A 72,089-nucleotide genomic window follows, 5' to 3' on the forward strand; every position below is an offset into this window, starting at 1 on the left:
CACCCCTTCAGGCTGATGTGTTATGACCAATGTTAGCTTCTTAAGCTCAGAAACACAAATTGCTAGTCAAGATTCTGGCAATTATTTCAGTACTGGTAGTGTTTTTCGAAGTATTAATCAAAATAAGAAAGAAAGAAAATATGTGACATTAGAAAATAAAGCAGTTAAACTTCAGGCTTCGCATGTTGCATGTGTGTACTTTGCTTCATTTTGTACACTGGCATGCAAATGCTCTCCGTGGAGTTGTCGTAGGAGCCAAACACGTGTTGTTGTAAGCATCTCTGTGAGTCTCCAGACAGCTAGTGTACGTTAATTTGGCTAAGGAAGGACTAAGGGAGCCTGTGCATGAAAAGAAGAAAGTGATTTGTTCTACCAGGTAGAAAAGTAATAAGGAAGTACCTTCTTGGTGAGGGACGATCCAGGGTATGGGCTTAGGCACCCTTTGGGAGTCACCTTTTGTATAGCCCAACGCAAGAAGACAATGTGAGCCAGACTTTCTGATGTTACATCTAATTTCTTGATGTACTGCAGGAAGAGGCGGTGAGTTCTTGAGCTGATGCTGGCTGGGCTTTGCCTCAGACGGATCAGCAATTGCTCATGCTGGCATACAGAGAAAACCAACTTCTCCGAGAGCACTTGGATGGAAAGGAGACCAGGGACAGGAACAATTTACAGAAAAGGAGGAAGGCACCCACCATGCTCTGCTCTTCGTGCTGGTGCAGTCCCCTGCTTCAGGCAGGGTGGCACCATCACAAACCACAGCAACACACAAATGAGTCCAGCATATTAGCAATAGCTCTTAGACCATGGATGTCAGTCTGTGTGGAATAACCTATGAAACATCTGGAGGGAAATGTCTGTTACAAGGGTGGTGAGGGCTGGTGCGGTGTCCTGAAGTATCCACCACAGCTGTCTGTAAGTTGTCCAGCCTTTGCTGATACTACCTACTTACGAGGAACTTGCAGAGATTTAAGAGATGAACAGGAGGCCACCACAAAGAGCCAACCATATAAAACCTCCGTTCTCCTAACATTCACATGTGTTTTAAAGCATTGGATCTCCATTGATTTAAGCAGATCTCACTGATTCACTCTGGTAACTCTGTGCATCATCAGTTCCCATGATAGCTTTTTAGTCTGAATGAAGATGGCTAACACCTCAGAACTGGATGGACATGCAACCAGTTTTCTTTGCTTATGATCTACAAAGGTTTTCTGTTCAATTTATATAGGAAAATTGTTCTGTAACACCAGCCCATGTTGTCACAGCCAGCCTGCCATACCTTGGGGAACGTTAACCCAAATATACTTTTTGAAATATGTGAGAGTGACTCAGGGGAAATCTGTGTCTCAGATGAATTTCCAGACAGGATTAGTGCCTTCATTTTCCTTCGTTCCAACTTGGAAGTTTTGTCCAACATGGAGCCTGTTCATGGTCCAGGGATGAGGGAGGTGATCAGGGTGCAAAGTTGGAAAGTGAAAAGAAAAAACTAGGGTAAAAAACAATAAGTAGGAAGGAAGCTGTTGGTAGTGTGATCTGACCCATGCTGTGGCTCATTATTATTACTTGCAACAGCAAATGTTGATGTAAGTGCTGCAGAGTGCCAGTAATTAGTAGGCATGCCTCTCCAACTGCTGCAGCATGTGGTCAATGAGTTCCTGCCTCCAAGAGATGTTCTGCACTGTAAGAAAAGAGATTTATGTTACTGATAAACATAAAGAGAGATTGAAATACAGCCTATATGCCACATTAGGAATGAGATTACTTCTACACCTACGCATTGGGAGAAACAATCTCAGTCTGGAGAGCTGGTGGAAGGTGAGGCTCAGCATCTAGGGTGCAAGTCAGAACATAATTCTGTTTTCTTCCCCTCAGACTCCCACCAATCTGTTCAGCAGTATCTGGGAAAAAGAAATCAAACCCATGTAACATGGAATGCTGTTGGGTGGCTTAGTGACATTCAATTATGGATGTCCAACAGCATTGTCATTATGGCCGATGCTTTCCACAGTTTCCATGTCTGTGTCACACAGAATTCTCTTAATTATATTTTTAGTCAAACTCTTTCTGCCACTTGTAGGCTATACACACTTTACAAGCCCAGTAAATAGGGCACGAGAAAGGAAAATGATAAAGTAATGAAACAGGATAGAGCACTGTGCTTCTTGCTAATGGGATAGCCTTTAAGCAGGAGTTGATATGGTGCCAGGCTAAATGCAGGCAGTGATGGGGCTGCAACCACGTCACTTGGAGGCTTGCATGGTATGCCACTTGGTGTGGTGTGTAGGGGAAGGAGCTTAAATTTCCCTTTATTCCTGAGTAGATCCCCCTCCTCCTTCAATGCTGAATGTGGCTTTGCACTGCAGACCTACTCTATGGCACATCGCTTTTCCAACATCGTAAAAGGCTCAACCCCAAATTTCCAGCCTCTGAACTGCTGAATGATGTCCTTTAGAACCTCATGAGGATGGAGAACATCTTGGGTTGCAGAGTCCAAGTTCTTTTAGTCATATATCGCTCTGTCAGACATCCTCCTGGCAATCTTTCATTAAGCGACATCTTGAAATGAGTTTGCTATTTACTTCTACTTCTGTTAAAATGCAGATCCAGGAATTAACTCCTCTGTTCACTAGGTAGCTTCTTTCAACTTTTGGTCTAATTTTAGAAGATTATTTTACAGCCATGAGCTCTAATGCTAGCCATAGTCTCTATGTCTAACTGCCACTTCTGCCTTGCTCACACTTGCCTTTCTGATATTTTTATAGAGAATGACCATATTCTCTCCCAGCCTTCATTTTGCTAAGCAAAACAAGCCAACCTTTCCTAGTCTCCCCTCAAAAAATAAATGCTAAAATCTCTGAACATCCTACTAGGCCTGCTCTGCCCCATTCCAGGTTGAATTCTTCTTCATTACCGCATAGCAGTAGAATTGAGTATGGGACTCCAGGTATAGTCTTACCAAGGTATTACTCAACTTATGGCACTAATTGTGCCTTATACATGTGTGAACTACCTCGCCTGTACACTCCTTGGCATGAGCTATATAGGACATGGGACTACATGAGCGTAATTGTCCTCCAGCTTTCAAATCTATGAACAGTTACACATTTGTCTCTTGTTCAGCTCTTGAGAGGGGCACCTCCTTTTTTCTCCTATAGAAAGAACCAGATTTTAAATTAAGAACACACTGACAAATATTTTAATAAACTACATTCTGCTGTTTTGCTTCACACTGGGAATGAGCAGCTTAGAGATCAGAGAGCTTTTTACATATTCTTCTTATCTTGGCTTCCTATGAGCCCAGGCTTCTGAAAGCACGCGCTGCATGTGTGTGCGTGTATACATGTAAATGTGTTACTAATAAATTTTCAACCTCTTGACTAATTTCAACCATATTTGACAATCTCAGAGGTACTGTATCCTTACAGATTTAATGAAAATCGGCAGCCAAGTAGAGGAAAGAGCTGTGCTGTCATCTCCACTGAAGGAAAGGTTGTAGCACAAGCTTTGTCTAACCCCTTCTTAGATGGTAGAAAACCTGTCAGGTTCCCAGACATGGGAAACAGTCATTTGGAGCTCACACGTTGTATGCTGTATAGTCAAGCCAGGACACAAATCCATAGGAAACCAGCCTCCACTAGTCCTGCTGCTCTAAGCTATTTGCTATATTTATGTATTTTCTCTTGCTTAGAGAACTGGATATCTCTGTAAATGCATATCCACCCTTCTCTTTCTGCTGCCTTGTAATATGTCTGGAAGTTGGGTATCTGTCAGACATATATTTGAATAAATCACATGAATTAATTTCTGCCTTTCACGCTCTCTCTCACCCCCCCCCCCCCCCGTATTCCAGCCGTTTGAATGCTCCGTATTTGCATCATTTTCTCAATCTATAGATTTTATTGACAGCCTTATAGACAACTGCATTATCACCATCCACGTCTTCTCTCTCCTCACCACCAGGTGTTGGACCTATAGGCGGATATGCTGTGGCCATATACAGGATGCAGAAACAATGACATAAATAGGAGGTAATATGCTCTCTGGGGAAAGGGGTGATGTTGTGTTGGTCGAGTACAGCCATGGCGTTGCACAGTTTATTGCTATCCCAGAGGTTCTGACTAGAGTCAAGATTTGGCCACAATTCAAGTGATAGATCAATAAATATACTATTAGTAATACATATCCATTAACAAAACATTGGTCCAAGTTACTTAGGCCAATATTTCTCTAACTGCAATACTGCATGTGGTGCTGGAAAGCTGTTCCAAGAGCTTTTAAAGAGAAAATAACAGTCCTTGGGTGCTCCGTGTTTTCACAATAAAGGACCATAAATAAGATGCTGCTAGTAGACTCCATTTTCTCTGATTACACTGCTACCTGCCTTTCTGTCTACCTGTCACACAGTAAATCTCTCTCTTTCCATGAAGTATCTTATGTTGTGCAAAATCAATATGCCGCCAGAGTACTTTGCTACCTTACTGGCGACACCAGCATGGCATCTCCCCTAGTGAGTGTGACTTTGTGCAGGAGAAAAAAAAATCACCCTGTCTTAGGGCTGGATTTAGTAGAGGTCTGAAAGGTCGGATCCCCATGGGGACTTTATCACTTTTTTGGCGCCAGTTCACTTCATTTAGTGTTCAGGAACCCTCCACCTGGCCCCTTTGGTTTACAGTCCCCGGGGGCCTCTGACATCCCATGCCTCAGCAAACTTGGCCAGACTGCAGCTACGGTAGCCGCAGCAGCGAGCTTCTGCCACTTCCCAGCTCAGCATTATCAGTGTTAAAACATTTACTGCATGTGCAATTCTCAACAGCTCTTAACTCTGGCAAATCAAAACCAATTTTAACTGGAACACTCCAAGACACTTCTGTACAACAAGGGCTATCTATCTGTCTGACAAATTCAGACTTGCTTCCCCCAGCTGCTTTGGCGTTAAAGCTGTTTAAAAAAAAAAAGAGTTGCAACAATTTTCTTCTTTATAGATGTTGAAAAAAAAAATCGTTCTCTTTGCATTAAAAAATGGTGATGGCTTCATGCCAACAAATCAAATGAGATTTAAATTGCAGGAGCAAATAAAAAAATTTCTGCCTGATCAATAGACATTCAAAGTGTTATCAGGAATTAGCCAGAGGGAGCTGGAATGGAAATACCTGGCTGATCTCAACTGCCATATCTAATGCTCTGTCTCAGGGCAGTCTGAACCTCTCAGGGCTGTGGATCGACCTAGGTTTTGGGGCACGGAAACATAAATCCCTGTGGTCGGTCATGTCACTTGCACATGTCATGCTAGGCATGTGACTGAACCCTCCTCCTTCCTACCGGGCATCCAGGCACTCGCTTAACTCATGGCTGGGGCATCCGATGAGCTCTTTGAGGGCTCCAGTCAGCCTGAAATCTGTAAAATTCAACTTTTGTTTTGCTCCCCACTTCGTTTAGCTTCATTGCTGCATTTGCAGGTTCAATGTGTGTATGACCAAGCTGTGAAAACTGCAACTGAACAAAATGATACCCTAAGGTTTGATCAGCAGCAGACTGGGATCTACTTCTTTCAGGCTGTCATCCTTGATTTTAAATTGGAGCAAGGAGCACAGCATGGTCATTTTATTGATTGGATTAGAGAAAAATTGAGTTGGCTGATCTGTATGATGACATTATTGAGTTGTGTTTGCAGCTATGACAGAAACAAAAGAGTTTTTATTGGATTATTGGGGACACAGGGAGAAAAGAGAAAAGAAAAGGTAATACAGAGGTGAGCAGGTATTAGGCTTGGTGCCTTTGTGCTTCGACTCTCCAGCAAGAGCTCTCTTCTTCTGTGCTACCCTGTCTACACAGCTCACTGCTGCGTTGGCTACTGCTGCCTTTCCAAACACGACCCACTGCGTAACCAAAGAGACAAGGGAATGAGCTGCAGTTCCTCATTAGTGGATGCTCACATTACACTTGTTCATCATCCAAATGAGAATATTTGTGACCTTAAAAAAACAGCAAAACCCATTTGGAGGTGAATATCCTCTTTAAGGGACATTTTTATGCAAGCCAGGTGTTTAGAAACTGTGGTGTTGCATGACACCTACTGACAAGCAGGGCATATCACAGTTCACAGTACATGGGCAACTGAGTCACTTAATTTATTTTTACTGGTGATTTATTTTTACATTTCTTAAAAGTATGTGATTGAGAAGGAAGAAGTTGATATTTTGTACCATGTGAATATGTGACAGTGAGTAAGTAACTGGCATATATATGTGTGTATATGTATGTACTCTACCTTATGTTTTATATACCTCTTTTACATGTTTAGTTTATAGACTGGTTTTAAAACCACCGTGTCCAGCAGCTTTGTTGATTCACTGTGTTTATGGCTAAGGAAGAATGTTAGTAGCAAATGTTGTAGTCAGCACAAGAGAGCAACCTATAGGTTATGCTTTTGAAATGATCATATATTTTATTTATATGGTGCCTGTCAGTCATAGAAGCCTCCTGTGAAATATTACTGAAATGAAACACAGCTAAAACTCCGTATTAAAATGATACAGTCTGATTCTCCACTGCCATGCGTGCTGTGCCCTTAGACTGCTGAAATCAAACCATGTGGAGAAGAACCCTATACAGATATGGAGTGGCTTTACAAAATAAGAACAGTAGTATTTTACATTTGCTTTGCTCTGGTGTGTTTTGTCCTGCTAAATGGTCAGGAAACATTCAGAGCTGTGACTGTCCCTAGTGCTGGGTTCCAATATTGGGGTTTTATTCCCAGATCAAAATGTTCATTGTCTTGTCAGCTCTCCTGTGGCACAGGTAAAAGGACTGAGGGACAGATGACCAGGCACTCAGAATCAGAGCCCCACCAGAGGCCATCACCCTCCTCCTGTTGCCACAGCCTGCGTCACGATTTCACCCAACAGCTAATTTAAGACAGAGAGTTCCTGCATCGCAGCTCAACCCAATTCAGCACCAATGTCTCAACAAAAGATGCAGAAGGAAATGGATCTTGTGAGGATCATCAGCACAATTCAAACCTTAAATGAAACCAACAAGCAAACAAACAAGCTGTAATTTTATCAGATGGAAACAGAAATCAGTGGAGCTATTAAGTCTGCAGCAGCTGAGACTGTGCTCCTTAAATAAGTTGCACAAAGCCACTGCTACAACTGGAGCGTTTTTCAGCTCAGAAGGCAGTGAGTGGGCCCCATGCCCAAGGAAAAGATATCGACACTGTACATTTTTGGAAACATCATTTCCATGCTGTGAAATCGCCCATGTGCTAGACTTGTACGGATTTCAATGGGAAAACTCACCGTCAAACCACATGGCACCCAGCCCATACAAAGCTTTGAAGAAGATACTAGAGATAGTGTCAAAATCACCATGAAGATGGGACCAATGGCTAACGGTACAGCCAAAATTGGTCCCATAATTCATTTACAATGTTGTCAAAATAATGCTAGAGCTGAAGGAATCTCAACAAGCATCATCATCAGCTGCAGTTTTCTTCTAAGAATGAAATACAATGGGAAAAATGTTTCTTTGTGGACAATCCAGTGCTGAGAGGAAAAAAGACCCCAAAAAGTTGCTTCATTGAGATTTAGAAGTTGACACCTCAGGCTACAAAAGTCCATACAAACCACACAGCTCTCTCTTTTGAAAGGCACACTATCCATATGCAGTCATGGCATATTCATCAAAACTCCCCAAACAGCTCTGTTTTCCCCGGTGCCGAACACATCTGTGTATATCCCTACACGTGTCTGACTTTCACAGACAATAAGCGCATTGTACATATCAACTTCCTCAGCCTCACTGAAAAACAGGCTCTAGCTGTTGCCCAGAACGACCCTAAATCAGAATGACCCTAAATCAGAAGTCCTTGGAAATAAGTACACCAGCTTCCTGCTGGAGGACAAGACATCGTATCTACCTGTGACAACAGGTCTTTCTGCTTTGACTAGAGGCCAGGCCCAGCATGCCCAGACCAGTACCCATGTTGTAGTAACTGGGAGGGCTCCCACTGCTCTAGCGGGCACTGAATCCAATGCTGTTGATGTGATCAGTTCCTTCCTGTAAAGGATACCAGTGATGGAGCCAGCAAGGAGCAGTAGGATAAAGTTTAACAAGAAAAATGTGGACTGAACATTGGTAAAACTTGCCCACAGATGAGGTCTAATTGACCATGGCATGATCCTATCAGAGGTTTATTGTTTGGTCCTTTGAAGGATGTCTGAAAAAAACACCAGAAGACTATTACAAAGAAGAGTTCTGCATTGGTGAGGCATCCTGCCCTGCTTTGCTTCATCTTTGCATTGTTAGGATCAGTTTACTCAGGAGATGTTCACCTACTTAATTTTAGTTTAAAAAAAAAAAAAAGGTTTTAAACCCTCAGGGAAGAGTAACCAGCTTAAATATTATTTTATTAATTTAATGGTCATGTTTTTATACTGATTCTCGAAAGTTATTTGAAATGCCTGTGGGGGAATATGGTAGTGTTATGTTTACACCAGAGACACTGTGGACACAGTTCCCCTCTAGTTTACTTAGTACGACCCGATGGACTTCAAACAGGCTGTAGAGGAAGCAAAGGAGAGCAGAAGTTAACCCTGCAGACGTTTGTCTTGCTGGACTCGATTAGTTTATCCGCTGGTGCTCAACTGGCACATGGTTCGGATTAGGAGGAGCATTCCCCTGGCTGGGGACAGCCGCGGCAGAGGGATTGCTGGGCATCGGGATGGTGTTAGCTGGAGATGCTTGTGTTAGGACAAAGATCTAGACAGTATTTTAGTATGTGGCGGGTGGCTATCTCAAGGTTGTTCTAAATATATACGGAGCTTGTGTGTGATAGTTAATTTAACTAACGTTTATTTACTGGCTCGCTGGCTTTTTGTGTTTGGAAAAGATGACTCATCTGCTACTTGATCCTGCAAATGTTTATTCTGTTGGTGGGCTCACTCTTTACCAGAGTAATGAGAGTAATCCCACTTGTATAAGGCCTATTAACGAGCATACTTTCACGGGATCGGGTCACAGGCTAGCTGTAAATAAAAATATCCACCTCCTCGCCCTCAGCACTGGTGGAATTTCAGGGATGCTCATGTCATCATGGTCTGTTATAAGGTTTCAAAGACACCACATTAGCTCCATCCAGTTTTTCTAGGGATAATGTTTTAAAGGGCACAAAACACAAGCGAGCAATTTTGCTGTCGCTTAGCTGAGCACACAACAGCGAAGCTCTCGCAGGATTTTCTGCCTCAGGCTCCACGTTCTTCAGGTTCCCCATAAACTGCCCTGAGACAGATAAACACGTGTGACAGACAGTGGCTGGCCAGCAAAGCAGGGAGCTGCCCGAGGTTGAGAGAAATAGTGAGAAAGTGGTTGAATGCACAAAAAAATCAAGGTTCCTGCGGCCAGGAGAAGGGTGCATGAGCAACCACATGCTGCTGCAGCCTAGCTGTCAGGGCACCTAGTGAAGGTGGATGAAAGGTCTCTTATCCCACCACTGCTGGTCGCCGCCAAGGGCTGTATAGATAGCCCATGACTCTCTCTGTGCCAGTCAACTACGGAGTGCCAGGGAGGCTCTAGGGAAACTGTAATTCAGTTGTGTGTACTTTTAACTCATTTGAATGGTTCCTGGAAACTTTTTTGGCTTGTGTCAGCTCTCAGTCTGCCAAAGAGCATCTAGCCACAACCTGGGAGCAGGAATGGTCCGAGGCCTCTCCAAGGAGGCAGTCTGCATGTGGCTCCCCATCACTGAAAGCTTTGGTGCAGGCCAGCCTTTGTGACAGCATGCTTCTGGATATGTTTAATTTACCAGGGTGGCTGTAATCTCTATATGCCCACTCTTATTTTGGGTTCTGCACCAGGGAGGTCTAAAAGCTAGGTGTTGTGGTGCTTACTTGTAGTTGCGTGAGTCTTGCTCTTAATTGCCAACTACATGAATATCAGTGAAAGCTTGGTGCCCTTGAGGGTCTGTCTGGGCCTTGGTTTTTAGATTACACAGATCTTAAGCACCTAAGGACCAAAACAGATATTTAGCACTTGCAGAAATAAATGCAACATCATAAGGTTTGTTAAAAAAGGGCCAATGAAGATTTAGCAAACACCAATGTTGCGTACTTCGGTACTTTCTAAACTTGCACTTGGCATCATGCTTACACCTTGAAAACCTGTCTTTGATTCCCAGTAGGGTCAGATTTGGAATGGGTTTTGGTGTCTAAAAAGACATCTAAGTCCACCTTGAGGACATTCCCAGGATCCCCCAGCTCAGGCACTGGGCAACCTCCAGTCTGCACCAGTCAGACCATTTGTGAGCCATGGTATGGCCCAGCCAATGTCCCCAGGGAGGGCCAGCAAAGCCTGGGGGACTGGCTGTATTCTCCACAGCCAGAGCATCGATGGTGTGAGCACCGAGGAGAGAAGAAGATACAGAGTATGAAAACAAATGGGAACTGAGAACATCTTTCGAAGGTGTGCTGAGTGTGGCAAAGCGATGCCATTCCTATATCTGTCTCTGATCGAGCTGCGTGGACAGTCTTTTTTGCTTCCTTCCAGCAGCAGGTTTGGAAACAGGCTCCTCAGCTGGAGGGGGTGCTGGTCTCTGACCCCCCAGCCCGCCTAGGCAATCCCAGCGCTCCCCTCACCTGACCTGGCCTATCTGCCACCCTCCAGCTTTTTAATTACAGGCACTCTGCTTGCCCCAGACAAGCCAGCTTTGGCTGTGTGCCCCTTGTGCACATACAGTTATGCATTTTCCTTGCTTTCCTTACACAGGGATACTACAGTGCACAATATAATGGAATAATGTGCTAAAATGAGATGCCAGGGCTGTGTCTTCAGAGGGCTAGGCTGCCAAACATTACACCCACTGGATGTTAAATGAAGGTGATGACTAAGTGTTCACGCAGCGGCTTGCTTTCGGTGAAGAGTTTGGCAGACTGACGTAAATTGAAAGTCTGCTGCGGGCAGATTTCCTCCTACTATTTTTGATTTCATGCAAATAAGAATTGCAGGACACCAGGCAATTTCTACCTGTGACTGACATATTTAGTATTGACAGTCCCACACTGTTTTTATATCTAAAAGCACAGATTTAATAATATATGTGGGGCAGTTACAGATTGCAGTATCTCATCCCAGACCCATCTCCAGTTCCCCTCCCTTCCCTACTCCCAGCAGGCTGCATCCAGCCCCGCGGCACGGCTTGCTTTGACACACGCATGTCTGTAAAGTGTTGCAGTCTGCTGCCGAGCTGCCAAAGAAAACACAATGGTGCAGTATTTTCTGCTAACAAGCCTTCATCCTGTGTGTTTCACTCCCCAGTTCTGCTAGAGAAAAGCTTCCCGTTAAAGGATTAAGGGGTAGCTTAGTCAAACGAGCATTCCCCATCTTCCAACTGATCCAGGCAAGGAAGCATCTACTGCTCAAAAGCATTTAAGCTAATCTAAAGGAGTCTGGGAGGGAGGCTCAGCAGGTGCAGGGCTGCTGCGAGAGGAGGAGGGACATCAGCTTTTGGGGTGATGGGGAGGCAGTAGGAAGCAGCTGCACATGGGCGGCAGCAAGCCCCATGAGAGCGGAAACCAGGACGTGTGTCTGAAGAGTCTGAAGCACCAGGTGCATGTGCGGTTTCATCCCCTCAGCTCTGGGTTGTGTGTGGGTGCCACAAAAAGTGCTGGGAAGGGACCGCAGTAACCTCTTGGATATGAAGAGCCCCACCATCTGCGAGCAGCGCTGCTCCCTCCCGAGGCCAGGCGGCCATGCCTGGAGATGGTGGCTTGCTGCACCTGCCTTTGGTAAAGCTCACTCTTGGGTAAGTAGCCTGCGAGGCTCTTTCCACTTGTCCCTGCCAGCCCAGAAACATTCCTCCATGTATTTTAGTACACTGCCCAGCCACCATGAAATGTGATGGTTTCATACCCTCTTTTCCCCAACAACAACCAGACATGAAACCAAAATTGACACCAGAGGATAACATTTGGAATCCCATCACTACCTCATTCAGACCAGGACCTTGCTCCGCAGCAACGGCCTGTTCAGAGGCATATGCCCTCACCTTGCAGGTATTCTGCAGTAGATGTCTGTCTTTCCCCACCATGTTTTAAACAAGGCTTAGGCTGTGCCTACCTGCCTATAGGCATTTGCAACAGGGAACACGCAACCTGGCCAGTGGCATGGTGTAGATTACAGCCTGACAGCTCAGGGCTCGTCCTCCAGAGGCAACTGGCAATCCATACTTCTAGCACACAGCCTCAGTCTCCACCAGGCTACCCGTGGAGGACCTAATACATAATAATTTTTGGTGTTTTTTCCTTCCAAAGTGTTTAAATGATGTGAGACTTTTCCACAGTGGTGTTTTGGTATGGTGTGGTCTGTAGCTTGAGGAGGAGAAGGGAAGATTCGTGGCTTTCTGGGGCAGTGGTAACTAATAGATGGTGGACAGATCCAAACTTGGGGGAATTTTGTCCATACTGCCTGCGGAAAACAGTCTCTGAATGAACTATCCTTAGATAGTAATTCAGTAGTTCACAGAGATCTGTGGGAAGCTAACCGGAAAGGGACCTGTGGGCCAGGTTCCCTAGCAGAAGGTGGCATCCTGGGTACCTGACCTCTTACTCCATAACTCACACGGGCTCTTGAGATATCTCATCCCTCCAGGACTGGGGAAGCAGGTGCCAAACCAGGCTGAAGGTGTCACTCTTCATTGACGTGCTTCAGAAATAGCCCTGGCGTTAACCTCGTGGCTGGCACAATATCCCGTGATGCTGTATTCACATTGATATGCTCACAAGACTACCCTTTCCCATGAGATTTCCAGCTCCACTGGGAGAGAACAAATAGAACACAAGTGAGAAAACTCGTGAGTTGAGATAAGACAGTTTAGCGGGTGAGGGAAAGAGGAAAAAAAAAAAGTGAGACAAAGGAGATCACTCACCCTCTCCCAGAGGCAGAACAGCCAAGCAATGGCCACCTTGGAAGCCAAAACTCCACCATCTTCTTCCTCTACCCCAGTTTTTATTTCTGAGCATGGCATTTGTTATATGGTATGGAATATCCCTTTGGCCAGTTTGGGTCAGCTGTGGCTCCCAGCTCCACTGGAAAGCTGAGTCTGCTTCACCCAAACCCAGGCGGCTCCGAGCACTGGAGTTCAGCTAATGGATGCAGGATTTCAGTGCTCAACATTCAGTGTGCAAAAGACAAGTGCAAACCAATTAATGGTCAAACTACCTATGCCTGGGGGCTGGCTAAAATGTCTTTTTTATGGTTTCATATTTCATAGGATAGTTCGTTCTTATATGTTTGAGCTGTTCAACCTAAAACAGTGACTCAGGGCTACGATACTGGGGCCAAAGACCTCAGTAAGTGTTTGTGTTTACAGTTCAGCTTCTATTTACATTCTTCCCTTCAGCAGCTGACATCAAAGTGGGAAAGAGAAGTGGGTGGCCCATCCCGAGGCTGGTACTAATTATTGCAATTAGGAACCTTCATAAGAACACACCCAACATCCAAACAGAACATCCAGTGTTTTGTAGCTTTACTAAGGAACTGTGAGTGTTAATTTAACTTAAAATGCTTGAACTGTCTTTTATCACAACCAACCAGTTTGTTTAGGACTTCATGGATTTCCAAGAGCTCATGAACAAAAAAAGCTGCACTGGATCCATCATGTTCCTTATTCCTTCTGATCCACCAATTTTAAGTTTCTTCAAGAAAACAGAACGTCATTTGAGCCCATTGCATGCACCACACCAGTGAGAAAACACAGCTGTATCCTGCCACCGCCCCTCTGCCTGTTTGTGCAGACTGTCTCCTTCTTTATTGACATTCAAAGCATTGACAGGAATCAGCCCACCTTGCCTCAACTGTGCCCACTAGTTCATAAACTTCATTGTTTAGTATCTCTTCTAGTCCCTGCTGCTTATTTTCCATGCTCCTTGCATCCACATATAGACATTTCAGTACATTAATATTCTTCATCTTCTCTTGCTGAGCTACTCCAGCTTCAGTCTTATTTGTAGGTGGGCAGTACATGTCAGATTATTTGAGTTAGGTGAAGATTTCTCCTCTTTCCTTCAGACCAAGTTTTATAGATATCCAGTAAACTTGCTTGGTTTTGAAACAGGGAGTTTGGTACCCTGTTTTGGCAGAGTAACATTAACCACAAATTGCTTACATCTAAAAATAATACATGATAATTTTGTTCTCTCTCAGAAACTGGCACACTGCATTCTCTAAAGGGAGATGAATGAATATGTGAAAACATTTTTGGAACAGTTGCTTGTCTATAACAAGTCAATATGAAATCAAGATAGAATTTATACTTTATCTCTCCATAAAGGCTTATTGAGCTACGTTTCAAACATCAGAGTAAACTCTCTGGAAGCCCAAGAAACAAGGACTTGATCTTTCTAGAGCTTTCTATCCCTAGGGAGGCAACAGGTCTGAACATTCATCTCCTGGCAGCAAGCACAGGTTGCCACTCTTGCTGAATTTCTTTTTGAAATCAGGGAATCGTGACCATGTTTCATTTTGCTTTCTAATTCTTGAGAAACTTCTGGACATAGCAACACTTAGCGATTCCCTACAAGGAGTCCTACATGTTAATTAAAGCTCCTGAGACTCATCTCTCCCAGTCTGAGACAAGAGCCAGACATTTGCCAAATGACATCATTTCACCATGTGCAATGTTCACCCTTGTCAGCCACGTGACAAAAATTGTGGTCATGCCCTGATCATTTCTCCTCAAGACTACTAGAGCCTCCTCTTCATTTTCATCTTTTTCCTTTGCAACCTATTTCAAATGCCTCAGTAAATCATCTGCCTCAACAGCGGCACCTCTGAATTCTTCCATTATTTTCCTTTGGCCTCCTGCATTAAATTTCAGCTACTTGTGCTTCCCTTCAAGGCTCCCCAGAACACTGCTCTGACCTATAGCACCAACTGCAATTTTTCCTGCTCCCGTTTCCACTCAGGCAGTACATCACACCTTGGTGATGCCTTTATCATCTCCTCCATGCTCCATACCCTCCTCAACAACCAAATGTTTCTTTTATGCAATTTAGAAAGGAATGCACCTCTATTTTCCTACATCCTTTCTCAAAGCACACCTTCCCCTGTTGATAGGTGCTCCTACAGCCCTCCCTGCTCCAATGACACTGCCATTCAGACAAGGCCAAGCATTGCCAAAACTATGCAGGATATCACATTCTGGCCACCGATGAGCTCCAGGCTTGTATTTACAATTCATTGGTTAAAAGCCCCCAGAGATAGCAGCATTCTTCATGTCTTGCACAGTGCCAACCTACTTCTAGACATCAATAACTAATAAAACCAGGAGGCCTGCAACTCTTATTATCCTTCTTATTTTACAGATGGAGTGGTGTTACATTTTTCAAATCAGAGACCCTCCCAGGTACAAAAAAAGTCAGAGTGAAGATCAGGGTTTCCCGAGAACTCCTCCATCCTTAACTGGCTGGCTGAGGCTAAGCCCAGGACACTTTTGTTCTCCTGCCATAAAGTGTCTTCTCATATTTGGTCCTAGCTGTCTTTTTCCATATTTAGAGAAGTCTAGAAGACAAGTGGCACTGCAGGCCCATCCTTCCAAGGAGTGGTGGAGGATCTCACCTGGCTGTTGGAGTCCTGCAGGCAAGAAGCTTCACAGATCTAGTGGCTTAGCCAAGGATGCTTATTGCCATCAGAAAAGGATGGTTTTTCCAGCCATACAAAATGTGAAAAATGGGAGCTTAGGTTTGCAATTTTGTGTGCAGCTGTTGGTTATACAAGCGTGTTTGTAGTTAGAAGAAGAGTTCATAGAATCATAGAATAGTTTGGGTTGGAAGGGACCTCTAAAGGTCATCTAGTCCAAGCCCCCTGCCATGGGCAGGGACATCTTCAGCTAGATCAGGTTGCTCAGAGCCCTGTCCAACCTGACCTTGAATGTTCCCAGGGATGGGGCATCCACCACCTCTCTGGGCAACCTGTGCCAGTGTTTCACCACCCTCAGCACAAAAAATTTCTTCCTTATATCTAGTCTAAAGCTACCCCCCTTTAGTTTCAAGCTGTTCCCCCTTGTCCTGTCGCAACAGGCCCTGCTAAAAAGTCTGCCGCCATCTTTTTTAGAAGCCCCCTTGAAGTACTGATAGGCTGCAATAAGGTCTCCCTGAAGCCTTCTCTTCTCTAGGCTGAACAACCCCAACTCTCTCAGCTTTTCAAAGGACTGTTTCTTAGGCACCATTTACAAGTGTGTGAAGAGAACGTAAGGAAGAAGGTGTGTCGTATATTTTCTCTAATGGAGTAGTATTATCTGGCAATTTTGCAAAGATCTGGTGAGATGGTACTGCAACCATGTCTCACACTCAAGCCTGTAACTGCAAATTCACTGTCATCACAGAAGCAGCATTAGAGGATCAAATGCAATGGTAAAGGAAAAGCCCCTGCTGCTGTTTGAGCTGTAACATAGGTTTAGGGGCCAACACACCTGAACCCTTGACCAGGGAAGCAGTTCACTGTAGCTGGAGACAGTGTCTGATGGCGAAAATACCCAGTGCACCTTGCTTCAGTGGGCCTCCTTACACAATACCGCCTCTCTCTTTATCCTTTGGCCTTTGTTGCTGTAGCTAAGGGGAGTACTTGCTTGGTTCTCATTGTGTAATATTTTTTACTGTTCCCCTTTCTGGATGCAGCTATTTGATTTGTACTCAGGAGCTGTATCTTCCAACAAATGTAAATTATGCACATACTCTGTGTCACCTTTCAGTTTTCAGGAAATACATGTTTGCTTTCTCTCTCTGCAATGAGGCTTCTACGTATGCAAAAAAAGACTCGCATATGAGAGAGCACCTTCCAGACATAAAGTCAGCTCCTTTCAGGCCTGACTCATGCTGCTGCATCCCTCTTTGCCTCAAGCTGAGCCTGATGTGCTACCAAAGGTCGAAGACCTGAATCTGCGTCTTTCAAGGAAGTGCTTTAATCACCAATGGGACAGGTGTTGCATCTCCTTGTGCAGTTCCTTGTGCGTTACTTAGAAAACACCTACTAGCCCCAGCTCCCAAGCGTGAGAGGTGACGAAAGGGTCAGTATGGGAGTTTTGCCAACACTTAGACGCTATCTAGGGATCACAGTAGCTCAGTTACATCAAAGCTTAGCAAGCCTGTGATTTCCTGTAAGCAAACCCTAGGCTTCATTACGATAATATAGACATCTACAGGGTGAGACAGGATTTGAACACAAGATTTGTAACAAGTATTAGTGTCACCTTAGTTGTTGGACACGGCACTCGAAGTGGCAGTACAGCTCTTGGAGTACTCAGGTTCCAAGTGCCCAACACTTTAACAACACAGTAATTGCACATGCAAATGGCCAGAATTACCCATGTTTCATTACTCGCTGTGTTATGTACTGATGCAACACAACATCACAGTTACTGTATTTAACAAATTGGTCCCTTTACAGTTTTTCCAGTGAGATGTAGGTTAATGAAGCAACCTTCTGTCATGGACCCAAGAGGCAGAAATTTCTCTGTAGCTATTAAAAAAGACTCTTGCTTAAAGGATTCATGTTTATAGAATAAAATGAAGATCAGAACATGCTCTCTAGTCAAGGAACTCTTCCTATCACAGCTATCCTTTATAAATCATATATATGCTCCCTAAGCTGTGCCCTTCTGGCAACTTTGAGGAAATTTAGGAGCCTTAAAAGTCAATGTTCTTAGACAAGAGAGGCAAAATCCAGAACAGAAGACTCTTTCAATTAAATGCTTAAAATGTTCTGGTAACAAACTCCCCCACATTAAACTAGAAGGCAACTAACTGGGGTATTTCTGATGCTCTCAGATGCTTTGATGCTACACAAGCACAGATCATCTCTAAAATGTACAAGATCCATCCTACAAAGGTCACTTTGTGCACCCTCTGTCTCTCTGAAACAACTTTTATAGCAATTACTTGGAAATCAAGTTCTACTGCATTTGCCATCAGCTTCAGTGGAACCAGGCTTTCGTCCACTTGACATCAGCTTTAGGGTTTCTTTTCTGTTTTCCTGTTTCTGGCATGATCCAGTCCAGAGAGTAGCTGCAATCTGTCATCTGGTAGTAGATACTGAATGTATGTTAGGGGGGAGAAAAATAGAAAAAAACCCAAAACCTGCCTGCCAAGTCCTGCAGCCTTAAACCTTTGGTGCAGTACAAGGTTTACAAGATGATTTAAAATCTGCATGTGTAGGAAATAAGGAAGATGGACTGACTCTACACAGAAAATGGGTTTGGGACAGACGGAGATTGATGCGCTTTGTGACAATGACAGTAAAGTTAATAGCTGATACAGGCAGACAACAGACTCCATTTTAAATTTAAAATTGAAGTGTGTGTTGCTGACAGCATCATACTGACCATTCATTGCTAGACCTAATTTCTCTCTGGTAATGACTACGAGAAGCTGAATAGATAATGATGTGCACTGCAGAACATTTGGGAAATGGGATTAACTGCTTTGCATTTTTTTTTCTTGTTTTAAAAACAACTATTTAATGATTAGTAGAGGTGGCTATCCTTGAACACTCCTGAAGGGTACAGATTAGTCACTCCTCTGGGAACATCTCTGTCGCCTCTATTTCCTTTGCTCTTAGGAGACAGAAGGGGTGTAAATTGTGCTTGCAACAGACTGGGAAGGCTGACACTGTTAAAATATAAGACCTCGACAAAAACCCTGGAGATGATATATCACCAGTCTCCTGGGCAGTTGCACTCCACGTTCACATTTGCACACTGCAGATAATTCCTGCCTTTCAACAGCCTGAACCCAAACTTCAAATGCAAATGGTCTTGGAGCTGGAAATGGAAACCTGCATGCACTGGAAGGAGACAGTTTTTCACATATTCAAATAAAAAGCTGGCAAACAAAAATATGTGAAACAAAGGGAAAGCAAATCCTTCAGTCCTGGGGTAAGCAACTCTTTGCTCTCTCTTTCTGTCATTCATCCCTCCTGTTTACCTACCCTGCTCTTCAGGGACAGAGATACCCATCAGTTTTGTACATCTCCGCCCATACAAATAGAGATCTTAATTGGCATAGCAGCATAGGGTTGACCAACAGACTGTCTTTTATTATGTGTCAGTGAAAGGCCTTTTAAAAAGTACACAGACCATAAAACAGGGGGCTTCTGAAATTTTGGAAGCATGGAAGCAATTGACTTCAGGAATAGTGCTTCAAACCTGAACACCGCCAGTGCACACGCGTGAGGGTGAATGTTGCTGGCCTCATGCTACCAGTTTGGGCTCTGTCTCATAACAACCCTCTTTTGTTAGGTGCCATGCTAACATGTAGCAAAATGGTAGTAGTACATTCCATAATCCGCTCAGTAACTGTATTTCAGAGTATCAGCAAGCTGAAATTTCTACCTGTTTACCTCACTCCTGTCTGTGACATGAGTTTGCACAACTGAAGGATTTTCTGTTTCTCTGCTTGCTTCTTTGTTTAGTAGGAAAACTAGCTGAATTGTTCGAGTCAAGTTCAAAAGCTCAGATCTGGAAGCTGTATACTCTTTGTATGAATTAATTCCAACTCCACTCTGGCTTTGGAAAGCTAATTTAAATTATAGTGGTCTCTGCAACTTCACAGAGCTGTAAAATAAATAAATCCAATTGTATTTGGCTTAACTACCGTGAATCTGCTTATTACTTTCAAAATGGTACAGTGGGCCTCACAGTTTTTATAAAATCTAAGCTACCAAATGATTATGGTGAGAAATTGGGACTGCGGCAATAGTAATTAAACACATGTGAAAAACCATTTTCTTCTCTGTGAGAAAAGTGCAAAGCCTACCTTCTATTTCCATCCCTTACTTCTGTCTTCTGTAATTGCTGGAGGGCATTTCAGATGTGGTTGCTCAGACCATTCAAGACCTTTAAAAAAAGTTCTCGCTTCCTAGAAAGTAATTAAAACCTCCCACACTGAACAAAAATATATGTAACATATGCAAATTCTATAAAAGTAGCATGTGGTTTCCATAACGATTTATAATGCTACTTGATATCTGAGGCAAAATATGATCACGTTTTACACGCTTAAATCACCCCTCTGTGTCTGTGCTGGAATAAACTTGCTCGCTCAGTGCGGACTGTGACCTGAGCTCACACTGCAAGGCATGCAAACACTACAGTTCTTTTTAGTACCAGCTGGGGAAGGGTGGATAAGTAGCATCACATTTCCCATTAGTAAAAGGCTTCCTAAGTTCTGCTGAGTCAACAGACAGTAATCAGGTATCAGCTACTTCAGCTTCACAGCAAGATCACAGAGCAGCTCTTCACTAGGAAATGAACCAAAACTAAGGGGGGGAGGCTGGGGATGTGGGGTGGGGAAGGAGGGAGAAACAAGGTACTGCTTCATTTCCTTTTCTGTTCCGATTCCTCTAACAGAAATTCCATGAAGGCATGTTAACCTGAAGATGAATTTCAGCAGCAAATCATCACAAAGAAGCCGTGAAAGCCTGTTTAATACCTGCAGGTGGCATCTGGTCCAGGTGATCTCAGGAGCTCATCATCTGACAAACAGGCATCTGATAAACAGATACTTTACAACTGTAAAATCTGAAGGTGGAAAAACCAGTAATGTCAGTTTAGTCCACCTCTTGCTCTACCAATGCAAGATAGGATATTTTGCCTTTTCCCAATGCATTTGTCTAGTCTTTTTGTGCTTTTGTGTTTTCTGGGTTTTAAAATTTCCAAGTAACCCAAGAGACATCTTCTAAACTCCTAGGGAAATTAATATTTCATATCTTAGCATTAAGAGGTTTCCACTACCCACCCCTCCTCATTGGTGTTTGGTGAAATACGTTGTTCTTTACCTTCTTTCACTGTTCTGTGCTACAGCCACTCCAAATCACTCTAATTACTTCCCCTTTGCATCTACCCAAGAATTTCTACATTTGAGCCTCGTCTTTGCTTTCACAAGTTATTCTAATGATTATTCATATGGTAGCACATCAGTATTCTTCTCTTTCACTGTGTTAGTAACATGCTGACCCCAAAACTAATGCAGTATTTCATGCAGAATTACTGTATCGGAATTACTGGTCTCAGAGCAAGAGCTCTTACATTTGTACTCCCTACTATGCAACATTTGGTCGTGCACCCCAAAACTGCAGTGGCTTTTTTTCCTCTTACTTGCATCCCAATGATCACTTTAACACAGGTTTAAAATCTGTTTTCCCAAATCCTCTTTCCTTGCCCCTATTTTATGACCAGTTCGTGCTCACCTAAGTTTTGATTGTTGCTGTTATATCTCTTTATATTTTCCCCTTATTGTTTGAGAGTCTTCCCACTTCAACAATGTATTTCAGTAATGGAGTGTCTTCACGACCCTCTTCCCCCCTCTCCAGGACTGTAAATACCACTAAAACCTCTACATGGCTATAAAAACAACTGCATTGCTATCCACTGCTACTCAGACAACTTCAAAATCACGTTATCTTTCTTCCTATTTAGGCAAATCTGAATTTATTTTTCAAGCAAGTTTTCATGAGAAAGCACACACAGACCTAGGGAAGGATTTTATCACAGATACGTATGTAATTCATTCCTTTCAGCCACTCATTTTCAATTCTATTCCAGAACATTACTCTTATAGCTTTGTAGTAGGGGCAGTCAGCTAAGAAGGGAAAGTGAGAGCATGAGGGGCCAAAGAGGGCCTAGCACATGAGGCTTCCTACAGGATTTGGGCAGAAAAATCACAGAGTTTATACAACCTCAGCAGTGATTATCAGATTTCATCAGCTCCTGGGAACATGCGCAGAAGCAGAACTCTAAGCAATTAGCTAGCCTGCAAGTTGAAATGAAGGCATACAACGAGCTGAGATGCTCCCAGCGTTAAGTGCACACAAAAACCCACGTCTCTGCTTATTTGCCTCAAATATGCCTATGGTCTTTACTGGATCTAGTCCAGTGAGAAGTGCTGTAAAACATGTATTCTGCTTCTGACTACATTCACATCAACACAAACACTGTTCCCGGCTTTTAGTAGTGTTATTTGTTGTGTAGTTTTGTAACAGATGACAGAATGCGTCCCTTATGCAATGTGAGTAAGAAAAATCCTTAAAATTCACACAGAAGTTAGATTTAACAAGACAAAAGTTTCACTATATTGCATTTATTTACCTCTTACAGTCTAGTTATCCATTACATTTTCTTAAATAAAAACTGGCATTGGTACATATTTTTTGTCACTTTCATTAATATCCTGCAATACGTATCAGCCAGCTTGTTATTTTTATGTATAAAAATAGAATAACCTTGCAACTCAACAAAAAACCTTCTCTTTTAAAGCCCTGATGCTCTGCCACTACCATTAAATAAGGAGAGTGAGCAAACTACTCATTTTCTCCTCCAAATATTTTTTTCTGCACTGATGTATTTGTAAATTCCTTTATAATTCCCCATTTCCTTTGTTAGCACGAAGTAATTAAACTAATCCATCCTCTGTAAACCTCAGTTGACTCACAGTGTCCTTGGGTGTCATTGCATCTTTTTTTGGATGTTTTTTCTTAACTTCAGATCTTCAAATCTACATCCGGAGCTTGCTGTTTTCCACAGCAGTTGTCAGTCATCCTTCAGCTGTAATCTTTCTGGCTTGTGCAGCCATCTTGCACACTGATGAAATCTCAGTTCCTATGAGCCCAGAATCCTTGTCCTACTCCACCTAAATCCATTCTTTACAGTGATTAATTTAAGTAGCACTCGTGCACAAGCTCCAATTTCTCCATCAGTGAGAAATACTATAATCAGAGCAGGTTTTTTTTCTACAGGACAACAAAAACAGTCATGGTTTATTACAGCACTCTGGATGTGGCCTTGCTGCCTCTACGGAAGACAAGAGGAAAGGTAAACTCCTTGCATCTTTCCTGAGCATGGCATAAATCTGCTCTGCACTCTTGCCTTTTTATGTAAGAAAAACCTTGGACCTTTGCATACTGCCTAGCAGGCATCTTCTGTGTTGTGACACTGAACCGAACATTCAATATCTGTTCTATTGTCTACAAAGGTGCTGGATTAGTGTTTTCATTCTGAGAGTATGTGTTAACTTGGGGGGCTCCCACAAACATGCTACAAAGTATTCAGCATCCTAGCTCCACTGCCCCAAGTCCTCTCTGGGCAAAATAGAGCCCTAAGAACCCCAACCCCCTCAAATATTTTTATATTCCAAAAATAGAACCATCCTAGGTTCTGGTATCTGCTCCTGGGACTATCTCTATGTTTATCCAGCTTCTGCCTAATCAGAAATACAGAAATAGTCAATGATATATAAACAAAACATTGAAACATCTGTGTTGGTATTGCTTTGCTGGTATTTGTAAATACTTCATTTTGTGCCATTTCATTAACCAGCAGTTAAAGTTCAGTTAGCATTAACTTAAATATTAAATTTCAGCACATGTTGATGCCCAGTAATTCCTTTAAAAGTATTTCACAGCTGAGGAGTTGCCACTTTTCTTGAAACTGTCATCTTCTTGGCCAAATCCTATACTTATTCATGGATGTGGTAGCATATGAATTATGTTCACTACCCTTACTTTCATCTGTGTAAGTCAAAGTGTATGGTTTTGGTCCAACACCTTGCAAAGTTCCTGTTTTGGCAGTATTTACTGTGATAATTTATAATTCTGTCAATTTCTGCACTTTGCAATTTAGCTGCTGCGCTATCTATTCTGGTAGTGGTTTAAAGTGTTTTCTCCTCTCTCCCAGATGAAAAATTGTAGTATAAACCTTGGCTACTGCTAGCAGCTGCGCAGAGTAAGCTGAATATTGTATTGGCCAGACATCTACTTGCAATATTCGCACTCTTATTCACATTTTAGGTTACTTCTGCACAGTTTATATGCAATAAAAAAGTCAACAAACTTTAAAGACATTTAGTAAGAATACATAGATAGTATACATGCAGTAAAGTCTAGACTAATCTCAATTTTCCATAATTGTTCCAAAAATAGAACGAAATACTAAATACTGAGAATTTTACACTCACAATTAAGATCTTGGTGCCATTTCAAAATCCACTTCAAATACTTCTTCTAGGCTGGATGCATGCTTACACATACACTAAACAGAAAGCTGCCACTACATCCTGCAAATACAAAAATGCACCTGCATTTTAATCAAACAACAAAACAAAATTTCTACTTGCAGCCTTCATCTCCTTTTCAAAAGCTTTGTATATAGAATAGTTATGTCTCTCACAGCTGCAGAAATCAACCATTATTTCTGACCAACAAGTCTGCCATAGTGGTCAATCTAAATGGGAAACGAACAGTTCTGCTGCTAGCTTTGCCACCGAGTAAGCTATCCACTCTTCCATTTGTAATATGGGAGAACAGAGAGCGACCTTATTTGTAAGGTGTTTTGACATCTACTCACATCTAGGTATTATCATAGTTACATATCGCTTTCAACACTGGGTAAACTAATCAAAATGAACATTTTCTAACTCTGTTTATTTGCAGTTGTAAGACTGGGCATTCATTCATCTGTTAAGATTTAAAGCCTTCAAAAGGAGAAAAAAAAGACAACTATATTGTACCTAATTTGAGGTAAAAGTCATATACTGTTAACCAGGCGTGATCGGATCTATTACATGACAGTGATTTTTACCTCAAGGAGTGGACAAATGGGTTGAAATTATTAAAAAGCAAAATAAAAAAGACTGATAGAACAACAAACCAGTATAACATTTTTAAAACCATGTATCTCAAATCAATAAGCATTCAGTATCAAAACCCCATGTTGTAAAAAAAAAATCTTTTAAAAAGATACCATTTAACTGGACTCTTCAGAAGGTTCTGAGCAAACCTTTCAAGCAAAACTATTAAGGAATCTGACTGGGCATGGAATGAGAGTTAAAAGTAATACACAAGAAGCAAAATCATGAGTATGGTCAGTTTTCAACTTGACAAATATTAACAGTAGAGTGCCCTACAGATATGTACTGAACAGTGTTATTTTACATATTCTTTCATCTGGAAAAAGAGATGCATAGTCCACTGGCAGCATCTGCAGATAACAAAAATTATTAAGACTATTTTCAGGGCTAATGGAAATTGTGAGGAATACCAGAGGCAGAACAAAGAAAGATGAAGGTTGATGATTAACTCAAAATAATGAACTGCTCATATACTCCAAAGTTTTCTAGGACTGGCAGTCATAGGGAAAAGATTAATGAAGCGTTTATTCAGTGCATTCTGGTAAACAAAATCAAAGTATTCCAACCATACATAATGCTACAGGAATACTACACCATACAATAGCTGGAGCGGTACTCAAGAAGTTACAACACATAGTTACAGAAGAAGTTAGTGTTGAGGGTATATGTATGTAGTCTTCACTTAAAAAGACTTAATTATATCCATAAGGATATAGGGGTAATTTTATGTAGCTTTTGAATTTTGCTCCAATTGATCTACTATAACATATATTCAGCGATACGATATGGAATAAGATGAACTTATATGGCATAGTAGCCTGTAGTATATGTTCCCACAATGGAGAAACATATTGCATCGTAATGTCTGATCACACATTTTGGTCCTGTAGCTTACTAGAGCGACTTTTCTGTATTGCAGCTTTTCCTGTCTGTAGAGGTGGTTTGCACTGCAGAATGGCATGCAAACACATGCTTTTAAAACAGTGTTAATTGTATTATTAAAAAAAAAATCCAGAAACACTTCATTTATAAAAACCCTCATTTGCATAGCAATCCAAATTATTACTGTAAATTACTTAGGCTGTATTATATTCAGCCTAAGTGAATCACTCAGGTAAAACCTGTAGGATGAATCTTTTATAAAAACAAAGCCAACACCATTTAAGTTATTACAAAAACCCAACATTTTAATCTTGAAGACTTTTCAAACATTACTGCAATATGGTTGTGGGAAAATGTGTTACTTCTTAGAAAGAAATTACGTATATCCAAACAAATTTGTATCTTTTCCAATTACAATTGGAATTACATTTGATTTTCCTTGTTCAGTTCCGCATTGCCAACATGGCATTTATGTCCCAAATAAGATTCCGTAACTGATCCATGATCTGCTTCAGCTGCTGATTCTTCTGTTTCAGTTTCTGTGGGAAGAGTTTATTAGAAGTTTTTTTGTGATCAGTTCAAATAGCGCACTCAGAAATTCAACAAAAGTTACAGTGTTATGAAATGCTATATGGATCTTTTTCTCAGTTGCCTGTGAGCAGTATTAGTGGGATAATACATCCTCTTTAAAGCACACTCTAAAAATACAAGAAAGCCTCAAAAGTTAAGGACCATTGGGAGAGGGGGAATGTTGTTTCTTTTCACAGCAGTCTTTTTATCAAAACACTTGATCTCTCCAAAAACTGGAGGCTTGTGGGGATTGATCCTCTTTCCAAAGTCCAAAAGATAGCACTTTAAGTAGGAAGAAAGAATTCAGGGAACAGGTAAATTTATGTGAACATATGTTGTATAACTTCGGTGCACAGAAAAATGAGGGATTAATAGTAGAAGTTTGAACAAAGCACAAGGTTCTGTAAGCTTTTCCAGCCCTTCTGCCTATGTAGGTCAACCCTGATGTGCTAAGGGGTCCTGTCTTGAAATAGATATTCCCAAGCATGCTGAATTCTTTAATATTATGTGTTTGTTTTTGTGAACTGCAGAAGCATTTGAAGGAAGAGAAGAACAGCAAACTCGCTTTTATTTGGGTGCATAACCAGAACTTAAAAATTATGTCTTTACAGAAGAAAGGTCAGTGCATTAAGACACCGCACAATCCCCCTAACCTTTCATATTTCACAATAATACACATATTTATTGTCTGATTTATTCATTTTCCTGCTCAAATCAAAGCTGTCAAGAACTAAGTAACTGTCTATTGCTAACAACAACCTATGTCCTTCATTTCATTCTGATTTGATGTCAGATGTCAGCCTTCTTACATTAGAAATCAAACTACTTATTCATTAGGGAAGTCCACAGTTCCAAGTAAAGTGAAAGCACAGGAAAGACTTGCTACGATCAAAAGAGGACAAACTATTCAAAATGTTTCATGTTTGACATAACTTTGTTATTTGCACTGCACAAATGGCGATACATTAAAAGGGCGACTCAAATCAGTAACACAACCAAAGTAACTGGAATAGTGATAAAAGGAAGCAACAAAAGAAGCAAAATCCTGAAATCAGTCTCCTGAATTTTGATGCGGGCAACACACCAATATTTTTAAGTTGCCCAGCTGGTCAGCTGCGAAAGAAGTCCAAAAAAAAAAAGGAAGTCTATTCAATTGAGACCTGTAAAAATGGTCTGAAGTAATATGGTAATTAGCCTTAGATTACATGGGGAACATAGTACTTTGAGTAAGGGAAATATTCCTGAACACAGACTTTGGTGGACACATTCCCTGGAAGCAGAGACAACACTCAATTCCAGACTCCTGAGAAGGGTGTAAAAACAGATGTAGGATAGTTCACGCGCACTAACTCAGAATTTCTAATAAAGCATTTGACAGACTAAAAAGTATTTTAAAAGATAACTATGTGCATTTATCTAACACTTCCTTTTCCATTTGCTAATCCAAGACTTCACAACATACAGCAGATATCCAACTCCTAAAGACGAGAGAAAACTGAGAAGCATGTAGTTACCACAGCATCCAAATGACAGAATTGCAAGTCTCTCCCTACAAAAGCTCATAATGTAAGATCTTGATGCTTGAGAAAGCACAAGAGGGATGAGATAAACAAGCATGTTCATACCTGTGGCATTTTTAAATGTATTTGTTTGCCATCCTCAACATTCAATCTTAAAACAATCAATGAATGTTACATCAGAACTACTAGTTTAATGCAAGCTGTCACTCACTGATATTGAGGGCATGCCATTTCATGATTTTTCAAAGCTTTCATCAATAGAAATGAAGGCTGAACAGTCAGTGATGGTTATTCAAGTCACAGATAGAAAGAAGAACCATTAACCTCTGATATGCAGATTGTGTTCTCTCTCCATCCATGTCTCATTGTACTGTTAAATACTGTTACATAGGTATGCTCATGTGAACTTTACGTAAGTTATGCCCAAAAGACTCATTCTGTAAGACTGTTTTCATTTCCTGTGCAAGTGTTATGAAACTGTAAATTGCTTGATCTTCACTTGATGCTAGACAAGGGAACCTTCAAACTGGATTTCATTTGTTTTCAAAGCATCTGTAAAGACAAGTATACAATTGTTACTTTATTTATCTGAAGATAATTTTAGATCCTTGTCTTCAGTTAAGAGCTATTTTCTTAGCTCTTCTATGCTACTTTTTCTAGAGACAGAAAAAACATCTAAGATGAAGCACCATCTCTGGATTGCTAGGCTGAAAAAAGAATGAAGAGAGGAGAAAAAATCCGCTTCAGAGAGCATGGTTTCCTAACTGAAATGCATATAGTGATCTTTGTTACCAATCTTTGACAGGCAGTGGTCCACACCACAAAGTACTACATAATTAATATGTTCTGCACCACTGGCAGTGCTGGCCTCTGCTTAAGGCTTTGCTGAACCAGTAAAAACATCTCAACTCAGGTCTAACCTCGGAAAGATAGGTGAAATGGCCTTCTTGGGAAATGGGCAAGTTCTGCAAGCAGCTTCTGCAGCAATGACAAATTTTCATTTGAACAGATTGCTTGCAAGTTGTCTCCCACTCTTTCCTCCTTCTACTGAAATGACTTAGTTGAACTCTGGACTGTTTCTCAGGATTAACAGTTCTATAAAACAAGAAAAGGTACTTCATCCTACATATATGCTACAGCTTCTGACTTTATCTGTTTTAAGATAGCACAGGAAAATTATTTTATATGACGCAGTTTATAATGAGTTTAAGAGACCTAAATTCACCTTACATCTGACAGGCGTGTTTCTGTTAGTCCCTCTCCGTCAGAAAAGTGATCTGACTGAAAACCAATCCTAAGGGATCTTCTTTGGTGATATTAATTTTCAATGTGATTAACTATCCATTTTGACTGACACTGCAAGTACTATGGCCAGCATGATGGAGTTGGCAAGGACTGCACCTTTCAGTAACCAACAAGACCTTAGTAGGCTTAGGTCAGGTAGGACATTTATGAAAACATATACAGAAGCACAAAACCCACATAAATGAAACAAAGTGGGAGAACCATAACATACATCCAGAAAATAGCTGTCTTTCAAGGAACGTGCCATAAAGAACTTGACATGTTTCATACAGATTTGGGTTCAGTAGGACACAGTAATTTCAACTTTGATTGAAATCAATTTTTGACTAAACCTCATTTTTGGTTCACTTTCATGTCGTTTGAAATCAGTACTGTCTAGACCAATCCACAACTTTCTATCAGAGATGTATCAGAACTTTCCTTTGCACACTGTTCCTGTCTCTCTCCTCATCTTAAGCTCATCTATCTTTCACATTTTAAAACCTAAACATCACTATGAGTCAATTATTCTGCACTCAATCCATTTGTTAAAAAGTCCCTTCTTCAGGCAAAGATAATAGTGTAAACACTGTGCAAGAGTGGGATTATATTCCAACTGATGCCTGTAAAAACATCAAAAGTACTTGCCTATGTTGTACAGGCACTTCTGCTTAAGAAAAAAAAAAAAAAAAAAAGACGAGGTGTTTCCATCTTGAAAATCTTACATATAAGACCATTCTCCTGAATGCTGTGCCAGCTATAGTTTTTACCTGCTCTGTTCAAGACCTGCAACAGTACAGGCCAGAAGTACATCTAAGTGTAATAAAGCACTAAATATTAATAATAGTAGTACCTTTACTTGCATAAATCTCAGCAGAATTATTGTTTACTTCGTTGATTACAACTCTACTACAGAGAGAACTTGCATCATCTTCTTTTTCATAAGCATGTTACTCCTTCTGACTGTTAAACTGCTGTAGGAAGTGATTGTTGAAAGTCTTATGAAGGTGACAATGGCCTCTGCTTTTCCATGCAAGTCAAACGCAAGAAATTTCTACAGAAAAACAATGTTTCTGAGAGACGAGAAAAAGTAAAGCCTGTCCTGGCAATTTATACTGTTCTTTTTTTAAGTGAGTCCTTCATAATGAAATCTCTGAAGTAAGGAGGTGGAAAACCTCCTTTTTTTTTTTTCCTTCAGTTTTGTAGTCAAAAGACTTACAATGTTATATGCACACAGCAGGAAAAAAAAAAAGCTAGAAAAAATGCCTCAACACTTTGCTTAAACTCTCTTAAAGCTGCCAGGTGATGTTCTAACTTATGGCTACTCAATTGATACCAAGGCTCACTTTCCATCGTAATAAATTCACATATTCATCTATTTATAATATTTTTCAAATGGATAAAAAGTATTCATCACTAATACACTAACTGCTGTGCAATTAAACATTAAGACACTCATCGTTCAATAACTACAGCCTTTCCTGATGTCATTCACAGGCATAACTGTTCTATCCTTACTGGAAATGAGAGACTGGGTTTTCTGCCTCCCTCCACACCTGACAGCTGAAAGGAAAACTGCTCCTTTGGCATGCATAACTCTTTGTTCCCGAAACACACAGAGGCACCAGTGACAGCCTGTGCTCCACTGCATGCTCAATACTTTTCACATATTGAACCAGACAGCAATTGCATGTATCCACTGCTCTGTTGTTCGCAGAGGAATAAGTGTGTTCATTAAAACAGATGGATGTTTGCTTCATACCGATTATTTACCATTCAATGATGAAGTCTGAGGTCTTAGTTACCGAGTACCCTCTAAGCTATGTAGCCTGTAATGGAATTATCCGTTCCTCAAGGTGCTTCTCCACCACACTCCTCAGTGTTACATCCCCATTCTTAACATGAAAATCACACAGATGTATGATCCTCAGTTACAGATGGCAAACTAAGTCACAGGAACACTATGGATAAAACTGGAGTGCCTACTAACTTTGTCCAGAGACATTTAAGATTGAAGTCCATCACTAAACTTCGTATTTTAACAGCTTCCCACATATTCAAAGGACAGCTATCACCAATCGTAAGGGGAAGAATGAACAATCACCACAGACATTTTGTGGCAGAGACAAGGATAAAAATCCAGTTCTCAAGAGCAGCCTTCAGTTACTTACTCACTACTCACTTTAAATCCTTCCTTCTCATTCACAAATTCCCTGCTTATTCAATACCCTCATGCAAGTTACACAATACATAAACCAGGATTCTTATAATCTTATTTGTCACAATACTGATTCAATCTAAACAGTGCCCAGTCTGCAACAAAAGCAGAATAGCTCAAGGACTCTTCCAGAAAAGGAAGGGGAGGCGGGGGGGGGGGGGGGGGGGGGGGGCGGGGAAGAGGAACCAAATGTGATAAGGTAATAAAGGTTGTATAATATGCATTTATACAAGGACAAAAGGGGACAACTGGGATTGTACGAACAGCTTTGAGCTTGGTGTTTCCTAACTTTTCTCAACTTTGTAACCATGATATTGTTTTGATATAGGAAGCTACATGGAAAACTTTGCATGCAACATTTTATATGAAACTGCAAAGGAAGTATTTCATTATATGGAATAAAATGCATCTGAGTGCTGAGAGAGCTGGCTGATGACATTACAAGACCACGCTACGTAATTTTCCATTGGAGATGGGGAGAGGCCTCTGATGAAAAAGGGAACATCTCAACTCATCTCCAAGAAAGGCAAGGAGAGGGATCCAGAAAACTATGGAAACTACAGGCTGGTCAGCCTAACCCCTGACCCCAGAAAGACTATGCAGCAAATCCTTCTGGAAGTCATGTCCAGACACGTGAATGATAAGGTGACTGGGACCAGTCATCTTGGATTTACCAAAGATGTGTTGTGCCTGACCAACATGATAGCCAACATTTCTATTGAGAAATGACTGGCTGTGTGGCCAAGGGGAGAGCACGGGATTTTCTTTACTTTCATGTTAGTCAGGCTTTTGATATAGTCTCTCATAGTATCCTTGTAGCCAAATTGGAGAGATGTGGTTTGGATAGGTGGATTATAGGGTTGATAGAAAACTGGCTAGACTATTGGATTCTAAATGTTGTGATCATCAGTATTAAGACCAAGTGGCAGCTGGTCACTCTTGATGTTTCTCAGGATTGATACTAAGGTCAATATTCTTAATATCCTCATTAATGACTTATGCACACTTAATGACCTAATAACCATATCAAAGTATCAAATTTGTGGACAATACCAAATTGGGGGAAGTGGTCAATATACTCAGCGGTAGGATGTCCAATTCAGAGGGACCTCAACAGGTGGGAAAGGCAGGCCAACACCTATCTCAGGGACTTCAATTAAAGCAACATCCTACATCTGAAAACAGAATAAACTCATATAACAGCACAGGCAGAGGGCTGACTGAATAGAAAGCAGATTTGCAGAAAAGGACCTGACGTCCTTTTTGAAGCTTTCTGACAAGTTGAACATAAGTCAGCAGTGGATCTTTTTGCAACTATGAAGACTAACTGCACACGGTGCTGTATTAGCAAGAGTGTACCTATCAGGACAAATGAAATTGTTATTCTCCTCTATTTGGCTCTGGAGAACAATTATCCAATTTGGGGCTCAATACAAAACACTAACATACTGGAGAACATCTAGTGGAAGGCCACCAAGACAACTAAAGCTATATTTATTCAGTCTCAAGCAGAGAAGGCTAAGGCAGGATCACGATGCTGTCTTCAGCTACCTAATGAAGATCATAGAAAAGACAAAGCTGGACTCTTCTTGAATGTACACAGCAAAAGAATGAGGGGCAGTGGACATGAGTTACAACAAAGAAAATTCCAATGTAACACTAGGAAAACTTTCACAGTTGAAGTCAACACTTAAGAAGGGCCTAGAAAGGGCAGAATTTCCATCCTTACAGATACTCAAAATGCTACTGGATATGAGCCTGAGTAACTGGATCTAACTTTGCTGGCTGGCTCTGCTTTGAGCTGGGGGTTGAATCAGACAATCTCCAGACCTCCCACTGAGCCTAAATTCTTCTATGATCCTACCATTGCAGAGAGCCAGTTTAGGTACCCAAAACAGGATGGAACTGCTCCTGGTGCAGATTAATCTGCTGAGAAGGTATACCAATAAACAATTCTTCCCCTCTTGTTAAAGTGTTCCTTGGTGCACATTAATACTTTGGGTGAAAAAGGACTCTACAAATACAAAAGAAATTAAAAATACACACAAATAGCGTGCAAGATAGTTTAAAAGCAATGCAGGTTTTCAGCATAGTCAAAAGTAGTTTTCAAGTAAAGTTCTCCAAAGAGAAAGACTAATTGCAAATTGCTGTCATCTTAAGGACTACTTCCCTAAACAACATCAGCCGCAGTACACAATGGTTTTGTTATCAAAAAAAGCCCAGAGCTAAAACTTGTAACAGCTTAACTTAAAAGCCTGTCATGCAGATTGTCTTTTACTCTCTTAGCAAGATCACTGTTAACCAGTTAGCAAAGATTAATTAAGAATATCAAACATGATTGTTTTCTAAAGGGTCACTGGAATGTTGAATGCTATTTCACATCATTTCATTTTCAGCCAAATGTACTGAGACTACTAATTATGCAATGGTTTTCCTAAGTGCTTCATTTGAAACCAGACCTACAGCATCTAAAAAAGCAAAGCTGTACTTGCTCCATTTCTAAAAACAAGCAGTAAAGAAAACTGCTGATAAGGCAGCAACACAAAGTGTTCTCAGTCTGTGATTTGATATTTTCTGTTGTAAGTCCTGTCAAATGTACTACAAGACCATGGACCCAAGGTGAGCCTGACATCTTGAAAATATTACAGATGATGCTATACTTAGAAGGTAAAAAACCTGTAGATTGAACATCAAAGACTCAAAAAATATGAAGACAAGCGAGGAAATTTTGGTAACAGCTTCCAATTGTTGCAAATAGTAATTATCCTCAGTGAAAACCGGATCAGGACTTGTATTAGTAGAACCAATGCAAATGCTAAACTGATTTTGGAATAGTAAATTATTTATTTCAGAAAACAGTCAACCACTTCAACAATTTACAACCCTAAAAAGCAAATACAGATAAAATGGATAAGCAACATTTTCGGGAACTGCAGGAGAGAATTGTTTAGTACAAAAGGTAGAGGTAGTCAGTGCTCAATAAATGGTTTGTTTGGTTGTTTTAGAATAATGGTGCACTCTTCTTAGTGCTGGCAAAAATCCCTTTTGTTTTTAAACTTAATAGGTTTTATTTAAACCTACAATTGCTAAATATTACTGAATTGCTAGGACAGAAATTCATTACCTTGTAAACTGATCTGCATTTTAAATTAATGGACAAGTACTTCTTAGCCAAAGTGAGCGCATTAAACTTTCTGACCTAAAAGAGAAGTCTAGTATAGTAGATAAATAAAGACCAAAAGATGTCACTATACAGTAAACCATCATCAAAAGCTACTGCAGAATTTAGGAACTCTGCTACATCAACAGGTTCTCGTGCCCCATGAGGGAGATGGTGAGTATAGGAAGTACGTGACACTCCTCCTCCACTGAGGGTGCTCCCTTCCCAGACAACTGCGGTAGCAAAGCAGAGCTGCTATGTTTCAAGTCAGTGGTTCCTGGAAGGAGGGACGGTTTTGTGTGAGAATATATGATCCACAAGGTTTATATGATCTACTAGTTTTGGCTGTGCTCCACACTGCAGGGCAGTTAGTGTCTTTCACATACATCCAGAGCTACTAAAGAGATCAGAGCAGCTGGGATATCACAGCAAGAATGGCAAAATTAAGAGACCCATGAAAGGCCTAAGAATTCAAATGTCTCAATAGTGCCAAAGTATTGGGTTATTGCAATAATGCTTTTTTTGGTACCAGTAACATGCAACACTGAAAAAATACTGCCTATCACAGCAAGAAGGACTAGGTGAGAGCAGGACAACCAGCTGAAGGTCAAGAATATAAAAAACTTCTTCATCTGTCATGTTGGTTTCCCTGTCACAGCATTTTCATCAACATTTTGTATTACTGAAATTTTGCTAAAATAAATAAAGCAAAATTGAGTTGAAGATGGATGTTACGTACTACAGAGGACTGAAAAGCTGTCAGGAGTGCCAGCTAAGAACCAGAAAGGGCTATCTGAGCCCAGCAGCCAGTGTCAGAAATTAGACTAATTAACCAGATTCTAGTGATTTTTCTTCGCAAAAATAAGAATTTCTTTATTTCTAGTCATAAAAAACCCAAAGCATTTCCTACTCTGTAATGTATTAAAATTTGAACTTTGAAACTGGTAGTGGATGTGCTTATACAGCTGGAGAGAGACAAAAGAAAAAATTCAGTGCACTTTCAAAACCAAGAAGTTTAAATTTCTTTTGAAGCAGTTAGTCCACAAAAATACTAGAGAAAGTTCAACTATCTTCTGAAGATCTACTGTGGAAAATCTGGAAACTAGGTCTAGGCATTTAAGTGCAAATACAGGATTTCAGACCAGATTTAAGTGAATGTCTGCATACATTCTTAATTACCAATTTGCTACCAATGGTCCTATAACACCATCAACATTTTTAAGGTTTAGAACTCATCATAAACATTTATGAAATTCTTCTCACAAGATCACACCAAGGAGGTTTAAAAACGTATTAGCATACAAGTACAACAAGGGCAAAAACATGTCATAAAACTATCAAAAACACAGCAAATATGGACAGTTAAGCTTATTAACACTTAAAGATTGCAAATAAATGTGCATAAATTCACAGTACAACATTACATACAATATAATATATACAACCCTGCTACATCAGCACTGAACAGAAAGAATACAACAGGACAGCTGACAACTGCTTTTCTCTAAATTCATGTTGTTCCCATTTTCTCCTGTACAATATGCATGCATTTTTCTACATAAATGGGTCATGAAAAATTTGGTACAATTATTAAAATACCAGAAATATTTTAAAAGCTGAAAATCCACCAAATATTCTCTACATAAAGAAATATTTTACTCATTTATTTCCTTTGCTTGGTTATTTTTGTAGATTATGCCTCCTTTTTACCAAGCATTTACAGATATTGCAGCTACAGAAATATTTAATTAATCTTGGTTTTGTAGGATTTCTTCAATCTGTACTTTACAGATTGAAGAAACAATGCTCAAAATTGTGGTCTGGTAAAACTACATATTTTTCATCTCAATATTATATTAGCATTTACTACAGCATATTTATTTTTAGCTTTGAATCCATCTTTAGTAGTTGTACTCAATTGCATACTGCCACTCAAACTGAAAATTTAACAGCGTCTTTATCATACATAGTATATTTTTTTCTGAATGTGTCAAGATTCAATAAATGCTACATTTAACAAAAGGAACGGTCTTCCTCAAACTGTCAAAATACAGAAAGTAGCCCTGAAAATCCTTTACCAACTCACATCACTGTGATAATATTTACACATCTGATGTTCAATACCCATTTTTTTAATGCCTAAGGTAAGTTTTGAAGAGGAGTAAGTTCAACAGGCACCATACCTCAATCTGTACTGCTGATATGTAGCGGGTTAAGCATAAACATAATACACCGTATTCAGAAGAATATATATTGGTTTAAAAAGAGGCACAAGTTAAAATTGTCAGGAAACCTAAACTCTACAGCCAGAGGTACAGCTAAAAAAAAATGCTTAAAAGGTAATTCTGAAATAGTTATATGCAAGAAGTATTTATTACCAAGTTTGATGGTAGTCATCACACATGCTGCATTTAATACAGCAATCTAGAAATTTAAGCTTTGTAATGACAAAGTGACAGTTTTACGCAAATTAATTTCAACTTTGTTACCTTATTTACTTCCATGATTTCCCTTCTCTCTTCACTAGCAAAACGAAGCTGGCTTGCAGCACCACGATCATCGTGCTTGGAGCCATCTTCTTCAACATATGGAATAAGTTGCTGTGAAGACAAGAAACATTAGCTGAAAAAAAAAATTAAAAAAAAAAGGAAAAAAGAAGAAAAAAAGAAACTGAAAACAGGAGATACATAAGGTACTACCATTTTCTGCAAAGGTTCAAACTTCCCAAGAGGAAGTGGAGACAGGCTTACTTCATCGCCGCAAACCCAAAGGCCTTGGAATGACCTCAGTCAGTTCTCCACGAAAACGGTGTGCTTCAAAAAGACACAATCCCACATATTGCCATACCTAGACCTAAGCAACTTCACAACTGCAGCCAGAACCCAGTCATTATACTTTAAGATGTTCGTCAGAGGTAATCCTTGTATTCTTCAACTCTGTAGATTGCAATTTTAAAATTTACTATTCCGCACTATGAAATACCACAAACATGAAGTTATCATTATTATAAAGTATTTCAGTGATATAGTAAACATAATTATGACTGGCTTTACATAGCTACTTGGTTAATACCCTAATTATGACTTGCTATTTTAGTGTGCCTCTGTTTGGCTATTCTTAAGACCAGGCTCACAGTCACCTAATAGGAGTTTTTCTGTATGAATTTTCCCACTGTGATCTCCTCAGGCGTATAGTGTACTATCTTTTTTGTAAGCTTCTACAAAGCCAAAAATCTTTGATAAAGAATTTCTAAATGAATATTAATGCATGTTCCCTTCCTAAGAAAAAAAAATTAAAAAGAATCAGTAAATATACTAGATACAAAACAAATACATGCTTCTGTGTCAGAACACTCCCAAGCTACTAGCATCTTATTCAAAAATAATTACAAGCTGTAACATTTTATACATAACATACATCCACAAAGTCTACAGTCTATTGTTGATTCTTCTGTCCTGAACTGAGAAAAGCTGAAGCTGATAGCAAAATTACATCTTTGTTCACATACACATTACAGACAAATGAAAGACTAGTAATTGATGCAAATGAGCAAGAAGAAATTAGTTTAAAAGTCTGGGAGCAAGTTGCTCATCGCATGCATATTAACTTGTTACTTCGGTTGGGGTGTAATATTATCATAGAATCATAGAATCATTTAGGTTGGAAAAGATGTTTAAGAACATCAAGTCCAACCGTTAACCTAACACTGCCAAGTCCACCAGTAAACCATGTCCCTAAGCACCACATCTACATGTTTTTTAAATACCTCCAGGGATGGTGACTCGACCACTTCCCTGGGCAGACTGTTCCAAGGCTTGACAACCCTTTCAGTGAAGAAGTTTCTCCTAGTATCCAATCTAAACCTCCCCTGGCGCCACTTGAGGCCATTTCCTCTCGTCCTATCACTTGTTACTTGGGAGAAGAGACCGACACCCACCTCGCTACAACCTCCTTTCAGGTAGTTGTAGAGAGCGATGAGGTCTCCCCTCAGCCTCCTTTTCTCCAGGCTAAACAATCCCAGTTCCCTCAGCCGCTCCTCGTAAAACTTGTTCTCCAGACCCTTCACCAGCTTCGTTGCCCTTCTTTAGCATTTTTATTAGGAAAAACTTTGGCCGATCCTACTTCCTGGAAGTCTTATGCTGTTCACTTTTCCATCACCACTGCGCATTCAGATTTTGTTCATACTGGCTCAGCAGGTTAAGAGCAGCTGAGTGAGGGAACTAGAGAGGCACAGTCTGATGGCCAGAGCAAGGGAATAACGCATAGTACTCAGGGAGCCAGGCTGGCAGGTGAGAGCTTAAAGCAGACTTTTCCCCACTATAACAATCTCTTTAAAAAAACTGGCCCTGACTCTTTTGACTCTTTTTTTCCTAGTGGAAACAAACTGATGAATGTACCAAGAAGCCTGAGGAAAAAGGCTAACATTTTAAATGAAGTTTGATTTCAAAATTGGATCCCTCCCAATTGGTAAGAATTGTTGATGTTAATGTGAAAGTTTCACAATCTTTCAACCAGCTCCAAATAATAAACAGAATTCAGTCCACTGAACAATTCCAGTCGCATTTAAAACTTGTTATGAGTCTCCTGCAACCCAGGAGAATGGATGATATGCTAAGCAGAGAGTGGTTATTCTGATTTGTAATTTATATATGAATAAAGATACTTACTTCTATGGGAACAGGATCGAGCCCAGCACAGTTTTCATTGCATTTGTCATAGACTAGTCTCAGTTTTCTGAAGAGTATCGATAGCTGACGGAGATGTTCCTGCAGCTTTCCCAGTCTGTCTTGATATGTTCCAGTATGGTAAGTAACACCATTTGGTAACTTAGAGAATCAAAACCCCAAAACGTTAAAAATACTACGTTAAAGTTTCTGTCACACAAAATAAACAGAGGGGTTTTTCTACATTTTAAAATAAGACAATTACACTATCCCCACAAGAATCAACTGGAATTTCTGTTTTCTCTATCAGCAAAATTCTGCATTTTATCTGCTCATCTGATGTGCCAAATCACTGCTGTCAAACAGCTTCACGTATTCTACACTTTGGTCGTTGTCAATCCCTCTGTAACTCTTTTTAGTGAATGTCTTCAAAATGCTTAAGCATGACACTGTTGTTATCTGTTATGAGTATTACACTTTGAGACTTAGTGTCTCAACCCCAGGTCACAATTGAGAGACACAATCAAAGTGAATTCAAAGCTAGCAAACTCTAAGTATGCATACCTATACCTAAGATAATTACAGAAGGAAACTGCCAGAGTCATGAAAATACAGAGGGAATGGGAGTGATTATTTATCTTCTGCTCTCAACAGAGAAACACAACAAATGTTTGTATGTTTTCTCAGTAAGTAGCCACAAATAAGGATCATGTCCACTTTAATAACAAAAAGAAATGTCAAAAAGTTCTACGTGGAAAATATTACAGAAGAAGATAAATGAAAGTTCCTCTAAAATTACTCCCCAGATGTTAACAAAACAGAGAAATGTAACTGGCATATAAACAGACTTCACTATTCTTAAAGGAAAACACAGACATTAAGTGTATTTAGAGTATATTTATTGTGGGGCAATAACAATACAGCATTTCTGAATTTTCTCCATCTTCACTTAACGTACAGGAGTAAGCAAATATATTAAGAGGAGTATCCATTTCTCCAGTCAAGCCCCCTTTTCAAAGCAGTTTGACCAAGTTATATGTTTAAATGTCCTAAGCTATCTCCTGTGCCTACATATCCCGGCAGTTGGTGGTAAAAACATGGGAAGTTGAGGACCGTAAAAAGAAAAAGTTATTTCTCACCTGCATGTTCCTCAGTAACTGGAAGATTTCCATGGTTCGAAACACAATGTCCTGCACAGTTTCTTGGCCAATTCGACAGAGAGAAGCTGTATTTACCTCCCTAGCTGCTTGAGCCTGTGTCCCTGAGAAAGCACCAGGCGGCATGCCTGCCCCAGCGAGAGGGGGAGTTGACATCTCTTGACGTTAACCCTGAGTCAAGCTGCACAAAGAAGTTAAGATGGAATGATTAAGTACTTGTTTGAGGCTATCATAATAAACAAACTTCTGTACGGTGTGTATACAATTCCTTTTCCCCATGCGTGGTCCTATCCAAGATCAAACTGTTCAACTGATAAAAGGCAGCCCAGTGCTGTACCCTTTGGTTTAGGTACCGCTCCCTTAACTGCTACAGCTTTGCTGGGCAGTGGAACTGGGGGTGCTCCCCCCCCACCTCCCCTCGGAACGGTCACCAGGAGGCCCCTGCCTCGATCTGTCGCGAGGGGACACGAAAGGGTCTTCCGCCCAGCTCCAACACGTGAAAATCGTGCCCTCCTGCTGGGCTCCGGGACCGGCACCTGCCCAACTGCCCCTCCCTCCGCTGCAGGGAACGGCCTGAGGCACCGCTTACCCGCCCGGGAGGCCAGGGCACAGGCCGTGCCCCGGGGCCCCGCAGACCCACCCCGCGCTCCCGCCTGCGTCCCCCCCGCCCCCCCGCGGCTGCAGGCCCCTCCCGGACAAGCAGGCCCGCCGGTGCCTCCCCGGCTAGCACGGCCGCCCGAGGCGCCGCGCGGAGCTACCGGGACGCGGCGCGACACGTGCTCCGATCCCCCCGCCCCCAGACCGCAGCGGGGCAGCCCCCGGCAGGCGGGGGGCGAGGAGGGGCCGCCCCGGGCCCCGCAGCCCCTCCCTGGGGACGCCCGGTCGGTACCGGGAACGCCGCGGCACTACGCTGCCGGCATGGGAGGCGGCGAGCCCCTCCCCCGCGGCGGGCGAGGACCCCCCCGGCGGCCGCCGGTACTCACGGGGGAGCGGGGCGCCGCGTTGCCCTGGAAACGCGCAGGCGGAAGCACTCGGCGGCGCGGGCGACCCGAGGCGGAAGTGACGTCACGGCAGCCGGCGGGGCGGGGCGTGAGGGAGGGGCGGTGTGAGGGGCGGTGTGAGGGGCGGTGTGAGGGGCGGTGTGAGGGGCGTCAGGGCGTCAGCGCCGCGGGGCCGCGGGCCGAGGGGCGCGGAGGGGCGGGGCGGGGCGGGGGCGCCGTCGGCGCCGTCGCCTGCTGCGGGGTGGCTGTCATGCCGGCTCCCCCGAGGAACCCCGCCTCGGCCTGCAGCCCTCGCAGGCCTGGCGCCGTCCCTCTGTCGGCTGCGCACGGGCTCTCCGCTGAAGGCCTTACTCGGGAGCCGGGTCATTTTTCTGGCTTGCTGAGTCAAGTGAGGGTTTACGGGCAAGTCAACATCTCGAGGTGTCAGCCTGGAGCCCTGCGTGTGGTTTCTTGAGGTTGAAAAGTTAGGTCAAAATCTCGGCACGTTCACACAAGCCACCCCACCCCTGTAATGAAGGTGAGGATTTGGACATACCATTTTTGGCAGGGCGTGCCGATAAGTTCCTGAATATCTGTTCTGCGAGGTAGGTGTGTATATGTGGGTATGCACGTGCACACCTGTGTTAATTTTATACCTTTATAGCTGTACTACTGGTACTTCTGGCATAGATGCATTTTTGCTAGTATAGAAAAGCCTTACGTTTTGGCCTTCCTGTATCACAGTATTTGCATGGGTATAAAACACTCCTATGTTTTCTACCCTGTGTGCTTGTGCTACACTAACACAATTGGATTGGTGCAGTTTCAAAGCACAGACAAGGCCTCCTGTGTGAGGAAGAAGAAACACCCTCAGATAGAAACCAGGGCTGATAGACAGGAATTGTGTATACAGTAGTTAGTGCTTACTGTCTGTCTGTATAACGAAAAATTTCTTCATATGCAAAAATCAGTAAGTACCAAAGTTTCTCTTTTTCCAGTTGATGTCATACCTAGAACTCTGTATTTGAGTGATTTTTGACAATAAGTACCTGAAAATCCAGAAGAGGGCATTTATATACCTGTGGCTTCTTATGAATTCTTAGGAAGTACAGTCTTAAAGTAGTTGTGCTGTATTAAAACTGATGTTATGAATGATCTTCTGTACGAAATGCATTTATAATGCTGTAAAAATAAATCAGAAGTTTGACACATGATATACAGTCTTTATTAAAGAAAGAAGGAAGCAGTCAAGGAACATGCAGGGACAGAACCATACAAACTTGCTGTCAGAGGCATTTTGCTGCAGAAAACATTTTTTACCTCAGAAACAGATTCAGGGGAAACACCACCTCCTTCCCTAAATTGAAGCTTTTTGCTGCCTGGCTAAATTCTCTCTAGCACACTGCTTTAGCCAAGGCGCGATGTAAATAATTACAAAGTATTTTAAAGATTTTAGCATAAAAAATACGACAGTGGTTTCTTAAACAGAAGAAAATTGTTCATAAAAATAAGATGGGGATATTTTCAGACAGCAAAAAAACATCCCACAGTGTCTGGCTAGACAACGCTTGGAAAGAGCAGCCCCCAGAGAATTTCTAAGGGCTTGTGTGAGGGCTTGCATCTCAGTTCACTGTACATTAAGGAAATGATGCAAGAACTATTCAAGAGTTGAGCACAAAGGATAATGTTTTTCTCTTCTGTTTGCATGCCCAAGAGCTCTGTTCACACTGCTTAACTTGCTGCCCCAAATCCGATGGCATGAGAGTAATGAGCGATTCAGACCACCTACTATTCAGGGCTGCCAGACGCAGACTCCATATACAGTCATATCCCAAAGTATATGACTGCCATGTACAGTAGGCAGTGGAAATGCAGAGCCAAGTCTGCATGTGGAGGGTGCTGAAGAACGTTGCTAGGAGGCCTAATGTTCTTCATGGCCAATCTGTGGAACCATCTAAACCTGTTTTTTCGCTCCTAGACAAAGGAATCTTCTTCTAGATAAGGAGTGTTTTCTTGGTTGAATGAGAAAAAGATTAATGTATATTTTGCTTTTTGAAAGCAATCCGTTAAGCAGCCATTGTCTGTCTTCAGTTTGGGCCAAGTGCTTTCGTCTGGAAGGTGTCCAAATCAGACAGTTCATCTTTCACATCCTTTTCAATTTCTGTGGCATCAGTTCAACCAGTGTCTTGGGATGCTGTAGCCTTTGTTGTTGGGTTGTAGAGAAGCTACCAAAAAACGAACAAAGAGCATATGTCTACATGTAATATTCTAGTCCAATCATCTTTAACCCAAATTTGAAATTAGGACTCTTTAAAGAGTAACTACTTCAGTGATTATCATTTTCACAGTAATAACAGCTTATGATTTTTTTATATTTTAAGAGGTTCTCACTCATATACCCTGAGCAACTCCAAAGGTGGTGTGGCTGTGTTCTATCAGGAAAGCAAAAATCCTCAGTAGTGAGGCAAGAGGATAATTGTTGTTTTTGTTTAAACAATTTTCTGTAAATCAGTTGTTATGCTTGCAAGGCAACATGAATCATTCTATTTAAAGATAAACAGAATTGGTGGAATTCCTGGATCATCCTCTGTTTTCCTTGAATAAAGAAGAGCGTACTCCCTCCCAGCTCTCCTCACGCTATTCCTTAGCAGCAGTGCTTTGATACTGCTCCGAGGGTAACAGATGGGCCTAGGGGAAATGTGTTAACCAGGAAAGGACTTTCATTCTCAGTCCTGTCCCATTCAGTGTTTATGTGTGGATTCAAGGAGAAATAATGGGACTTTGCAGAATCTTTGCCAACAATAAACAGACGAGGCACAATTTTACTGTTACCAAGCTGTGATAGATAACAGCAGGCACATAACTTTTTTAGTATGTGGCCAACACTGACAGTTAAGCTGGGTGGAGTTTGATTCGGCAGAGATTACATTTATAGGCCAGAGGAAACAGTTAAGGACTGTGGTTAGGTGAGGCGGATTGTGGGTTTGGGGTTTTTTGTGTGATGTGGGATTTTTTGCGACAGTGTTTTCCCCATCCAGACAGGTATTTTCATGAACTATCAAGGCAGCCATTTAGAGGGAAGCAGAATCATCCATGGTAGCACTAAGTAAGATGGGATAAATTTGATAGGATTGGAGCCCAAAGCATCAGAGCAAAGGGCAGTACTCCATGCCTTTGCTCAGTAGAGGGTGGGTACAGCTGTTTTCTGGACCAAGGGGGAGCTGGGGTTGAGCAATTACAACCTCTCTGCCATTACATGATTCTGTTGCACAGCCCTTTGGTGCTGCAGGTGGTGGAAGGACAGCAAGAGAGCAAGATGGAAGGGGTTCAGCCTCCCTGCTTGCTTCTTTTCTTCTTCATCCTCTATATATCCATAAACAAACTTGGCTATACTTGCTATGTGTTATTGGCACCTTCTGCTGGGGCACAGAGAAGCAGGGTAAGTGTCATGCCTATGGGGTTTCATACAGGTAGTAACCAACTTCAGTGGTTTACTATAGCCCAGCCTCTGAATGTTCACAGTGATCAGAAAAAGTGATCTGAAAACTCTAATTTCAGAATGGCCTTATGTGGTGGAGTGGCTGCCAGGTGCCCACCAAGCCGCTCCCTCACTCCCCCTCCTCAGCAGGAGAGGGGGAGAAAATAAGATGAAAAACTCATGGGTTGAGATAAAGGCAGTTTAATGAAAGAAAACAAAGGCTGCGTGCGGAAGTGCAGTCCTGCTATAGACTGATCCAAACGGCACGGAGCAGGTGTCCTCTTGCAGTATAGATACTGTCGGGACCTGCGTTGCCTCCATAACTCAGAGTCACAGCCATTTCCCATAATACAAAAACAAGCATTAACAGATGATAGGGAAGTCAGGCAAAGTGTGATAGTTCAGTGTACATTTGAGGGGCTTAAAGCATGATACAGCTTTTTGGTTCTCATTTTGCAGTGGGTCCTACACACCCATTTCTTGATCTTGACAGGAGTGTTATATCATAAATTCTCTACTTCTCTAAAGTTTGCTTCTTGACCTTCAGCTCAGAAATGCCCGTGGCCCATTTCATGTTCCTTTAAACACCAAAGGACTAGTTTCACGTTCACTGCCTTCTGGCATGAAGATTGTTGAAACATCCTTCCCCACGTTTTACGTGATGTGCTGTTATGCCCAGCAGTTGGTGCTCTCACTGTAACTGTGACAGAAGAAAAAGAGAGAAATAACAGGAAGTCCCCAGACTTCTTCCAAGGTATCCCAGTGCAGAAGTCTCATCCTTATAGTCTTTCTGCTTTTGCAGTCGTTCAGTTGCTTGTCTCCAAAGAGACATCTGGGAGTCCCAACATAATCTCAGACTTGTGACTTTAGACCCAAGCCCACAAACAGATGTATCATGTCTCCTTTTATCTCCTGCTACCCAGTGCCTCTCCTGCAGCCTCCCGCTGTATTGGTGCTCCAAATGCTGACACTGAAAATTATTCAAACACAACAGTACCAAGTTTTTCTTCTTGCCCCAAAATAGCTGTGGGCAGTCTGTGACTTCTTGTACTGGACATTCAGATATTTCCCCTGGTCCTATTTTTCGCAAGCAAATGGTATCTTGTGGGGCTAGCTGTTTGGACAAGGAGGCATTCCAATTTGCAGTTTATATAAACTGTATGTCTTCGTCAGCCAGATGTGCATTAATGATGCCTGTGGATAAATTTTCAGCATGCTTGTCTGATGGCTTCTCCTGGGGCTTGCACAAAAATGGCTTGGAAATGGAACATTTGCAAAGAAGCAGATGCTGGCAAAAGAAAGCATTACAATGAGATGTAAAATATGTGCACTGTAATTTATACAGGCAACTAGCTTCTGGAAAACTTGACCTCTGGCCAGTAGAGGACAGAAACATATCCAAAGAGACCACCGAAGCCGTGACTGGTGCCCAGTGGGACAGAGATGGAGGGACTAATTATATTTTTGCAGCTGTTACACCAATGATGGAAGTATATTGGTGACAAATGACTTTGTGGTGGACAGCACAGTAGTTAATACTGGAGAAAAGCTAGTCTGCCCTGTGGTTTGACTGCTTATGCGCTATTAGCATTATAAACAGGAGTGCAAGGGTGGGTTTTCCCTTCAGGGGTCATTGCTGGTATGCAGTTTTCCACTGCCGCTCCACAGTTGGAGGCACAGTTCTCATTAAGGTGTTGACAGATGATATTCCTGTGACTCACTCCATAGTAGGGGGGAGAGAGAGAGATCCTGTGCTCTTTTCTTCCCAAAACATGTCCTAGTTGTGTGAGGGGCTCCACGCTGTGCTCTGTAGTACGTGGCTTTTTGCCCTAGACCTTGAAAGGCACAGCAGCCTGGGGTTTCTCTGTTCATCTGCCTCTATTAATGTTTTCTTTCTCTCTCTGACTATAAACCCCTCGTTTTCACCTAGCAGGTGAAAACTTTCTCTTTGACTTTACAGGAACAAGCCCACCCCACTGTCATTTGGGGGGTACCCCATCAGCTGACTGCAAAGAATATCTGTATTCTTGAAGTATTGTAAGCCTCATCGTTGTTTCTTATATCTGTGGCAAGAGATGTTTTCTTTCACCTTAACTTCATTCTTAGGAGCAAAATTAGTTGTTATTTATTCGGTGTCAATCAATTTAGATTCTCTAGTCTCCTTTCTTATTCACAGGTTCCACAACCCTTCCTGCATGTGAATCAGATATTGCATGCAAACACGGATGGCATGTAAAACAGGTATTAACAAGGTGGTAAGATCAGCCCTTCTGGTGCTACAAGTCTGGTCCTGGGAGTTTTTTGCATTCTGGTCAGTAGCTCCCCTACACGTGTAACCATTCATTGACTCATTCTGTCTCTTTCACTCCCTCATTTGGACATTCACTCACATAATCTATTCATCCCAAAGTGCATTTTGCTTGTCTTGTTTTCTTACTGGTAGCTTTAGAATGATTTAAACAAGACCGGACATACATTATTTAGTAGTGTCAGATACGTTATGGTAGCAGCAGAAGACTCCAGGCAAGAGTATAACCTCATTCTGCTGTGTGAATACAGAGGAAAACAGTCCTTGCCCTGGATGGTTTACAATTCAGAGATTGTATATTTCACAGCAAAGAAGAAGATAGATTAAAAAGGGACCTAATAGTTTCTGGATAAGGAGGTTGCAGTGTCCTAATTTACTGTGAAAGTCATCAGTGGTATAGATGGTAATGCAGGGAAAGTTATAAGGGCATGAAAGATATATAGTGTAGATCCTGTCCACAAAAGCCATCATCTCTCAATGCAAATCAAATGCCACTTGTGTCTTCCCAATGATATAAGACTATGTGAACTAGGGAATGGAATAATAGATAGGAAAAAAGCATAGCTGGAGGCAGATGTTTGAACACAAATCATCCCTCTAGGCTGATGCATTATTGCGGGGTTCCTGGATTGACTCATTGACATTATTTATGCAAAACTTCTGGCCACGTTCCCTCTGTGCAATATTACAAGCAATACATTACAGAATGGAGGATGTCCTCTATTTCCCAAGAGTTTTCTATCCTGTTCCTATCTAACCTTCTAGATGTATATCACAATTACTAGAAGCAATATGTTTCTTATTATAATCTGGAATCTATATACAACATCTGGCCATTTTTACTGACCACATTCACAGCTAGTGCAGGCTTGGATGATGGCAAAACTCATCATCTTGCCTGATCTGTACTAATTGCACATTAGAGTTTAGGCTTTTTTTCTTGAACATTGTGTATCCTAATTTTGTTACGGAGTGTTGGAAAGTGTTTTGTAACTTGTAGGGTATGCTGTGTGTGAAACAGATGTTCAGTAGACTCTATATGGCTGCAATTGTACTAATAAATTAAATGTTCATCAGGCTGTTCTCTGGGTGCAAGGCCAGTTGGCATGGAACAGCCCATATGCATACTATTTGACTCTCTTAAACTTGGAAAAAGGGTAGCAACACACATGCTGCCTACTGGAAATGATTGCTGTCTCATGTTAACTCCCAGACTGTTGGTGGTAGAGTGCTAGCTGACCAGGGTAGTCTACTCTTCTTTTTGCAATGCAGTCTTACCAGCGAGTACATCCATAATAATTGCATTTTTTTCTTTGTTCTTATGACCAGTATCTTTGAAATGCAAAATGGGATGGAAGAAAAGAGAGCTCCTAAAGAAGAAACCTCATAATCTTGTAATCCATGTCATTTTTAAGAGGATGATGGAATTTGGTGGAGTTGTTTGGTTTTTTAATTGTTATAGTGGCTTTTTTAACATGAAATGTGGCATGAGCAAGTGCTGTCTCCATGAGCTGTGTGAAGTGAGTGAGAAGTCTGGTGTTATTTCAGTTTCACAAGTTTGTCAGTGTCTGGAACAAGGCTTTTCCTGGAATGAAGATGATAATTAGTGATCTGAGATCTAAGCGTGTTCTGAGGTTACAACTCAAAAAGGCTTATTAGCAGAGTGAGCATACTGTCAGATGTGGTGTGACAGCGTGAGGGTCTCCGAACATGGTAATGCTTGGAGAATTCAGAGAATTCCTGCTTTGGATGGGAACAGCACACTTCCAGTCATCTGTGAGTAGAGACAACCACAGCTAGTAGCAATGCTTTTACTGAAAATAATGACAACAAAAGGAAGAAAGGAGCATCAGCCACACAGAGCTCAAATATCAATCTCTGCCGCTGTATCAGGCTGTTATAGAAGAGAAGTACGGTGATGTTCCTTTGAAACGGGCTGTCATAGACTTGCAGTTGATGGTGCTTTAACAGGGACAGCAGAGGAGCTGTCTCAACCCTAAGAAGACTCTCATGGCTGCTTCTGTCTTTTCAGACACACGATGAGCAAGGAGGCAGGCAGACAAATTGTAAGGGTAGAGAGGCAGAATACTTTAAAATTACATGGTACCGTAGCAAAGGATTCTGAGATAATCCAACTGTTTTAAACCAATGCAATGATTTCTCAAAGAAAAGGAAAAACAGAAAAGCACGAGTCCCCATTCATGTAAAGCCCTACTACCAAGTCCTCCAAGTGGATCTTCAGCTCCTCTGCAGAACTAGCTGAAATCTTGCTGCATGAGCAGGTGACATGATACTGTTTTTATTTGCACTGGTGGTGCTGACAAATCACCTTGGCTCCATCACTGAATACTGTGACTGTTGCAGCGGAGTGTTACCATGGTGTACCTCCATCCTCGAGCTCAAAGCAACCATCATGGGGCCCTTCAGCTGCAATTGCCTGCTTCCTGTAATGCAGGAAGGTTTGATCCGGATTTTAAAAGACCCCTTTAAAAAAAATTTTAAAAAGTCATAAATTTAGGTCTTAAAACCCCAAACTTTATGCTAAAAATCAGTGAAGATGTTTCCACCATGTATTTTCAATATTCAGAGAGAGCTGCACATGTGGTGATACCAAACAGAATTGGTTAAAAAACATATTCTCCTCATTCCCACCTCCTTCCACCTCATCTCCAGTGACTCCAAAAAAGTGATGAAAATTGTTTTTGTTTTTCGTTGATTTTTTTACATTCGAAATGTGCAGGGGGGGAAGGTGTCTTTTTCAAAGTGCTCATCTTTTGATATATGATGTGAGGAGTAGCTACAGATGTTTTCATTTAACTGAATAGAAGCTTTTAATTAAATGAAAGTTTTTGATGGAAAATTTCTGGCCAGCACTATCTGAATGACATATCACATAGTTTTGTGATAATAATAAAAGAAAAAACCTGAAGTGAAACAGACCAGAAAGTGGCAGTGTGAAAAGGAGAAGCTGACTAATTAGTTTGATTGCTCAAGAAAAAAAAACACAACAAAGCAAGATAACCAAAGCCCTTCGAGCTTACGATTTATTGTTCAGCTAGACATTTGAAAACTCTTCCACTTTAGTGCTAGAAGGGCATTGTTGGCACATGTGACAAGTATTGTAGCTTTGGGGGTAAGCAGTGGGACTTTTAAAAATGTTATTTTAACCAATACTAACCCTTTAAAAGATGCCTTTTTAAAAGCATTAGCAAATACCATCCATGTGGTTATCACCAAAAGAAAGACTCAGCTATGAAAATGGGTGTGCTCTCCTGGTATGATGCTGGTAACAATAATAATCCATGCATCACTGTAAAACAGAAAATATGAAACAAATGTACACCTACAAGAGTAGAAGATATTCTGCAAGGAGCAGTACTTTATTGTAGACTTCTTTTTCTATTTTTAATTTCTAGAGGTATTATCCTTAGCTCTCATTGCTTGAGCTGAGGATCTTCAGGCCCATATGTCTTTATTTCTCACGTGCAGGTGCCAAATTACTGTATAGAAAAAAGGCATATAAAATAATACAGAAAATGATTATATTTTTTTAATTCAGAAAAATCTGTGAAATCCTTTTTGCAGCCTTCACAGAACGAAAGTCTGGGTCTAGACAGAGTGCTTACAGATAAAATCTGTGCCCTGTTGCTACTTCTGCAGCTGAGATTAAATGAATTTTTAGTTTCATTTAGAAAGATGGTAATTTACCAGCATGTGTTCCACGTGCTATAGGAAGGTCCTTCCCTTGGACCAGTAAATACACGTCTTTCAAATATTCCTTTTTGTTCTGTCAGCACATCTTCCCACCAGAGATGCAACACTGCCATCCCATCTTTCTTCTTAATATTTAATGATAGAAATGTATTTAGGGATGCTGCTTCCATTAGTGCCAGAAGTGATAGAGCAAACATACAGTATTAAGAGGGCGTGGGAAGAGGTCCTTCAGCAGCTGATATCTGCTGAGTAATAGCTGCAGGCATGAGGAGAATTAAAAGCTTATCCTCAAGCATGAAAAGAAGAAAACTACAGTGCAAAGGTCAAGTCAGTGTTTCATCATTTGTCATTTAAGTTGAACTGGTTTTTTAAATCCATATCCTCTGATAGCATGAAATGTGAAGTTTTCAATGTGACTTACCTTTTGTCTATATGGCACTATATGACAGCAGCGGCAGATCTAGTGATTCATGTCTTCGGGGAAGTGGATAACAGGAGGAAAAAAATGTATATTGGGGATGATGGAAATTGTCATGGTTCCACTGACATCAGCGAGCCAGCTATCAAGTGGCAGGGCAAATTTACATGAGTTGAGGTTCTGTGCCATCCTGTATTTTAACTGACAATCCTGACTGAAAACTAATGAGGGTGAAACTTAAAAAAAAATTGATTCATACAAATGCAAAATGTGAACTGCAGAATTTAAGTCTTGGTTTGGGAGACTTCACAATGTGGAATTGATGAAAGGGCCATTTCTAAGATGCGTATCTCTGCTGGGATAACTATTTGAAACCCAGACTGAGAGCACATTCTTCCTGTATTATCTAGCTAACACAAGTTTAGTGGGAGAATTGTGGCTTCTTTACAGGACACCTAACTACTGGTGAGTTCCTAATAAAGTATGATAGAGGAAAGTCTTTCTCTAATTTTAATTTCTTTTAAAATATTTACGGTTAAAATTCTTCAGAATTAATTAACCCCATAGTTCAGACTTCCATGACCAATAGAGTTTAAAAGTTGTAATATATCAGCTAAATTAATTAACATCAGCCCAAGTAATGTATTTCAGATGTTAATCACATCAAATCCGCAGGCTAAATGGGAAAAAAATGACATTAGGGACAGGACTACAGCTACTGAAGTAAAGGAAAAGGCTGCATTGAATCATTAATGGCCTAAACTTCAGGTCTGAAATAACAGTGCTTTTCAGACTCATAATCCCAGAGGGACCAACAATCTTTCATCCTTCCGGAGTAAATATACTAGGAGTCAGTATTTTGCTATTATTATCAGTCTTTAGCATTAGAATTTAAGTATGAAGATCTTGTGTTTCATATGAACAGTACAGATCTTACGGGAAGAGCACGGTTTAGTCAATCCAATGTGCCATCATTTTCACCAGCTTTTTATCTACATATCCTTCACCCCACTTTTGATTTTTCAATGGTGCAGTAAATTTACAACAGGAAGGACATGGGAACTCTAAGCGCAAAGCAGGAATCCAGGCTAAGGGCAGTGCTGGTGGCTATTGTACTGAAAATACTGAAATAATGCTGCATACAGAGGTTAATTAATCTGTTAAACCACTTTAGAGAACATACTGATATTTTTGTACCATGCATACACAAAATTGTTTATATTGACTAATGGGTGATGCTGTTGCATCACTCCAGCTGCACATCCGCAGCATGTTTTTGTTTTTTGAGAGAACTCCAAACTCAGTTTCTGTCAACGTGCGAATGTTTTTGCAGTCCCTTAATATAGGCAGAAATGACGGATGCAAATGCATACGCAGTCCCCAATATCCAGGACTGCACCTGAATCTCCCAGCTTGGCACCTTTCCCCAGTGTTTAGGGCCAAGTCAGTGGGAAGGTCAGTAGCAGTATTACTTTTATACATGGTCTGAGGGAACAGAGTCAGGTTCTTCCTGGGATGCCTTTGGCAGACCCTTCTCCTGACCTCAGCTTCCTGTCACATCCAACAGGGGCAGTTATTAGTGTCTCTTCTCTTCTCTTCTCTTTCTTTGTATCCAGTCTCTCTATGTAATCTACTTTAAAAGGTTCAGTGATCATTTCCATGCTAACGATTCATAAGTCTACCTTTAATGAATCCCTCATCTCAGCTGGTTTCATTGGCTCTGATCCAGAGAAGTACTTAAGCATGTGCTTAGCTTTGAGTTTATTGACATTCCAAACTCAGGCCAACATTACACTTTGGAGAGCTGTCAAAATAATAATTTTATTATTGAAATTGCTGTGCTTTGTGCTGTAAGGTTGACACAAAAATCAGATTAGTATTGACCCTTCTAAGTAAGGCATGTTAGAAAGTCATTCAGCACATAAGTGACTTCTCTGAAAAATTGAAGAAACAGACAACGTAAATAAATTTAAAATGAGTTATATGCAGCTGAATGTCACATCTTAATAATGTATCCAATACACAAATCTACACTTAGGAGAGTGCGTTTATAAAAGCAGATGAACCATATAAGCTGATATCACATATTCTGTATTGCATGTTAAATGTGTATGTGTGTGTATATCTGTATCTGTTTGTATGTAACTGAATCCATACAAAATGTATACATCTGCCCAGTCATCTTTGTGTTGTAAACCATCATATTAAAAATGTAGATGAAGAAAATAATTCTTTCTGACCCCTCATGTATTTTCACTGCTTGACTACAATTCTGAGAATTGTCTGAACAAGACTGTTTGCCCATCTGTCTTCACACTAGGAGAAAGATAGCAGCTCGTGTCTTGTCTTGTCTGTTGGTTATTTAGTAAATGTCAGCAGTATAGTTGGTCTATAGAATTGTGCTACTGCTGGTAATGTTCCCTGCACTGATACGTATACCACGAGAAGATGGCAGTGTATACTGGTGTGTTTATAATGGGGAGAACATTTTCAGAATGAACTTAACTGAAGTGTTCCTTAGCTAAAGGAGAAAGGAAAAGGGGAAGATAACTTCAGACGAAATGTTCCTTAGGCACAGATAGGATCCTTATTTGACCATATAAGGCAAGACCTAAATTTGAACACAGCCTTCATAAGAGCGTGAGAGCCAGGAACAGATTGGCTTCCTGGCAAAAAGTGAGTGAATTGCTTCAGCAGCCTCTCCTCATTATGTTGTTCCTGATGCTGTAAACTTTGTTATAGTGATAATTGCTGCTTCTGGATTTGTAAGTCTTTTCAACATTGGATCAAGAGTAGAGATCAGCTCAGGCCAAACTGCCTGGGGCTCCTGATCCTTGCAACATTAACAAGTCGCAAGTTCTGAACTGGAGAAACCTTCTTCCTTACCATCTGATTTAAAGGGTGAATCAAAAGCTAGCGGGGAATTCTAAGCTATGGTGGATAAATCCAAACCATTTTGGATCTGTTCTTAGGAACCAACACTTGACTAACTTAATAATGTTTTATATGGGTATTTCTGAATTCTGGATATTCACAACCAGATACCGGGTGTGGATGTGAATTTCATATTTAACCTCAATTTTCATCATCATTGGAATAAAAAAGCTCAATTCCAGATGCCTCTGAACATTCAGAGCTTTGTGGCTTTCTTCTGCTCAAAATCTTAATATGTCAATATGAGGAAGTATGAGGTTGGAAGGCAAAAGTGATCAGAGCGACAGCTGAACATAGCAGGCCAAACAATTGCATGTATTTGAATGCTGAATCTGTACTGTGATACTAACAAATTCAGCAAATATGAAATATTTGAAGAGTATAAGCTGAATATAGGCCAAATTGAAAGGATATTGAAAATCATTCTCAAGTAATCTTCTTACTGGCTAACAGAAGAAAGCTGGATGGATATGGCCGACTGCTGGCAGAGCTGTCCACCTGCCCTTGGAGGATGGCTGTGTCCTCCTCTGTTTGGCCTGATGTTTAACAAGAGCTAGAGTGGTGCTGCAACGTTTTCTGCGGTGGAGGCACACATAGTCCCTCTTTTATCTAACTGGGCACTCTTCAAACACAGAATATGAGTGTTACAACATTTTATATCCTGAACAGAGATGGCTGGTAACAGATGGAAGAAGGGCATGGTTGTTACTACCATATTAGAGATCTGGGATGGAGGGTAGGTAGTGATAGGATTTCCTTGTAAATATTAGTCATCTGAAAGCTGTGGTGTGGAGACTAACCCTGTTGTCCAGACTTTCCCATTAGTCAAAGGAGAGTGCAAGACACCTGCAGAGAATGATGTCCCCAGGACCGCTGGTGATGCTTCTCTCTTGACTGTAGAGAACAGTTTAGACTGGACAGCTGAGTCAGGGAAGGCAAGCCCCATTCCCCGTGACAGTGCCAAACCTCCTGGAGAAGTCTGTGGCATAGTTAAAAATTGGAAGCAGGTGTCCGGAATCCAGTGTCTTGAGTGCAATGCTGTTCTTTATTTTTAAAGATGACTGTTTGGTGACAAAGAAGGATGGAAGAAAGGAAACTTCCTGCTGAGGCAAGACTGAGGGTCATCAGCGTAGATCTGGAGCTTATTCCTGAGAAATCATATCCATTTCAGAGATTGGAAATTAATCTGAAGGCTGTATGGAAAATGAAGTGAAAATGTGGCTGTGAGGCAGACAAAGTGTGATTAGTTAGCAGACAAGCAGGTTCTAATTGCAGTAGAGAGCCAAATGTGACAAAACAGACCGTTCCCCTCATCTTGCAAAGATGGCCTACTGTGCCGTGTGACAATGACAGATAAGGGAGTGTCAGTTAAAATAATATAAATTGAGAAGCAGTCACTTTGTGGGTCTGACTGAGGAAGCCACCCAGAAAGTAAGACCTCCTCCAAAGGGGATTAGTGATTTAAACACAAGATTTGGTGTCCTCCAAAGGATCGCAAAGGTGAAAGGCTGTCATACCAAAGGAAAAATGGCACTTTGCTACTTAGTTTCTGTTCTCAGGATGAATTGCAGGCAAGGGAAAGGAGTGTGAAGATGTCAAAAAATAAAATGTCAGTAAAAAAGTAAGAAAAGTAAAAGAATTGTAAAACCATTTTAAAATCATTTGTGATAAAATAGAACCTATTTACAGAAATGTCTACAGCAACCTTCTTTCATCTGAAAAACCTTATACTCCTGCATCAGCTGAAGTTAACAGGATTCATATCTGAGTAAGATTAGATTTTTATACAGGAACATTTTCTTTGATATCATTTTATTTGTTTCCTGGCACTGTCTGCCCTGCCATGTACTTACATTTAATTTTGTTTTCTGTGGAACAGTTTTTTTCACTGCTTGTACCATAGATGTTTCCCTTTACAAAACAGCTGACGGTCCCTATATGCAGTATGGATACGTGCATGAGTACTCTGGTTCAGTCCAGTGGGGGTCCATAAATGCAACATTCCCTTTACAGTGTGTTGCTGGCAGCTCTTTCAAACTCTGCTGCTCGTCACTAGAATGGGGACTTCACTTCGAGCTGCCCACTGTGGTCTTCACAGCCATTGTAGGTCCTTCACTTTTTTTGCACCAAAAGAAGAGGAGAGCATGTAGGTAACTCTACATTACTCTGACATGAAAGCTAGTATTTTCAGAGAGATGATCAAGAAGACAGTGGAATTCACACTAGATAATCCACGTGCATACAAAGAGAAAGCAATATGCCAGCAAAGCTGCCTCAGTACAACTATCTAGCATAGATGAGACGCAGAGACTAGTGACCTAAATTACCTCACTCAGTATGGGGACATGAGGATTTTGGTTTTACCAGTGTCATCACGCATACCTTGTCCAGCCCTTGTTTCACTTCCCCCGCCTCGTCCCATAAAATGCTTAATCTGTCTCAAGGATATCTTAAGGGGACTAATGATGTGGTTTGATTCAATTATAATATACCCAGCCTCAAATCTCTTTCAGGAGGTGTCGAGTGCTCCTCTCTAAATGTACCAGCTTTTTGTATGACAGTGGTCAGAGATCCTCAAACCCAGTAATTCTAAAAGCCGAGCCACACCTAAGAGTTCTGGCCTTAGTCTGACGGGTTTTGAAGTTTGAAACAGGATCTCTGAGTTTAGTTCATCTGGCGCTAAACAAAGGACACAGTTTGTGTTGTTTAATGTGTTTGCATTATTTAACAGATGCACCTGGCAAAAGCCTCCACACCCCTTGCATCTCCTGCCCCTTCCCTCTCCTGGCAGTGCACTTTCAGTCCTGGTCAGGTAAGGGATTCAGTTTCCATTCCCATGCTCCCTGTATTGACAGATTATTTCAGATGAAAGAGACAAAGCAAAGGGAACAGGAATTCAGACAAGCAGCTTGGAACGACAAGAGATGCGTATTGCCAAATGCCCAATCTATCACCATCAGCATCGCTGAATCCAACATCTTTCTGCACTTTTGAATCATCACGGGCTTTATACATCCCCCCCTCCCCCAATTTCTAAATCTCTTTGTCAGCCTGTATCATTTTTCATTCTAGTGGATATTACTTTCTTGGGTTTTTCTTTGCTTCCACACATATTTTTATGCAAGTCAGAAAAGATGTTTTGTCACCTGCAGCTAAGCTGCCAACTGAAACTGGCTGGTGTGTGCACATTAGGCCAGGAATCTGCAAGCTTCACTGGCTGCTAATCAAGTGGCAGATTGATGTTAAGATTGTCTGACTTTTAAGTCCCTATATATAGAGTCAGCCTTGTTAGCTTTATTATTTATTTATATAGCACTAAAGGTATTCGTGACACTTTACTAACAAGTGAGGAGGTGAAGTCTCTACACTGAGCCACTTACAGTCTAGTTTAGATTGCTATCATGTATAAAAGATTAGTGGACACATGCAGGAGTAGGGGCAAATAACACTGAGGAGAAACCGAGTCAGGTAAGGCTCCATGAAAGCAGCAAAGATTTAACACTGATGGCTTTAAGGACATCCCTCATGGTGACTGTGGGTAAAGTCTTTGGACTGCAGCTCCAGAGAGCTGGATTTAACAGCTGAGTCTTCAACAGATCTTCTGTTCAAGCCTTAACAGTGCATAGTGTGAACTGCTGTTGTGCTTCAAAGTAAGGTCTTAACTATGTGCTTAGTTTTAACTTTCGGCATCTTGACTTCAGTAGACCTCTGCCAGCTTACATCAGCTGAGGATCTGTCCCTAAAAATAGAAAACCACAAACTACCTCCATTAGCTGAGTTCTGAAGAGACATCTGCAAACATTTGTGCTGTTTTGTCTGATGTCACTAGGGTTTATTTGTACTTTATCTGGCAGTAGAAGGTAGAATATGCCTCGCATACCATTTCCAGGAGAGGTATGTTGGAGAGTAAATCAGTGTTAACATACTTTATTTTTTTCAGCCATAATGTGCATTTTCTTCTGCTATTGTACAAGACACACAAACAATTTCAATTCTTTATTTTTTTTCTCTTGACTTGTTGACAAAGCAATGAGCCAGCTCTAACGCTGATCTCTAAGGTATGCAGGCATTCTTTTCAGCGGGCAAAGGATATGTTTGTGACAACCTGTTATTCTTATCCCATTGTTCCACTTTCTGCCTTATCTGTTGATGTTTCTTTCTTCACATTAGACATTTGTTGCTGGTGGGCTGTGTTATCAAGTGCTCTAGGACATCTTAGCATCTCTCTTGAGTAGCATGTCAGAGGGATCTTCAAAGAAGTCTTAACAAAGGATGCATTTGAAGGCAAGAGAAGTCTGGCTATTTTAACTATTCTTCCTTTTGATCTCTGAAAGTAGATTGTGAATGTGACTGCTCTGTATTTTCCTGTCGGGTCCCCTGACTCTTTTTCTAAAAGGTTATGTTAGTTACTTTCTAGTCCAAAGGGACTCTTTTCCTGTAGTAAATGCATTTCTGAAAATGTCAGCTGAAACTCCTTCGCTTCTATTCTTGTTTGTTTTTAATATTCTCAGTTTCATATTACCTGAATCTTAGAGCGCCATCAATTTTCAGATCTTTCAAACTTTTCAGAGAAGTTTGGTGCTATTGAATGTCTTGTTTGTCCTCGTCACTTTGCTGTCTGACAACAGAAGTGATTCACCTTTTGCATTTCAGAACGCAGCTTATCACTTCGTTACTACTGCTATTGTCTACTCCTCTGCAGCCTCCCCTGCCCTTGTGCAACAAACAGGCTTGAAAATCTGTTTGCCAAGCTTTAGTTCTCTTACTGATTCTTGGCTTTAATTTTCACTGCCTTAATTAAAAAGCAACAACAACCCATCGCTTTAACTCTTACCTCAAGGTAAACTGAAACAGAACTTATTGTTTAAGACTCATAAGCAGAATCAGCTTCCTTTCAGTTTTAGTGGGTTTTGTCTATAAATTGCCTGCTGTTGAATTAGCATAGCTAGAGCTGTACAGGAACTGAATTACTGCAGATTTTCTTTTTTTTTTTTTAAATGTAAATAAAAATGGCAAATTAAGAAAAATATTTCATTCTTGGTCAGATGACACATTTCTTTCCACTAAAATCAGAAATTTAATGTCAGTCTTGACTTTCTAAATTCTCCAGAATTTCAAGATTAAATGCATTTAAAGATCCTAGTGATTTGAAAAGTAGAACTAACGCATTTATTGCTCCAAATAGGAAAAGTTCAATTTTTACATTGTATCCAGGCTTCTCTTTTTTCTTAATTGCACCATCTGGTCTAATAAAATATGTTACATCTCCTTGCAGACTGATTCAGTAATGGATATGGATAACTTTTACATGTTTAAAAATCTTAACTGGTATACTGTTTATAAAATTGTTACCGTTTTATCTGTGTGATAATCGGAATGACTAGTGTTAAGAAAGGTGAGAAAGAGAGATGAATTTCTTAAAAGATGCAGGAGTGTTAGTGAGGGAGGCTGTACCAGAATGTGGGAACTTCAGAATTAAGACTAAAATGGCTGTAAGGATATATGCAAATGCGTTTGCTTCTCTAAAATCTAAATACTAATGTGGATTTCTTGTCAAGTCTTTTTACTAACCATTTTCAAGGTGGCTGATGGGAGAATCTCTTGATGGCTGTAATCTGCCACTTTACTGTAGTCAAGTGCTTCCCTGGGACTGCTTGATTCCATTTCTTCCCGCTTCAGACATCAGAGACAACATATCAGCAATCTACATGGGTGACGTGGTTAATCCATCCAGAAGGGAACTGAGAGAGATGGGAGGAATTTTAATGAAACATTTATTATTCATAATAAAAGTAAATGCCATTCATTTTTTTTTATTATGGCTTTCCAGTCAACCTCGAGCTCATTCCTAGTCTAGTAAACTGTAATAGTGATGAGTTTACACAGGTGAAATTAGAGACACACATACACAAGAAAATCAATGTGTAAAACTGAAACGTAGTATGTGACTTGGCACCTTCAATAGGAGACAGTTTTAGCCTGTGCTTCCTTGCATACATATGTTCGTAGGGAAAGAAATGATGAAGAGAAACAGAGGTTTTTCCACTTCGCCATGGAGAGTTTGACATACTCCCAAAATGACAGCAGGGATGAAAGGTGGATGGATACAGGCATGATTTCTAGTGCTCAGTGTAGCTCTACATAGTGTAACCAGAGCACATAGAGCCTGGAGTGACTATTTTAATCCAAGTAGCCTTGGGCTTACAACTTGTAAATCAGAGTCTCAACCTGTGTCATGTACTTTGCTGTGGATTAGTTAATATCTCGAAGGCATTTTGAAGTACTAGCATTCCCAGTGCCTTAAATTAGGCCTCATTTTGCTATTTGCAGCTTCATATCATATAATTTTGTCTAATTCCTATTCTGTCATTTTTAAAGAGAAGACAGTCCCAAACAGAAATACTCAACAGCAGGTTCATTCCTGGGGGTGTGCAGCAGCAGCAATTGCGTGTACCGCAGAGCAGCTGACACAGAGAATGGGCATCACAGGAACTGGAAGTTTCAGTGTGAGGGAGACCCACACACTGGAAGGTCACTGTATGAAAAGAGAGAAGACTCTCCACTGAAAGCAAATTTAGGCTCTTATTTAATAAAAGTCACCAACAATGTGAAAAAGCTGGTGAGGATCTCGGTTTGAAAGGCTCTACCAAGTTTTAAGAGGACCCACCCCACCACACATATTTTAAATAATGCCAAAAATGAGGGCTTTACTATTGTGTCAGTTAATCCTGAATTTCTATCCAATCCAGAAACATCATGTTCATCTAGTAAAATGAAGATATTTTTACCTCAGGAAATCAGCCTCAGAAAATTATCTTAGTATTTCCATATTTGTTATTATATGAAATATGTTCACATATGTGGTATGTAGGAATGTTAGAATACATTGTTCATGAAATACGATTCTTTTCTTTTTTAGTTCAAGTGTAAGTTTTATCCTTATGGCCTACAGTGTGGGAAACTGTTACACATATATACAACAAAGTCTGTTTCCAGGCTTGAAGGGCTTGAAGAAACAAACCAAGCCAACCAGGCAAACACATGTTTTCAAGTATTAAAAAGAAATCTCTCCAAAGGGAAAGATAGAAATTCTTTATAAGAGGATGGAGCTGCTTCTTTATCCCTGATCTCTCTTTTGAATGCCAAATTTAAGGGTGTGAATGGGATGCAATCCAAAGGGGTGATTGCATTTAGTATGATATACCTGAGTTAGCTTTCAATTAGCGTGTTTGGATCTGAAGAGCTATAGTTACCAAGTGTTTATCGAGACTTTTATCTGACTTTATTCAGCCTGTACCATTGGCAAGATGCTGTTTGAGTACCTGAGTACAATCGTTATCTCACCTCATCGTAGAAAACAGCACTAGAAGGCACCCTGACAAGTCCTCTAGTCCTTCCTTGGCTGCTTTCATCCTAAACTTGTCTCACTTGTTCCTGAAAACTGGAGGGATGAGGTCTCCAGAGCCACCCTGTGCAATCATTTCCAGTGCTTTACTGTCTTTGTTACAGCATTTTATCTGTTGTCTAACCTAAATATCCCTTACGTCAATTTAAGCCCATTACTTTTTGTCCTAGTCACAGTGGATGCAAAAGGCAGTGTATCATCCCCCCCCCCCCCCCCCCCCGTTCTTTGTAAGAATTTCTTACATACCTGACAACTGTTAGTGTGTCTCTTTTCTCTAGAGAAGATGAGCCTCTAACAGTAACACAAAGAGAAATAGTAATAAAAACTATCAAGTCCTATTCACCCGTATGTCCTTCCAAGTTACCTACTTTGTGTAACTTACGCCCTCACCACGAGATAAAAAGAGAGCAGTAATCTGGATTAAAGTACAGGCTCCTGTCTGATCGCCCTTCCAGAATACAGATGTTGTCTGCAGCCTGGGAAGAATCCCCACCACCCCCGGAGGGGTCCCCAGACGCCAGCCCGCCCCGGAGGCGAGCGCGGCGGTGCGGCGGCCCGTGGCGGAAGAGCAAGGCGGGAGTGCCACCTGGTGCTCAGCCCTGCCCGGCAGGGGAGCGGGAGAGCCCGCCGGAGCCGGGAGGGGATGTGCGCGGGCCCTGCTGCGGTTCGCCAAACAGCCTGCCAACAGCCTCATAAAAATAAATTCACTGAAACAGCATGCAAGAAAAATCTCGTCGCCGTCAAGAAGTCCAAACCCTCTGAGTTTAATTTCTTTTTTTTTTTCGGTAGCAGCGGCTACCTCTTGACCCGCGCTATGAGAGGCTTTTCAGAGCTAAACATTTTCCTAATTTGAAGTCGGTATGAGACGCAAACGTGCAAGCTTTGAAACGAAGAAAATCTCCAGGTAAAATCTCTGCCTCCCACTCTCTGGTGTCAAGATCTTATTTTAAGCAAAGTTGACTTGACACCAATTAAGCAAGCAAACAGCTGAGGAAAACAAGAATTGTTCTGAACTTTGTAATCTGTCTCAAGTAGAGCAGAAACCTTCTAAGAGGTTTGATTTGGCCTGGAAAATTACAGAACATCCATGTTTTCCAGCTTCACCTGGTGGGTCATGGGTAAGTCAGGCATAATACCTGGTGAGTAATTCAGGTTCCGGTTACAGTTTCTAAAAGAGAATAAATTACTGTTGCTATTGACAACACTCCAACAGAGTAATAATAAACACAACTAGAAGTGGGCAATAATTTCTACCAGAAAATGCTGATTTGAGGAAATGAAAATGCTAATTAGATATATTGGTTGCTCAATTTTTTAATGAGAAAATATTGAAACATCATGTTCTGGCAGAGGCAAAATATTTTATATCAAGCTCATCAAAATACTTATTTTATATATGGCTATATATTAGAAAAGGTTAAGAAAAAGGAGAGAAGACTACTTCAGCAATATTGAAATAATTGACTGAAAAATCTTCTTAGTAATTTTCTTTCTATATCTAAAACTTGCACGGCTGTACTGGCATTTCCTTGCAGTGAGAGCAAGAAATGTATTCCAAGTTTTTTAATATTTTCATCTATCTATGGAAAATCCAGATTCTATATGGAGGAAAACTGGGGAAGTGGGAGTGGTAATCACTGAAGTTAACATGGAGAACTGGGAATAGAATTGCATAAAGCAGAAAGGTAGAAGGGAAGACCACAAGAAATTAAAATGCTGGGTCAGAGAGATAAATAATTGAACTAGCAAAGGAGGGAAGAAGGAACAAGATAATCTTTAAAAGGCCATGGACATTACTATTGTATTATGTAGTAACTCAAAACTATTCATGCATTACAGTATATCAATTTTACATTAGATTTACCCAAGTACACCTCTTTTTTTTCTTTTTTTTGTTTTAACAGACTCATCCTGCACAGCAGCAATCAATTGCATTTTTGCTATGTATATGTATGTGTATTTTTGCTAAGTGTATGGAGCAACAGGCTGGAAGGGGAGGTGGGCCTTAAAGGTTTCATATCCAGCTATTCATGTACGTGCACATATCCCCTAGAAACTGCACAGTACCCCTTGCCTTAGCGCTGACTGACCATCTAGAGCATCCCTGACACAGTGAGGTTAGCACACAAAAGATCTAGGGAACAACAAGCTTTTAGTCATGAGCAAGAAAATACCAAATTAGTTGCAACAAGAAGATTAGCTGGAACATCAGCTTAAACTTGATGTGCCAGATCATTGTGGCTGCTGTGCTTACCATTTACTTTAGCAACTATGAAGAATGAGCAACAGCTGGACATGGCTTCATAGAAGAAATTGATGTTGCTTATCCTGCTGTCAGCAATTAAAGAAGATTCATTAGTAGATACCGCCATAGAAAGTGATTTTTCTTATGAAGTGTGCAGAGATGCACCTCTGTGAAGGGGGGTTCCATGAAGATAAATGGAACTAGTGGATGTTTGATTGGCTTTGGGTAAGATAGATTTTGTCATGTATTGAAATAACTTGTGATATTTTAGAAGTACCAGAAAGTAAATTGTCTGAAGATAAAGTTGTGAAGTAACCCATGAGTTTAAGACATGACACGTTTGACAAAGGACGATCCATTGCCGTCATCTGGAACAGTAAGGATTATTCAGATTGTCTGACTTGAGGCAGATGCAGTAGGTAGCAAGCTCATCTCTCTAGCTCTTCCACCCATATAGAATCATAGAATATTTCAAGTTGGAAGGGACTCATAAGTATCATCAAGTCCAACTCCCTGCTCCTCGCAGGGCTACCTAAAACTACACCATATGACTAAGAGCGTTGTCCAGACGCTCCATGAACTCTGACAGGCTTAGTGCCATGACCACTTCCCTGGGGACCCTGTTCCAGTGACCGACCACCCTCTCAGTGAAGAACCTTTTCCTAATGTCCAGTCCGAACTTCCCCTGACGCAGCTTCATTCCATTTCCTCATGTCCTATTGCTGGTCACCAGAGACAAGAGATCAGCACCTCCCCATCTGCTGCCCGCCTTGGGGAAGTTGTAGACTGCGATGAGGTCACCCCTCAGCCTTCTCTCCTCCAAGCTGAACAAATCAAATGACCTCAGTCCCTCCTCGTAAGTCTTGCCCTCGAGGCCTTTCACCTTTCACCTTCCTGGTTGCCCTCCTCTGGACACACTCTAATAGTTTGATGTCCTTTTATTGAGGCGCCCAAAACTGCACACAGCACTCGAGGTGGGGCTGCACCAGTGCAGTGTAAAGTGGGACAATCACCTCCCTCGACTGGCTAGCTATGCTGTGCTTGGTGCACCCCAGGACACAGTTGGCCCTTTTGGCTGCCAGGGCACACTGTTGACTCATATTCAACTTGCCATCAACGCCAATCTCAACACCCAGATCTCTTTCCGCGGGGCTGCTCTCCAGTCTCTCATCCCCCAATTTGTATGTATAACCAGGGTTATCCTGTCCCAGGTAGAGAATCTGGCACTTGCTCTTGTTAAATTTCATATGGTTGGTGATTGCCCAGCTCTCTAGTCTATCCAGATGTCGCTGTAAGGCCTCTCTACCCTCAAAGGAGTCCACAGCTCTTCCTAATTTAATATCGTCAGCAAACTTACTTAATGTACATTCGATTCCTGCATCCAGATCATTTGTAAAACCATTAAAGAGCACTGGCCCTAAAACTGAGCCCTGGGGAACCCCACTGGTGACTGGCCGCCAGCCTGATGTAACCCCATTTACTATAACCCTTTGAGCCTGACCCATCAGCCAATTGCTCGCCCAACATATTATGGACATGTCTAGCTGTGTGATGGACAGTTTATCCAGAAGGATACTGTGAGAGACAGTATCCTCAAGCTTTGCTAAAATCCAAAAGCATCACATCTACTGGCTTCCCTTGGTCAACTGGATGGGTGACCTTATGTCCTGGTTTCAGCAGGGATAGAGTTAATTTTCCTCCTAGTAGCCGATACAGTGCTGTGTTTTGGATGTAGTGTGAGAATAATGTTGATAACACACCGATGTTTTAGTTGTTGCTGAGCAGTGCTTACACTAGTCAAGGACTTTTTAGTTTCCCATGCTCTACTGACTGAGAAGGCTGGAGGTGCACAAGAAGCTGGGAGGGGGCACAGCCAGGACAGCTGACCCAAACTGGCCAAAGGGACATTCCATACCCTGTGACGTCATGCTCAGTACATAAACTGGGGAAAGCTGGCCGGGGGGGCTGCTGCTCGGGGACTGGCTGGGCATCGGTTGGTGGGTGGTGAGCAATTGCATTGTGCATCACTTGCTTTGTATATTCTTCTTATTATTATTACTATTATTATTATTTTATTTTATTTCAATTATTAAACTGTTTTTATCTCAATCCACGAGTTTTCTCACTTTTACTCTTCCGATTCTCTCCCCCATCCCACTGGGGGGGCGGGTGGAGTGAGCGAGCGGTTGTGTGGTGCTCAGTTGCTGACTGAGGTTAAACCATGACAGTCCTTTTCGGCACCAACGTGGGGCACGAAGGGTTTGAGATAATAACAGATTAACCAGAGCGCATTAAGGAATTTATATCGGTTAACAATTGCAGGTCACAATATTGATTCATCTGTTCTCGATATTGGTTTGTCTGATCTGTGCCATGCTCTTTTATTTGCTGTACATGTTAAAGATTGGTGTTGGTTTTTGCAGTTTGCTGTGCTCTGCAGTGATTAGTGATGTTTTGCCTGGGAGGTTTGTTATTAAAACACTGGCCTTGAGCTTAATCTGGTATTTGAGCTTTGTACTGAAGCCATTACTGTACTTCAGGTACCACTTCGTGGAGACAATTAGCAATTATAATCCTTCCTCTGAGAGGTTTTTTATGGAGGAAATATAGAATGGCAGCATCACTACCTTCTTCTATGCTGTTTCCTTCTTCTTTACAGTAACTTTTCAGTATCTTGAACATCCTTGGGTAGTTAAGATACTTCTATTGGTATCTCTTGGGAATATTGTTTCGGTTTTGTCTAAGGTTAATAAGCAATTTAAGAATATCATCCAGAGATCCGCCCCAAGGCTGGATAGTTATGAGTGGCAGGGTGTGTGGGATAGCATGGGCAAATGTCTAGGATGGTGGGCACCCCCAGTGTTTTGGAACTTCACCCCTGAACAAGTGCAGAATCCTGAAAAATTAGTAGAATATTTGGAAAAAAGTATGCTGTCACCCTGGCAACTCCAGAGAGACACAGATCAGTGCAACGTGCTGGGGCCTGGCCCATGCCTACTGAGCCCTGTTCAACACTATTCAGTACCCTCAAGGGGAAGAGAAGGTCTCTGGATCTGACGATAAAACGACAGGCACTGCGGCCACTCCAACCCCGGCGACAGGCCCTGCGGCTGAACCAAAGAACCAACCCATGCCAGTATCAGTTGCTGCTATACACAAGAAGAAATCTTGGAAGTGGAAGTTGGCTCATTTAGTAAGGGAGGAAGAAGCTTCTTCTAAAAGGGAGCTGGAGGACGAAGTGTACAAGGCAGACTACCCCGGAGCAGGGCTATCACGAGAACAGGAGGAGGAGAGCCGGCTGCTGCCCGGGGAGGAAGAAGAGGAGTAACTCATAAACGAGGCAGTGACCACCCGATCTCTATCTCTGTGTGAGCTGCAAGATATACGAAAAGATTTCAGCCATCGTCCAGGTGAGCATATTTTCACCTGGCTGCTCCCATGCTGCGATAATGGGGCCAGTAGCCTGGAATTAGAGGGTAGGGAAGCCAAGCAGCTGAGATCTCTTTCTAGGGAAGGGGGCATTGACAAAGCGATTGGAAAAGGGACACGAATCCTCAGCCTTTGGAGGTGACTCCTGTCAAGCATGAAGGAAAGTTATCCCTTCAAGGAGGATGTTATATGTCACCCAGCCAAGTGGACCACCATGGAGAGAGGTATCCAGTACCTGAGGGAATTAGCTGTGCTGGAGGTGATTTATGGTGACCTGAGCAATGAACAGCTATCCAAAGATCCAGATGAAGTCAAGTGCACACGACCCATGTGGTGGAAGTTTGTAAGGAGCGCACCATCGTCATATGCCAACTCATTGACAGCGATGACCTGGAAAGACAGAGAGGGACAAATGGTGGATGAATTGGCTGGTCAACTCAGGCAATACAAAGAAATTCTCTCTTCCTCTCTTGTCTCGGCTGTGGAGGAACTGTCCCGGAAGCTCCAGCAACTCAAAGAGGATAGGTCCTACTCCCCACCTGTACAGACCAGTATCTCAGCTATTGGCAGTCAGCGTTCTTTTGCTCAAGAGAGAGGATATAAAGGGTACACACCGCGGGCCACCCTATGGTTTTACCTGCATGACCATGGAGAGGACATGAGGAAGTGGGATGGAAAACCTACTGCAGCCCTAGGGGCACGGGTACGTGAGTTGCAAGGAAAAACAATCACAAAATGGGGTTCTTCCAGAAAAATTGCTGCTCCAGTTTCCAGTGGGCAGTTCCCCAGACAGAGTTGAAGGGCTGATCTTACTTCTGATCTTAATGAAGAGACTTCTGACTCGTACTTACAGGAAATGAGAAACGAATACTATGACGAGGACTAGAGGGGCCCTGCCTCCAGCCAGGGGGAGGAAAGGGACAACCAGGTTTACTGGACTGTGTGGATTCGGTGGCCTGGCACATCAGACCCACAGGAGTATAAGGCTCTAGTAGACACTGGTGCACAGTGTACATAAAGCCATCAAGCCTAATGCCATCAAGCTATATAGGGGCAGAACCCATCTGTATTTCTGGGGTGACGGGGGGATCCCAACAGCTAACTGTATTGGAAGCCGAAGTAAGTCTAACTGGGAATGGGTGGCAGAAGCACCCCATTGTGACTGGCCCAGAGGCTCCGTGCATCCTTGGCATAGACTACCTCAGGAGAGGGTATTTCAAGGACCCAAAAGGGTACCGGTGGGCTTTTGGTATAGCTGCCTTGGAGACGGAGGAAATTAAACAGCTGTCCACCTTGCCTGGTCTCTCAGAGGACCCCTCTGTTGTGGGGTTGCTGAGGGTCGAAGACCAACAAGTGCCAATCGCTACCACCACGGTGCACCGGCGGCAATATCGCACCAACCGAGACTCCCTGATTCCCATTCATGAGCTAATTCGTCGACTGGAGAGCCAAGGAGTGATCAGCAAGACTCGCTCACCCTTTAACAGTCCCATATGGCCAGTGCGAAAGTCTAATGGAGAGTGGAGACTAACAGTAGACTATCGTGGCCTGAACGAAGTCACGCCACTGCGGAGTGCTGCTGTGCTGGACATGCTAGAACTTCAATACGAATTGGAGTCAAAGGCAGCCAAGTGGTATGCCACAATTGATATCGCTAATGCGTTTTTCTCAATCCCTTTGGCAGCGGAGTGCAGGCCACAGTTTGCTTTCACTTGGAGGGGCGTCCAGTACACCTGGAACCGACTGCCCCGGAGGTGGAAACACAGCCCTACCATTTGCCATGGACTGATCCAGACTGCACTGGAACAGGGTGGAGCTCCAGAACACCTGCAATACATTGATGACATCATTGTGTGGGGCAACACAGCAGGAGAAGTTTTTGAAAAAGGGAAGGAAATAGTCCAAATCCTGCTGAAGGCCGGTTTTGCCATAAAACAAAGTAAGGTCAAGGGACCTGCACAGGAGATCCAGTTTTTAGGAATAAAATGGCAAGATGGATGTCGTCAGATCCCAATGGATGTGATCAACAAAGTAACAGCCATGTCTCCACCAACTAGCAAAAAGGAAACACAAGGTTTCTTAGGCGTTGTGGGTTTTTGGAGACTGCATATTCCAAATTACAGTCTGATTGTAAACCCTCTCTATCAAGTGACCCGAAAGAAGAACGATTTCAAATGGGGCCCTGAGCAACGACAAGCTTTTGAACAAATTAAAGAGGAGATAGTTCATGCAGTAGCCCTTGGGCCAGTCCGGGCAGGACAAGATGTAAAAAACATGCTCTACACCGCAGCCGGGGAGAACGGCCCTACTTGGAGCCTATGGCAGAAAGCACCAGGGGAGACTTGAGGTCGACCCCTAGGGTTTTGGAGTCGGGGATACAGAGGATCCGAGGCCTGCTATACTCCAACTGAAAAAGAGATATTGGCAGCATATGAAGGGGTTCGAGCTGCTTCGGAAGTGGTTGGTACTGAAGCACAGCTCCTCCTGGCACCCTGACTGCTGGTGCTGGGCTGGATGTTCAAAGGGAGGATCATCCTTTGTACACATCATGCAACTGATGCTACGTGGAGTAAGTGGGTCGCACTGATCACACAACAGGCTTGAATAGGAAACCTCAGTCACCCAGGAATCTTGGAAGTGATTATTGTTTGGCCAGGGGGCAAAGATTTTGGAATATTGCCAGAGGAGGAGGTGACACGTGATGAGGAGGCTCCAATGTATAATAAACTACCAGAAAGTGAGAAGCAATATGCCCTGTTCACTGATGGGTCCTGTCGTATTGTGGGAAAGCATCGGAGGTGGAAAGCTGCTGTATGGAGTCCTATGTGACAAGTTGTAGAAACTGCTGAAGGAGAAGGTGAATCGAGCCAATTTGCAGAAGTAAAGGCCATCCAGCTGGCTTTAGACATTGCTGACCGAGAAAAGTGGCCAGTGCTCTATCTCTATACTGACTCATGGATGGTGGCAAATGCCCTGTGGGGGTGGTTGCAGCAATGGAAGGGGAGCAACTGGCAGCGCAGAGGCAAACCCATCTGGGCTGCCGCATTGTGGCAAGATATTGCTGCCCGGGTGGAGAACCTGGTTGTAAAAGTCCATCACGTAGATGCTCATGTACCCAACAATTGTGGGCCACTGAAGAACATCAAAACAACCAGCAGGTGGATGAGGCTGCTAAGATTGAAGTGGCTCAGGTGGATCTGGACTGGCAACGTAAGGGTGAATTATTTCTAGCTCGGTGGGCCCGTGACACCTCAGGTCACCAAGGAAGAGATGCAACATATAGATGGGCTCGTGATCGAGGGGTGGACTTGACCATGGACACTATTGCGCAGGTTATCCATGAATGTGAAACATGCGCTGCGATCAAGCAAGCCAAGCGGTTAAGGCCTCTCTGGTGTGGAGGACGATGGCTGAAATATAAATATGGGGAGGCCTGGCAGATCGATTATATCACACTCCCACAAACCCGCCAAGGCAAGCGCCACGTGCTTACAATGGTGGAGGCAACCACCGGATGGCTGGAAACATATCCCGTGCCCCATGCCACCGCCCAGAACACTATCCTGGGCCTTGAAAAGCAAGTCCTATGGCGACATGGCACCCCAGAAAGAATTGAGTCAGACAACGGGACTCATTTCCGAAACAACCTCATAGACACCTGGGCCAAAGAGCAGGGCATTGAGTGGGTGTGTCACATCCCCTGTCATGCACCAGCCTCTGGGAAAATCGAACGATACAATGGACTGTTAAAGACTACGCTGAGAGCAATGGGTGGCAGGATGTTCAAACATTGGGATACACATTTAGCAAAGGCCACCTGGTTAGTCAACACTCGGGGATCTGCGAATCGAGCTGGCCCTGCCCAGTCAAAACTCTTACGTACTGTAGATGGGAATAAAGTCCCTGTAGTGCACATAAAAAATATGCTGGGGAAGACAGTCTGGGTTATTCCTGCCTTGGGCAAAGGCAAACCCATCCGTGGGATTGCTTTTGCTGAAGGACCTGGGTGCACTTGGTGGATAATGCGGAAGGATGGGGAAGTCCGATGTGTACCTCAAGGGGATTTGATTTTTGGGTGAGAATAGCCAATGATTTGAACTATATGATGTTAATTGTTACATAATATTATATGCCGTACCAGTGATATTACAATAAGAATCACCCAGATTAATGAAGAATGAACTTCAATGAAACCGAGCAAAGCACACTGATGATGGTACCAGAACTGACTTCAACATGAAACAATCCAACATCACACACCATCTCCATCTTTCCTGCCCTGGAAGATTATTATGACAGATGGAGCCCAAAGTCATGGACTAAATGAACTCAATGAACATTTTAGAGGGATGGCCTGTAGACTAGGGGAATGATATCTCTGTGTATATATATCAAAAAACAGGAAAAGGGGTGGTGACTAATGGGTGTGTATTGGAAAGAGGGGACCTGGGCATGATGTAGATGGTATAGCATAAGGGGTGGATACTGTCCTGGTTTCAGCAGGGATAGAGTTAATTTTCTTCCTAGTAGCTGGTACAGTGCTGTGTTTTGGATGTAGTGTGAGAATAATGTTGATAACACACCGATGTTTTAGTTGTTGCTGAGCAGTGCTTACACTAGTCAAGGACTTTTTAGTTTCCCATGCTCTACTGACTGAGAAGGCTGGAGGTGCACAAGAAGCTGGGAGGGGGCACAGCCAGGACAGCTGACCCAAACTGGCCAAAGGGACATTCCATACCCTGTGACGTCATGCTCAGTACATAAACTGGGGAAAGCTGGCCGGGGGGGCTGCTGCTCGGGGACTGGCTGGGCATCGGTTGGTGGGTGGTGAGCAATTGCATTGTGCATCACTTGCTTTGTATATTCTTCTTATTATTATTACTATTATTATTATTTTATTTTATTTCAATTATAAAACTGTTTTTATCTCAACCCACGAGTTTTCTCACTTTTACTCTTCCGATTCTCTCCCCCATCCCACTGGGGGGGCGGGTGGAGTGAGCGAGCGGTTGTGTGGTGCTCAGTTGCTGACTGAGGTTAAACCATGACAGT

General features: G+C 41.9%; 1 protein-coding gene across 5 annotated transcripts; it reads right to left on the reverse strand.

Annotated features, from left to right (window-relative positions):
- Nucleotides 1-856: 856 nt before the first annotated feature.
- Nucleotides 857-41,170, reverse strand: MED30 (mediator complex subunit 30). 5 transcript variants are annotated; one of them, XM_076329199.1, is made up of 5 exons: nucleotides 41,110-41,170; nucleotides 40,109-40,307; nucleotides 38,973-39,131; nucleotides 36,795-36,905; nucleotides 857-1,681 (listed from the first exon to the last, which is right to left on the reverse strand). In XM_076329199.1, exons 2-5 carry the CDS (start codon nucleotides 40,280-40,282, stop codon nucleotides 1,490-1,492), a joined length of 636 nt encoding a protein of 211 aa, XP_076185314.1. In that variant the 5' UTR covers nucleotides 40,283-40,307; nucleotides 41,110-41,170; the 3' UTR covers nucleotides 857-1,489. The 5 variants fall into 5 exon arrangements, with proteins under 5 accessions (XP_076185314.1, XP_076185315.1, XP_076185316.1 ...); XM_076329200.1 differs by lacking the exon at nucleotides 41,110-41,170 and adding an exon at nucleotides 41,016-41,084; XM_076329201.1 differs by lacking the exon at nucleotides 41,110-41,170 and adding an exon at nucleotides 40,885-40,899.
- Nucleotides 41,171-72,089: the final 30,919 nt, after the last annotated feature.

This window comes from Aptenodytes patagonicus, chromosome 2, assembly GCF_965638725.1.
Source record: "Aptenodytes patagonicus chromosome 2, bAptPat1.pri.cur, whole genome shotgun sequence".
Lineage (NCBI taxonomy): Eukaryota > Metazoa > Chordata > Aves > Sphenisciformes > Spheniscidae > Aptenodytes > Aptenodytes patagonicus.

Excerpts from the sequence above, each read along its gene's own strand:
- MED30 (XM_076329199.1), bottom strand. The coding sequence starts at position 40,282 with ATGTCAACTCCCCCTCTCGCTGGGGCAGGCATGCCGCCTGGTGCTTTC. Across the intron at positions 36,906-38,972 it reads TCGATCCTGTTCCCATAGAA|CAACTTATTCCATATGTTGA; the intron begins GTAAGTATCTTT and ends TTGTCTTCACAG. Across the intron at positions 1,682-36,794 it reads AAATCATGGAAGTAAATAAG|TGCAGAACATCTCTTGGAGG; the intron begins GTAACAAAGTTG and ends CTTTTCTTACAG.